The sequence below is a fragment of the Ictalurus furcatus genome, chromosome 27 (genome assembly GCF_023375685.1).
Source record: "Ictalurus furcatus strain D&B chromosome 27, Billie_1.0, whole genome shotgun sequence".
NCBI lineage: Eukaryota > Metazoa > Chordata > Actinopteri > Siluriformes > Ictaluridae > Ictalurus > Ictalurus furcatus.
This window is the reverse complement of record NC_071281.1, coordinates 6,221,319-6,285,268: the sequence shown is the minus strand read 5'-3', so window position 1 is coordinate 6,285,268 and position 63,950 is coordinate 6,221,319. Positions and strand designations below refer to the sequence as shown.

General features: G+C 38.4%; 1 protein-coding gene and 2 long non-coding RNA genes across 8 annotated transcripts; all 3 read right to left on the bottom strand.

The window, feature by feature from the left end:
* Positions 1 to 14,263: 14,263 nt before the first annotated feature.
* LOC128602934 (low choriolytic enzyme-like) lies at positions 14,264 to 17,306 on the bottom strand. Its single transcript, XM_053617078.1, has 8 exons — positions 17,046 to 17,306; positions 16,890 to 16,920; positions 16,738 to 16,803; positions 15,861 to 16,013; positions 15,657 to 15,774; positions 15,354 to 15,532; positions 14,551 to 14,632; positions 14,264 to 14,456 (listed from the first exon to the last, which is right to left on the bottom strand). Exons 1-8 carry the CDS (start codon positions 17,112 to 17,114, stop codon positions 14,330 to 14,332), a joined length of 825 nt encoding a protein of 274 aa, XP_053473053.1. The 5' UTR covers positions 17,115 to 17,306; the 3' UTR covers positions 14,264 to 14,329.
* A 6,294-nt stretch (positions 17,307 to 23,600) lies between these two features.
* LOC128603006 (uncharacterized) lies at positions 23,601 to 39,414 on the bottom strand. Of its 6 annotated transcripts, XR_008384930.1 has the most exons (6): positions 39,239 to 39,414; positions 38,633 to 38,693; positions 37,991 to 38,061; positions 30,817 to 30,885; positions 27,383 to 29,152; positions 23,601 to 26,909 (listed from the first exon to the last, which is right to left on the bottom strand). It is a non-coding gene; the product is annotated as an uncharacterized LOC128603006 (long non-coding RNA). The 6 variants fall into 6 exon arrangements; XR_008384929.1 differs by lacking the exon at positions 38,633 to 38,693; XR_008384928.1 differs by lacking the exons at positions 37,991 to 38,061; positions 38,633 to 38,693 and having other exon boundaries at positions 27,383 to 27,553; positions 27,637 to 29,152.
* Positions 39,415 to 39,535: 121 nt separating this feature from the next.
* Positions 39,536 to 41,019, bottom strand: LOC128603007 (uncharacterized). Its single transcript, XR_008384933.1, has 3 exons — positions 40,447 to 41,019; positions 40,279 to 40,293; positions 39,536 to 40,019 (listed from the first exon to the last, which is right to left on the bottom strand). It is a non-coding gene; the product is annotated as an uncharacterized LOC128603007 (long non-coding RNA).
* Between the last annotated feature and the right edge of the window lie 22,931 nt (positions 41,020 to 63,950).

Here is a 63,950-nt window from a genome sequence, read left to right as displayed (position 1 = left end):
ACCACCTGCCCATTGGCTCCAATCCCTTCCACCATGCTCCAGACCATCTCACAAGACCTCCTCCCCTTCATCACGACTATCATCAATGGCTCCATATCATCTGGTCATGTACCAACTGCATTCAAGACAGCAAGGGTTATTCCCATCCTGAAGAAACCCACTCTGGATTGCTCTGACATCGGCAACTACGAACCAGTTTCACTTCTCTCTTTTCTTTCTAAAATCCTTGAACACACAAACTACAATCAACTGTCTCTCTACCTCTTACAGAACAACCTCCAAGATCCTAACTAGTCCAGCTTCAAAGTGGCATATACATCAGAGACTGCCCTTTTGGAACTGCAAAAGAACATGCTGCTAGATAACCAAAACTGTAATCAGTCCTCATCCTCCTCGACCGTTCAGCAGTGTTTGACACAGTCAACCACGAGACTCTCTTGTCCACCCTCATTAGTCTCAGAATTTGTGGTGCAGCATGGCAGTGGTTTGCTTCCTACCTGGAAGGTCACTCATACCAGGTGGCTTGGAGGGAATCCACCTCTGCTCCCCGCAGACTCTCCACTGGTGTTCCACCTGGCTCAGTACTTGGTCCTCTTCTGTTCTCCCTGTATACTCAATCTCTTGGTGAAGTCATACACTTTTAACCTGAATTAGTTAACTTTACTAGAAAATTGTGTGGAAACCCGTATCCTTATATCATTTAAGTTTTTAGGCAAGGTGAAACTAAACATGTCAAGTTGTATTAACATAGAACCTAACTTCTCTACCATTGTGTCTAGGTGCTAGCATTGTGCTGATTGCCTTAGTACTGAGAAACGTACTGCAGGAAAAATAAAAAAAATGAACACAAATTAAACTATATCGGTCAGCTGAGCCATCTGCAGTAGTACTGAAAAAAATGTGGATTTTAAATGTTCAGTCTTTAGTCCATTAATTAGCCTCCTTGTTCCATCTCCAACCACCTACACCTGACCAAAATCCCAATATGACCAATATCCCACCTGCCATACATTCTCATATGGGCCTTGAAGAATAAATTGCAATGGAATAAATTAATAAAAGATGACAAAGGGATATCCACAGTCATCAAATAATGATAGAAAGATAGATAAGCAAAAGCATTAGCATTATATCGCTGTTGAACATAACTGATCTCTGAAAAGAGCAGGCCAGCGTCGGACCATCTTGCTTATGGCAGGTTCAGACTCCACCTCCTCTTTTCTTCTTAATGCAAACGTCAGGTCCATTTTCTGTTTCACAAGTCGTCCATCTGGTGTTCTGTTCTGCATTTCATCAACCAAGTCTTTGCGGGCACCCTCGAGGCCTGCCTGATCAAATCCGTCCAGAAAGTTGGGTAAGTAGTTGAGTTCGTCTTTCTTTGCCTTCTTGATATTCTTGTTAACTAGTTCTCCTTTTGCTGAGTGCCCTCCCCATTTACCTGCATTTACCACAACATCAAGGCATCCTGATCTTCTATGCTTTGCTCTGTAATTAGCTATTTTATATTTTAGGCTATTTTTCTTTCCACTACTGTGACTGCTTGCGCCTCATTCCTGGATACAGAGGTGCTTGCTTATGAGTGCTGCTGAAACACTTTCAATACATGCTCTCTGCCAATCTTTCAATGATCTCGTGTTTTAGATCTTTTGATACTTAAGATACAGCAGATCTGCTTGCCTATGTCTATACTGTAGATCAACAGAAAAAGCTGGTATATCAAACAGTTCTGGCAACTGTGCATATCGCTCCTGAGATGAGTGTGAGAGGATCTCTCTATCTTCTGTACTATGTGTGTCACCTAAGGTTTCATCAGATGTTGATACAGATACCAGCTCAAGTACAGGGATGACTTTGACTGTTGGTTTTTCTGGAAGATCTGCAATATCTCTCAGATTGCATAGTTCATAATTGGATGGAGTGGAAAGATCCATAAGTGGATCTTTGTATTGGAGACTGCAATTGTAATGAAGTCCCAGTGATTCTTTAAGCTTGCTTATCAGTTCCTCCACTGCAGCAGGCCTCATATTCAGGATGACCTTTCTTATATCTGTCTCTGTGAGAATGATCTTCAAGGTCATTTTCTCATGTGCAGTCATCTTGGGAATAAAAAAAAAATTGAGATATGCAAGAACAGTTGGTTGCTGAGCCATTGTAAGTATTATCAGAAAAATGATGTATGAGAGGAAAGTTACAATTCATAAATGTTTATGTGATAGGTGCAGTGCATAATCAAGAATCAGTTTAGCACATCTATGAAAAAAGCTGCAAAATGAGACCATTTAGGCCTACATTTACACTCTCTCAGGAGCAGTGTTGCTTGGACTGATTGCATCAATCACGCTTGTGGCTTTTTAACACAGAATATAACGCCTGAGTATCACTAATAACTAATCTCCAAATCTGTATACTGGAAGAGAGAAAACATAATTAAGCTATTTTAGTTGTACCACACACAGAGAGGGGCTGTCACAGAGTTCAAAAGATCTGAATTACTTATGGTACCATGCAGTCATGGCATTGCAGACAAACAGGATCTCTGTGTTAATTGTCACAATCTGTTTGATGCTTAAATTTAGGGAGGCCTGAGCATGAACCAACAGAGAGTATCATATCAGCACAATATCCAATTCCATCCACAAAGACTCATGACACAACAATAACTGTTGGAAGCTGAGGAACTCTCTGGCAGAAAATTTGTCGGACATTTTCAGGGTAAGATGCAATCGATGCTGTATTAACCTTGTCCATTTCAACTGACGGCTTGAAAAATGAACTTGTGTCTAAATTGTAAGCCATAATTTTCTGATGCTTTACAGCCAGTGTAAGGGCTACATTTCTGAAGTTGTGAGCATTACGAATGAACTGTTTGAACGTGCCTGAATATACCTCCTTATCTCGGATCTCACTCTTCGTCACCATGTAGAACCTGCAGATCCTGTCCACTGCAAAGCTCTCAAAGAATCCTGCCACTGAATGAGCAGCCAAGTTATCAACAGCCACATATAACACATGTGCTTTTGATACATTCTCCCAACTTCTCAACATATAGACCGTGTTGCTTTATATAAACCAGATATTGGATGAGAGGATGGAGAATTTTAGCATATTTAGCCATATTCTTTTATATAGGCTTTACATAAAAGAGGAAGTTGAATGCAGTGGAGTGTGGACCTATATTTTGATGGCACATTAACTATCACCCAATACACTGCACTCATTTTGTGTTTCTTTTTAGATGTTCCTAAGGGATTGGACATTTCAAATTCATCTGTGTAAAGTCCAACAGCGATTTTGAACTCCCCCCCCCCTTTACGGAGGTCATTTTCTTTATTATATCAACCATCTCTGTATGTACTGATCTCATGTGGCACATGCTTTTGTACTGGTAAGAGCTTTGTCTAAAATGTCTGCCCTGTTCAACATTTTCTCTAGCATTGCATTTAGAGGAACATATACAGCATTAGATTGTTTTCCCTCTATCAATAATATACTCTACTGGCATAACCACTGTAAAGTTTTTGCTCATATATGCTGCTCTACTTTTAGTGGTTGATAAGGAGCCCTCCTTATCCTCCTTAAAATCTCGTTATGACATTGTTCTCTGGGGCAGCTCTGACTAACTGTCTCACAGTTGAATCATGTACACCAGGGTTGCCCAATACGTCGATCGCCAAGGAAGTGCGGGTAGATCGCCATTCAAAAAAAAAAAAAAAAAAACTAGATGTTAGCGTTGACGTACGTAGGGCAGCTAGTCTGCGATCTCGTCTTTTCTCTCACCACGCGTGTGCGATCAAACGTGCCAGAGCTAAAGGCTAGCGAGCGAAATCGTAGGGAGAGGACATTTTTCAGTCTTTTAAAGACTTCATTGACAAAACACAGCTCCCAGTGTGCAAATTGATATCAGTCACCACGGACGGTGCGCCCGCAATGGTTGGCAGCGCAAATGGATTCATTGCCAAGTGCAGGGAAGACGATGCTTTCCCTGACTTCCTTAACTACCACTGCATAATACACCAACAAGCCTTATGCGCAAAAATGCTAAACATGAAAGAGATCATGGATGTGGCAACAAAGATCACCTGTTCTATACATGCTAGATCACTTCAAAGATGGCTGTTCCGTGCGCATCTGGAGAAGGCAGACTGCGACCACTCTGAGCTCCTGCTACACACTGACGTGAGATGGCTTAGTAGGGGTAATTCCTGCAGAGATTTCGAGAGCTCTGTCCGGAGATAAGGGAGTTTCTTTTTGCTGTTAAACATGCAGAATACACCCAACTCAATGATGATTAGTGGCTGCTGGACTTGGCATTTTTAACCGATCTGACCAATATGTTAAATGAGCTTAATTTGGAGCTGCAAGGAAAAGACAAAACCGTGGTCAATATGATCAGCTCAGTTAATGCCTTTAAACGGAAAATGCAACTTCTGTCCTCAAAGCTGCAGCGCCATGATTTTGGGAACTTCCAAAACCTCGCTTCCAAAACCTTCCAGAACTGGAAGGCTTGTGCGCAATTTAACATTGCACGCTACACGGAGCAGATTGACAGCTGTCGGTCAGAGTTTGACAGACGCTTTCAAAACTTTGCTTTACTGGAGCCAGTCGCTACATTCATGTGCTACCCATTTAGGGAAAATGTTGAGATTGATTCACTTGCATCGAAAATTGCAACGCTGTTTCACCTGAACTCGTCTGAAGTGGAGGATGAGATTTTGAATCTACAGACTGACATTCAGCTGAAGTCCAGGGCTCATGGACAGTTTTGGAATTTACTTACAGGGGAAAAGTACCCAAACATGAGGAAATGTGCAACCTTCTTGACTGCATTATTTGGCTCTACTTATTTACGTGAGTCAGCCTTTTCCCACTTGAAGATTATTAAGTCCAAATACCGTTACACAATGACTGATCATCATTCGGAGGCCTGCTTGAGGCTGGCTACCAGCAGCTACTGTCCGGACTATGCAACCCTGGCTGATTCTATTCAGTGCAAGTCATCAGAGTAAGGTAATGACCAAAAATGTACTGAATTGTAGTGTGCCATAAGGGCTCATGCAGTTATGCAAGGTACATGAACATTATTGTGTGTGTATATATATTTGAAGTATACTCAGTATATAAATAAATAAATATATGTTTCACATTTTTAGTGCAGGTAGATCTCTTTGACTGGTCATGTTAAAAGTAGCTTGCAAGTCAAAAATGTGCGGGCACCCCTGATCTACACTGTTGTGCTGTTTCAGAATGTCCTTGATTTGATTATGCAGCAGTGGTTGGGACAGTTCACATATCTCTAAAAGCTGTTGTATGACTTCTTGTACAGAACTTTCTGAAATATGAAGAATGGTTTGCATCTTTTAAAAAAAAAGAGCTGCTTGGTTGTGCTCCAACTGTCTCTAAATCATGAAGCTCTTCATTGCTGGAATCCTCACTGTCCTCTAAATCAGGGGGGTCATTTGGAGGCATATGTTCTTCTTGGGCCATTTAATTAGTTACACTACCAGACTACTTCTGGCTTGAACATCATCCAGTTGTCTGTTCTGTGCTCTTCTATGTGCATTAAATGTAGAGTACACATTAGTATGAAAGTTACATCCTTTATATGGACACTGGACTCTGTAATTAACTTTCTGGTGAATCTTTGATAAGTGGACCTTAATGGCGTTAATGGAGTTAAATATGTACAAACAATCTTGGTGTAAGCAAGGAAACTGTACAATTCTACTGTAGCTCCTATGTTTTAACCTGTAATGTTTTAATAGGTAACCCCTTTTTGCCACATATAAAATCACAATACTTCCACTTCCACTGCATCTTCACAAGAACCTGTACAAACAGAACATAAGAAAACATTTAGCTCAACAACTCAGTTGCAGTTATATTAACTCCACTGCAAAACATTAACCAACCTCTGCTAATGACTAATCACCTTTGAAAAGTTACTGCTATAAATGCAACAAATCACTCACCCAGCAAAACTGAATTGCTGTTCATCCCAGGTGATTCATCACCATGTCAGGATCTTGTGATCTCCCTGGACAACTCTCTGATTTTTTACTGCACGCAACCTTGGGGTAACCACAGACAATCAATTCTCCTTTTCCTCTCACATTGCTAATCTTACATACTCATGTCCAAGGATTCATCCATTTCTATCCATACAGGTTCAGTCTCTTGTCATTTTGAGACTGGACTACTGCAACTCGCTCCTGGCTGGTCTGCCTCTAAGTGCCATTCAGCCTCTGCAACTGATCCAGAATGCAGCTGCTAGACTTGTTTTCAACCTTTCTAAGGTCTCCTACACCACCCCATTGCTCCCTCCACTGGCTTCCTGTAGCTGTCCATGTCAGATTTAAAACACTGATGCTTGCCTACAAAGCCAAAAATGGACAAGCACCCACTTTCCTCAAATTACTTATCATACCCCGCACTGTACCATGCTCCCTCTGATCCTCTAGCATCACTAGACTGGTGCCACCATCTCTCAGGGAAAAAAGAAAGGCATGCATCAAGACTCTTCTCTGTTCTGGCACCTAGGCTGTGGAATGCACTTCCCCTAGATATTCAAACAATGTCTTCAAATGATGTCTAAAGACGTACCTCTTCCTAAAGTACTTAAATTAGCACTTTTCATTTAAAAAAAAAATTGTGTTGTGTTGTCTATGTGTTTTTCTTACTATATTATCTCCCAAAAGAGTTTTTAGACTTTGGTATTCTTAGTCCATAACCTAGTGAACCAGTATCGGGATGTATTTATTGATAGAGACTTCAACGCACTTCCGTAAGTTGCTCTGAATAAGGGTGTCTGCCAAATGCCATAAATGTAAATGTAAACATTTTAAGTGAAGGAGAAGGAGCAGACAGGAAGGTTAAAGGGTCATGAAAATGCTTGCTACACACAAACAATTTTGATGCATAGGGAGTTGATGGCCAAGCCACTCCCCACAGCCAGAGTCTAGCCCTGGCAGCATTGCGGGGAAATCCATACAACATATTTGAACCCTTACACCACTGAAACAATCACTTGCAACCCATGAACACTTCTCTCTCTCATCTACATTTGTCATAGGAAAGCACTACGTGCTGTCATGAATAATTAAGAGACAGTGTCTTCTCATGGGATAAGAGCATGCAGTCTCATGGATAATTATGAGACACTGACGCATCATCGAAATACTATAGTACATTGCCACATCACTGCCTGTGGCATTGACACGATGTAATTTTTAAACCCGGAAGAAGAAAATAATGGAAAAAATGCTAAAAATTAAAGTTTTCTCTTACAATTAAAATTAACAGATGCTAACCTTGTCTTTTATGATGTGCAACACAAACAGCTCTGTTAAAATCTCAGAAAAAATAGTTTAGTGTTTCATGGCTCTTTAATGACTGGCTTGCGATATAGTTTAAAAATAGTCTGTGGCAGCCAATATCTTGGTTTATAGCAAATGATCGGAATTTAATAAAATATACAAGGGACATACTTGTTAAACCATACAAAGGCTGAGAAAAATAAGAAACATGTCTTCCTTTTCCAATGCATATATGTTTTGGTTTAAATTTAGGATTTTTGTGTGTTTTTTGAGATGTAATTAGGCTGGAAATTTTGCTGAAACCTGTTAACTCTGGCTTATGATATTAGTGTGTGTGTGTGTGTGTGTGTGTGTGTGTGTGTGTGTGTGTGTGTTGCTTGTGAGTTGTGAACCCTTTAGAATTTTCTATATATCTGCATAAATATGACCTAAAACATCATCAGATTGTCACACAAGTCTTAAAAGTAGACATAGAGACCCCAGTTAAACAAATGAGCCAAAAATATTATACTTGGTCATTTATTTATTAAGGGAAATGATCCAATATTACATTTCTGTGAGTGGCAAAAGTATGTAAACAATTAATTTGAAGGTGAAATTAGATTCAGGTGTTTTCAATCAATGGGATGACAATCAGGTGTGAGTAAGTGCTCTGTTTTGTTTAGACAGGGGCCTATCAAAGTCTGATTTTCACAACACAAGTTTTTGTAAGTGTATCATGGCATGAACAAAAGAGATTTCTGAAGACCTCATAAAAAGAGCTGTTGATGCTCATCAGGCTCGAAAAGCTCACAAAGTCATCTCTAAAGAGTGTGGACTCCACCAATCCACAGTCAGATAGATGGAGGAAATTTAAGACCATTATTACCCTCCCTAGGAGTGGTTGATCAACAAAGATCACTCCAAGAGCAAGACGCGTAATAGTCCGCAAGGTCACAAAGGAACCCAGGGTAACTTCTAAGCAACTAAAGGTCTCTCTTACATTGGCTAATGTTAATGATCATAAGTCTACCATCAAAAGAACACTGAACAACTATGCTATGCATGGCAGGGTTGCAAGAAAAAAGCACTGCTCTTCAAAAAAAAACATTGCTGCCCCTCTGCTGTTTGCTAAAGATCATGTGGACAAGGAAGAAGGCTAATGGAAATGTTTTATGGACAAATTAGACCAAAATAGATTTTTTTGGTTTAAATGAGAAGGGTTAGGTTTGGAGAAAGGAAAACACTGCAAGTGGGTCATGCAGCAAGACAATGACTCTAAGCACACGACTCATTCTACCAAAGAATGGTTAAAGAAGAATAAAGGTAATGTTTTGGAATGGCCAAGTCAAAGTTCTGACCTTAATCCAGTAGAAATGTTGTGGAAGGACCTGAAGCAAGCAGTTCATATGAGGAAACTCACCAACATCCCAGAGTTGAAGCTGTTCTGTACTGAGGAATGAGCTAAAATTCCTCCAAGCCGATGTGCAGGACTGATCAACAGTTACCGGAAACGTTTAGTTGCAGTTATTGCTGCACAAGGGGGTCACACCAGATACTGAAAGCAAATGCAAATGGGGAGTAACGGAATACATGAATATGTGTGTGTGCATGTTTGTGCATGTTTGTGCTGCTTTAACCCTTCTCTGTAATTCCTGCCTTCTTTCACACCAATTGGTTGATTATAAAAAGCTTGCAACAACTATTGGACAAATTCCTGCCTCTCAACCATTAACCTACTCTCAGCGCGAAAGTGAAGCGTTGTTGTGTACGGCATCAAACAGAAAATTGATTGAGAAAATCAAAGCTGTCCTGAGTCGAAACAATGCCAAGGCCATATAATTTTTAATATCATGTTATCACATTGCTTCGTATTACATGGTCATTCAAATGTCTAAATGATGGCAGAAGGGGCAGAAGGTACACTTGTAGAATCTAATATTTTATTTTATTCCATGGATATTCAAAAGAATGTAGGAATTTATATAAAATTATATGATACTAATAGTGCTGATAGTGTGTCTTTTTCAGTGTATTAAAAACTACATTCATAGTAACACTGTTCTGAATGCTATTAAGAAAAAAAAAGTGTTCTCTTTTTGGAAAACCAGAATATGGTCACCCTAGCTTTTGTGATGTAATGTTAACTGCATCAGGGACAGTGATTTTTTATTTATTCATTTATTTATTTATTTTCTTAAATCCAAACAATGAACATGTTTTTAAGCTCTAAAATATGCTCTAAATAAAAATATTTTAGATAATATTGCTTTTCTCTTGACTTTATTTACATATGTGACCTTGAAGTAATAAAAAAATAATCAGAGTACATTACTTTCATATTGTGATACTTGGATTAGGTTACTGATTACATTTTTAATGAAGTAATTTGTAACTGTAACCCTCCAAACCCTGTGTATATATGTATGTATTTGTGTGTGTGGGTGTGTGTGTGTGTGTTTTAACATATAGCTACTAGTCTGTATGCTGGATGATGATGACTATATGTTATCAAGTCTTAACTGCCTATTACATGGTTATTCTGAAGATTCACTAACCTAATAGCCTATAGCATAACATAAGTAACCATAATTTTGTTTGAAGTTACACAGTTATTAATGTGGGCATGCCCCACCAAAATCTAAGCTGCTGTTGTCCTAGGATAATCAACCGTTCTTTCTGAAATAAAAAATAAATAAATTATTTTTTTAGCAGAGGTGTTTTGCATGGGGTGTTAGAATGGATATGATTGTGGTGCAGTTCACTGTTTATTATTCTCTGTGTATCTGCTGTTGCTTCTGTTTTCAGGACATCCTGCAACTCATTTCAAGTGACTGTTAGCGTTTCTTATTTTCCTCATCATTGGTATGGGAGCACATTGTGAAATCCTGCATGATACAACGGTCTTGGAATGATTAGCTGTCGTTCCATGAACTTTCCACCTGCATATTATTCAACTAATTGTACTGATAGAGATGTTCAAAGGTCTTTGCTATGGCTCTGTAGCTTTTTCCAATGTTGCTTAATTATGTTGTCCCTGAGAACTTTATTCTCATGTACAACATACACACACACACACACACACACACACACACACACACACACCGGATTTTGTCCTGTAATTTAAAATATGGACATTTTCTGTTAATTGACAGTGAACCCACTGTAAAAAAAAAAAAAAAAAAAAAAAAATTAATGGTACACCTTCAGTTACAAAATAAATAAAAAAATTTTTTTAAAAAAACCACAGGCCATTATATATTATTTACTAGTGTATAGTAAAAAATGTTTTTTTCAAAATTGACACTTCCTGTTATTTAATGGTATACTTATAGTACAAAAACAGCAAATGTTAAATAAATTTGTAAAATACCTATATTAAAAATCCATAAATATACGGGCAGCTCAATAACCAGACTTTGTCCTGTAATTAAAAAATGGAAATTCTGTTCATTTATGTATTACCTACAATAAATTGTTCAAAAAGACAATTTCTGTTCAATATTATACCTACAGCTATAAACATTTAACTGTTTTCAGTTAGTTACCAGTGTACCTACAGTGATTACTCTTTGTTCTGTGATAAATACAGATTTTTTATTAACTTATATATTGTTCCCAATTCCATAAAAATACTAAACTAAGAACAAAAACATATGTGCCAAAGGGAAAAGTTTCTTATCTGTAAAGTGTTCCACGTTTACGAACTCACAGTCTCTCTTAACATTACAAACAAACAAACAAACAAATTACATTCCAATTACACATTGGAAAATTTTCCAGGATATGCTTCTTGTCTGCAGGTAAGATGAAGGCTACAAACAAAATAGAAAAATATATTACTGATTATCACTGACACAGCAATTAAAAGAGACAATTGGAAAGTGTCAAAAAAGAAAGATTCTGAAAAAAAAAATGTTACTGTTACGCCACCGCCGGCGGATGGCACTGCGGCGCGGTTGCTATGCGGCTCACGTGACTCTTTGTTTTCATTCGCTTCCTGCCCGAGTTCTAGTTTCTGTTTGAGGATGTCCTTGATTTAACCCAAGTGTCTTTGGTTTAGAGCAATCATGTTAATTATTTAATCATGTTAGTTAGTTTGCCTCGTGTTGCTGCGCACGTCGGGCGGCATTAAACTGAACTAAACCGAATCTACCCACGCGAATCGGGACTGGACTAAGAGAGACAAAGCTAAAGAGTTGCAGCAAAGCAACACCAAGCCAAGCAAGTTGTGTGTTTATGCCATGCCATAGTTGAGTATTCATGCCACGCCATTGTTGTGCGTTCATGTCAAGCCATAGTTAAGTGTTCATGCCGTGCCTCAGTTAGATGAGTGTTTCCTACCTTAGTTTAAGGAATGTTCATGTCTTAGTTGAAGGAGGGTTCATGTCTTGGATTAAAGAACGTTCATGTATTAGTTTAAGGAGTGTTCAGGCCTTAGTTCAATTAGTGTTTCCGTTCCATGTCCTCTGCTCAAGTATCAAATAAAGACTTCCCTCCTGCGCTTACTTCCTGTCCAAGTCTCGTTCCGTAACAGTTACCACTTGTAAAAGAAACGTGCAGTAAATTCCTCAGAGGATGTCTTGAGCCACCAGACTGATTTCAATGGCTGTTAAAAAAAAGTATTAGAATTAATAAACACTACCACATAAAGAGAGAAAAAGAAAGAGGGAGCATGAGGAACAAAGAAAAAAAGAGGCTGTCACAGAGGGAAACACAAAGATGGAGAAAAAGAAAGACAGAGGGAAAGAAAGGTATGATCGAAAGAGATGGAAAGAGTGAGAGAAGGAGATACTCAGATGACGGTAGATAGACTTGGAGAGACACAAAAGGAGATAGAGAGATAGGGACAAGGATAGAGACAGAAAGATAGGTAGGGACAGAGAGAACCAAGTGATGATAAGAACCAAGGCAATCAAGAGAGAAGAAGCTACAAAAAGCAACAAAACATGAGCTCCTACTTCAGCAAATAATTGGATTGCTTTTAGATCAAGTTTAGTGGCAAGTTTATAATACAATTCCAAAAAAGTTGGGACAGTATGGAAAATGTTAATAAAAACAAAGAGGTGTGATTTGTAAATGTACTTTGACTTGTATTTAAACAAAAAAACTTATAAAGACAAGGTATTTGATGTTTTACCTAATCAACTGCACAATTTTTTTTTTTTTTTCAAGGTAAACGCTTATTTTGAAATTGATGAATGCAACACGTTCCAAAAAAGTTGGGATGGGGCAATTTAGGACTAATAGCTATGTGATGTGACGAGTTGAAATAAGAAGGTGATGTGAAGCAGGTGAGGCAATTGTCTAATCATAGTATATAAGGAACCTCCAAAAAAAGGTCTAGTCCTTCAAGAGTAAGGATGGGTCAAGGCTCATCAATCTGCCAACAGATGCATCATTGAATAATCCAACACTTTGAGAACAACATTCCCCAAAGAGTTTTCAAAAAGAATGGAACTGCCCCTGGCCTGAGCTTAATGGTATATTGCTGCTGTATCACTGCATGAAAAGAGCTGTAATCAAACCAGTAGACTCCTGTGTCCACTTTTTTTTCTAAGCCCTATGATGTTTTGCACAAATTATGGGAGTAAGTTTCCATTAAGATGTAAACAAACCTTTCACTGTGTTGTCACTAGTCATTAATTTGTAGGAAGATGACAGAGCATATAAAGAACATCAACATACCCATCCCTTCCTTAATAGAGAAATGTGAGGATGATTTTAAAAAGTGTCCATGGATAATTTACAGTAGCAAATGCATATGATAAACTGCAGGCTGTATAGTGTATGTTGTGCTTATACCATATTGAAATAATATTGACCTGAAAACTATATCCAGTTATGTATTTTGTGGAAATTATAACATAACATTTAACATTATAGCTAATGGCTAACTGTGACCATGTTTGTTGTGGCATCCATATTGCAGTTTCTGACAGTGACTCGAATAGTGCCTTGTGAGCTAGCTTTAACGTTTAGCTGGTGATTTTCCAGAAAGAGAGCATTCCTTTTTTGTTGCTCCTCTTTTTTTCTTTGGGTATTTTTTAAGACTTGTTTTTTTTATATGTGCCTTGCTCTTCAGGGCCACAATATGAGGCAGTTTTTACTCAATTCTGAGTCTTGGATCGGTTAACTCGGAAACCAAGAAAGATAATTAGATGCAGCCCATCAGCCCACCATCTTGCCACAATATGGATCCAGACCTTGATGTTTTATATGCATTCATTTTAATTAATTGCACTTGAAAAATATAAACAATCTCCATAAAAGCAGAACTGAGAAACGATCAAAAGTTACTAGAAATTCTAAGCAAAATGTGCCCAGATAGCTACTCTTGCAACACCCTTTCTAATTTGTTAAATTTGAGAAAAATTATATCAGAATACTTTTCAGAGCCTTTTCAAACTTCAACATTTTCTGCAAGCGGGTTGTAAAGGAATTTGAAATATACGGGTGATGTTAAGAGTGACTCATTTAACTGCAGAAGAACCTGTTGACATGTACAATGTCATTTTGGCTCATCTCAGTGGCACGTTCAATGGGAACATTATTGTCTGGTATAGGGATGAGGGTTTCCAAATGGGACTTCTCAGCTACATAACACACTTGTGCTGTGTTCAGTTTTTTACACAATTCTCAGTCAAGGAACAAGTAACATGACAACTAAGACAGATAGCGTGATGTGGCCCATCACCTATTCAGAGTATCACAATATGAATCCAGACATTGATGTTTAGTATGCATTATTTTTAATTGACTGTAAAACTGCAGATGAAAAATTAAAACAAACTCCATAATAGCAGAACTGATAAACCTTCAAATTAAGCAGAAACTCAGCAAATTATGCCCAGACAGCTGCTCTTGCAACAGTCTTTGCAAAAAAATAAATAAATAAACATTTAATTGAGAAAATAAAAAATATTAGAATAAAATATCAGAATACATCAATAGCAGAGCCTTTCAAACCTGAACTTTTTCTGCAAGTAGTTTGTAAAAACGTCTTAAGCATCACACTGGTGATAAGAGTGACTCATTTAACTGCAGTAGAGCCTGTTAACACGTAGAATGTCATTGCGGCTCATCTCAGTGGCACGTCCAATGGGAACATCATTATCTGGTATAGGGACGATGGTCGGCATCGTGTTCCTGGAGAAAGCATACCTGGACCAACACAGTTTGTTTGTAATTAATGTTTTGGCCTTAGAACAATGAGTTTGAGGAAATAGTTTTTTTCTTAAAGAGTATAATACTTTACCTTGTATAGTGCATGACAGAGTTGTAGTCATATGGAGTGTTCAAATTGTTGGTGTCAACTTTATCAAAATTGTGTTTTTTGTCTGTGAATAAATTAATCACATAATTATATTGTTGTTTCTTTTGTCTTCTTTGACTGTCAGAACAAAGGGCAGAACAAATACCATTGCATAAACCACTGTGTGCATCTCTCTCTCTCTCTCTCTGTCTCTCTCTCTCTCTCTCTGTCTCTCTCTCTCTCTCTCTTTCTCATTTCATTTTTTCTCAATACATTCTTGATAAATAGATGGAAATTATTTATCCACTTAATAGTGAAGCTTTCTGAGTTTCCATTTATGGAGCCATAAATGGAAACTCAAAATGCTTCAATATGAACTACTGCACTATAGTTCATAATAGTTATGATAGTTGTAATTCAGGGATACCTAAGGATGCCTTAGGGATAACCAGTTCTACAAGGTCCACAAAACTCAACACAATGCATCAGATCTAACAGTGATAGACCTTCAGGTGCAAGGTCCTTTAAATGTCCTGGAAACTGTCCTTTCCTCTGCTGTGTCTGGAAAGTTTCCATCCACTAGGAAAAATCTGTTGAATGGCCCTCTAATTCACAATTCCCACTAGAGATTCTCAGAAGCACTGGCTCTCCAAGCTATAATTCTATGCCAAAGATGGCAAAAATCAATGTTTTTTCTTTAGGTTAACTTCAAATGTTCACTGTCAGACAGTGAAAAGTGTATAGAACAAAAGTAAACAAACTCTATTAACCAGGAATAGCAAGCGTGAAATTCCTGGTCTGCTCACCTGGTATAACATTTTCGTAGAGGATTTTGACATGCTTGTCACGGTCACTACGAGTCTGCTCATGTTTAAAGCCCAGAGCATGGAGAAGCTCATGTTGGATGATGTGATAGTAAATACAGCCACTGCGTTTTAGGGACACAACCTGCCTTCCACCCCTGCGACCCACGTAAGAGTAGCACCTGTACAGCAAAGAATATATACTCAAGCCTGCTTTCATTACATGAGAACTGGGATGGGAGTTAAAGCAAATGTTGAAAATATGTTTCTGAAAAATGGTCTCCAATATTAGGATTGTTGACATACCCTGTGTCTGAGATTATATCAATGTAGTCTTCTTCATTGGTGTGAGGTATGAATTGGATACAGGTCGAATTTTGGAAGGAATCCAGCCCACGCAGGATATTTCTTTTTTCAGAGCATGCTGTCAGAAAGATAGAAGCTTGTTAATGATAGCTAATGGAGCTCTGACACATCTTACTTTGAAGCCAGGTAAAAAGTGATACTCACAATATTCCCTGGAAATGGTGAAGGGCACCTTAACCTTCCTGTCACTGCCCCTGCGCCATTTGCACCCACGAGAAGTACATGGATCTGCATTCTGGAGCCCAGTGTATACTGCTATGTCACCATGTATAATGGTGAATTCACCCTTTGACTTTCCTATCCAGTAAAACACAATTGTATACTTCACACTAGGATTTTTAGTGTATGCATTTTTCAGACATCTTTTAAGAAAACAGCATTAAAAATGAAAAAAAGGGGGAAAAAAAACCTGTTTTACTTAATAAGACTGAATACTAAAAGCTATACCTACATTTCTTTCGATTAAAGATCCTACTGTTGATTGTATGGTATTGATTGTTGAACATGTATAAATGTGTGCATGTTTAACACTTGTCCCAGAACCAGTGAAACTAGGTCTAGTGAAAATGTACTTTCCACAAAAACATTTACTAATTGGAAGTAGACATCATCTATTTAATTAAAATTAATAAAATATTTTATTTATATAGTGAACAATAACAAAAGCACAGAGGAAAGCAGAATACATTTCTTGAAATGGATATTGAAACAGAAGTAATTTGCTATAAGATAGGTCAGACAATTGTTTCTACCAATAAAATACTGATGTTGAATCCATAAGTGAAATCTAGTTGTATAACCTTTTGCTAAAAGGTTATATATAAAGGGCTGTGTGGGTATGATAAGTGTTTATTATTTTATATATATATATATATATATATATATATATATATATATATATATATATATATATATATAGCTTATTTATATTCATTCTAACCCAACCAATGGTCATGAAAATACCTACAATACATTATATGTCTCTCTGTATGTCTCTCTCTCTCTCTCTTTCCAATCTTACCAGCATTCTTGTTGGCTCTTTCAATTATGGCAGATACAGAGAAATAATCCTGGTCAATGTTGTTATCTGAAATGGATTTAGTGATGTTAGTAAAACAAAGCTGTAAAATTTCAAAACTGTACAGATAAATTAATTAAGAATCTGAATCTTACCAGTCTCCTCAGAGGTCTCATTAAGCAATGCCTGGTTGATAAATATTTATAATGTCTGAGCTGACATTTTTATTAAGCACATGTCGATAGTTGAAATTTTTTAGATTTTCTCTAAATTACTCATAATGTATTTTATGTTAATTTCTGTTAGCTCACCTTTATGGAATGACTCTGAACTAGACTGATGCTGAGCAGCAGCAGGATGATGCCTTGAATCAGGTACATGATGAGAGTCACATTCAGTTGCAGCACCGAGACTGAAGAATGCTCATGCAGAAGTACAGTTTAAATACACTCATAAGAGTTTACCACTTCCCTCTCACAGAACTCAGCTTCAGCATCTCAAGGGTTATGGCAAACCAAAAAAAACGGAACTAGAAAATCTTATGCAAAAATCTAGTTGTTTATTCCCCCTTGACATTTCACATGCAATACTTTTTGTAAAACACTTTTGAAACTTCTTTGAAATATTTCAACTGTTGAAACTTGGGCTGAAATCTATTTTTATTCTAATGAACAAATGTATATTTAAAAAGCAGATGTCCAGAAAAACTGTATTTTAGGTCTTTTCACACATTCTGGTGAGTCCAAATCATAGTGAAATTGATACTTTTGGTGCTATGTCAGTCATTTGGTTTTACACTAGTCAAGTCAAGTCAAGTGGCTTTTATTGTCATTTCAACCATATACAGTTGGTACAGTACATGGTGACAGGAAACAACGTTCCCCCAGGACCATGGTGCTACATAAAACAACAGACTAACTACATGTGATGACACAGAACTAAATAAAACCTACACATTTTTACATAAAGTGCATGTGCAAACATGTGCTAACAACACAGGACAGTACAATAACTACTAAACAGGACATTAGGCACAGTAAGTGACAGTGTAGAGCTGAGCAGTACACAGTTCTAGTAATGAAGTGATGTAAAAGATAGGTGCAGAAGAGTAACAATATAATTTAAAAATGCTGTGAATGTAAACATAACATGCTATGCCTTAGTATTCAGCTGATTAGCTTATCCCAAATATGGACATAGCAGTTATTGCAGTAGCAGCCAGGTAAAGTGTAGAATAGTGACAAGAAATTAAATACAATATTTTTCTAAGCACAGTAGCAGCAAAAATGCAATACAGTCGATACAGAAATGTGCAAAAATAGCAATGGGAATGGTATGGTGTTCCATTCAGCCTGTGTATGTGCATGTGTGTGTGTGTGTGTGTGTGTGTGTGTGTGTGTGTGTGTGTCAGTCCAATCTGTATACAATCTTTGAGTATTGAGGTGTCTGATGGCTTGGGGGAAGAAGCTGTTACACAGTCTGGCCGTGAGGGCCTGAACTCTTCGGTAACTTTTGCCAGATGGCAGGAGGGTGAAGAGTGTGTGTGAGGAGTGTGTGGAGTCATGCACAATCCTGGTGGCTTTGCGGATGCAGCGTGTGGTGTAAATGTCTATGATGTAGGGAAGAGATACCCCGACGATCTTTTCAGCTGTCCTCACTGTCCGCTGTAGGGTCTTGCGATCCGATACAGTGCAATTTCCAAAACAGGCAGTGATGCAGCTGCTCAGGATGTTCTCAATGGTTCCTCTGTAGAACCTGGTGAGGTTGAGGGGTGGGAGATGGGCTTTTTTCAGCCTTCACAGAAAGCAGAAGCACTTCTGGGCTTTCTTGGTTATGGAGCTGCGGTTGAGGGCCCAGGTAAGGTTCTCCGTCAAGTGAACACCAAGAAATTTGGTGCTCTTACTCTGTATTATTAATAAAATGATGATGGGCTGGAAACTTACATGTAGAAGTATTTTATTTATTTTAATGAAATACGGTGACATAACGAGGTAATCTAACCTTTGGCGACTGCACATAGAAATGCAACTATGCACAGAGAACATGGCGCCATGGTGCTAGATGATTAAATAATAATGAAAATAACTAGTTTAAAGCATTTTCTCTACCTTCTCTATCTTATCCAACATCTATTTTCTTTTTGTTTGTTTTATGTTTTCCATAAGGGGTGTGCACAATTGTACAATGAGTTTATCATATATAGTTTCTGTTTTCACTTGAATTTTGCTGTTTGCTGTATCACATAAAAGGTTGAAAAAGATCTGACATGATTTATCTTGGTTTATTCTATTTTATTGTTTTACATCAGAAAAACCTGTCATTTTAACAGGGGGTGTATGCTATTCATATCTACTGCATGAAACATCCCCTCTAGTAGTAAAATCATTGCCAAAAGGCCATCAAATACAGTCCTAGTTTAGTACCTTGATCTCAGAGTCATGTGTTATGTTTGGAGAAAGGGAAACACTGCATTCCAGTATAATAACCTTATCCCATCTGTGAAACATGGTGGTGGTAGTATCATGGTTTGGGCCTGTTATGCTGTTTGTAGGCTCTTTTAGCTGTCTAAAACATAAGAAATATAAAAATTGTACACACATTTTTTTCATTGTTTTATTCAGGTCAATATAACATGCTATAATTTTATAATGTTTATTATAATTTTATATATTCAATATACAGCTGAAATCAAAATTATTCAACCCCCATTGCAAATCAGGTCTTTTGTCAAAATTTACAGACTTTCAGCTGTTTTCAATGAACAAATCAAACAAAAGCAATTGAAATAGTTCAACACAATGAATGCTTCAGGTGGTTTCCCCAAATTCAACTGAAAATGCAACTTCTAATGACTTCTCCAGTTTAATAATTATTACATTTGGACAATTAAATGTAGACAATTAAATTATTCATTAGTTGCACCAGATGTGCTTGAGCTGGAAAACATGAAATACCTGGACAGGGCAGAAAAAGGAAGCTATCAATAGCTGGGTTTACATGGACAACAATAATCCACTCTTAATCCGATTAAGACCATACTCTAATTAAGAAACTACCATGTAAACAGCAATTTTTACTTACCTTAATCTAATTAAGGTCATAATCGAAGTAAGCAATAATCTAATTAAGACAGGTGGAGTACTCCTGTTTTAGTCGCATTATGGACGTGTAGTAGTGACATGTAAACACCTTAATCACATTATGAACGTCGTGTGGGAGTTTTCACCGCATTTTGTGACAGGACACGATCACACATGGCAGTTTTACGTTTTACGGCGAACAAGAGAGTTTGGCTGTGTCCCAAATCGCATACTTTCCTACTATAGTGGGGAAAAATACATGTATCTCGGCTACTATATAGATGGTAACTACGCAATTTGGGACACACCCACCGCTTCAAGCAGTTGTCTATTAGCACGTATAGCATGACAAATAATTACCTGCACTTAAATGAACTGCGTTCGTAAAAAAAATAAATAAAAACACCCAAAACTGTATACGGTACCATAACGAAGACGAACTGTATGTTGATACGTGAAATTCTGGAGGGACGTCGGACGGCGTGGCGCGGTGACGTAATGACGCTGGCTGTTAATCTAATTATGTTCTAAAACATGTAAAACAGGAACATGACAGGAGTATTCTAAAAGCGACTCATGTAAACACCTTAATCACATTATTATCTTACTCAGAGTAAGGTCAATAATTAGATTACTGCTGTCCTGCAACCAGATTTCTGAGAAGGCAGGTTGAGAAAAACTATCGAATGACTGCAAAAGACCTGCAGCAAGACTTTGTGGTAACAGGCACTGAGGTTTCAGTGAGACGGTTCAAAATTGTGTCAGTTCAAAAACAAGGTCGGTTCAAAATCATATAAATAAGCCACAGAAGTTTTGGGATTCAGTTGTGTGAAGCGATTAAACAAAACTGGAACTTTTCGGCACAATCGATAAGCAGTATGTCTGGAGGAAGAAGAATGATGAAAGAACACTCTGTCCACAGTGAAGCATGTTGGTGTCTCAGTGATGCTCTGGGGCTGCTTTGCATCCTCTGGCACTGGAAACCTGCAGGGTGTGGAAGGCAAGATGGATTAATTGAAGTATCAGGAAATCCTAGGAGAAAACGCCATCCTGTCTGTGAGGAAGCTGAAGCTTTGGCATCATTGGACCTTCCAACAGAACAATGATCTCAAGCATACCTCAAATTCCTCCAAGGCTTGGTTGCAGAAGAAGTCCTGGAAGATTCTACAGGACCATCACAGTCACCTGACTTGAACCCCATAGAAAATCTTTGGTGGGATTTGAAGAAGGCGGTTGCAGCATGAAAACCCAAGAATATTACTGAACTGGAGGCCATTGCTCATGAGAAATGGGCTAATATTCCTCAGGGACGTTGCCAGAAGCTGGTGTTTGGCTCTGCATCTCATTTTCAGCAGGTCATAACAGCAAAAGGGTGTTCTACTAAGTACTAAATATGCTTAATGTTAAGGGGTTGAAATAATTTAGATTTTTCATTATAAGTTGCATTTTCAGTTGAATTTGGGGAAACCACTTGAAACATTCGTTGTGTCGAACTATTTCAGTTGCTTTTGTTTGATTTGTTCATTGCAAACAGATGAAAGTCTGTAAATTATGACAATAAACCTGATTTGCAATGGGGTTCAATAATTTTGATTGCAACTGTAATACTCAAAAAACTTCCCTCTGTTTTAGGGCTCTATCCTGTGTGTTTTTCTTGGGGTCCCAAACATAATTTGTGTTACTTCTCTTGATCAAAAAAATTGTTATTCTTTCCAAATGTCCTAAATTACAAAAATCTATATTTATAAATTTTATAAAACAATAAAAAAAATTATGCATGTATATATATATATATATATATATATATATATATATATATATATATATATATATATATATACTGTATATATATATACAGTATCTCACAAAAGTGAGTACACCCCTCACATTTTTGTAAATATTTGATTATATCTTTTCATGTGACAACACTGAAGAAATGACACGTTGCTACAATGTAAAGTAGTGAGTGTACAGCTTGTGTAACAGTGTAAATTTGCTGTCCCCCAATAATTTACAGACTTTCAGCTGTTTTCAATGAACAAATCAAACAAAAGCAATTGAAATAGTTCAACACAATGAACTTCAAGTGGTTTCCCCAAATTCGACTGAAAATGCAACTTCTAATGACTTCTCCAGTTTCATAATTATTACATTTTGACAATGCAATGTAGACAATTAAATTATTCATTAGTTGCACCAGATGTGCTTGAGCTGGAAAACATGAAATACCTAAGAACACATGAAATACTTGGGTGGTTCAGAAAAAGGAAGCTACCAATGGCTGCAAGCAGATTTCTGAGAAGGCAGTTTGTGAAAAACCCTCAAGTGACTGCAAAAGACCTGCAGCAAGACTTTGTGGCAACAGACACTGAGGTTTCAGTGAGCGCAGTATGGTGCGTAGTAAACGCAGAAGGTTTCCATGCTAGAACTCCAAGATGTACAGTACTACGGACCCAAAAGCACAAGAAAAGTCGGCTCAGAATCATATAAATAAGCCACAGAAGTTTTGAGATTCTGTTATCATGCTGGAATACTGCCCTGTGGCCCAGTCTCTGAAGTGAGGGGATCATGCTCTGCTTCAGTATGTCACAGTACATGTTGGCATTCATGGTTCCCTCAATGAACTGTAGCTCCCCAGTGCTGGCAGCACTCATGCAGCCCCAGACCATGACACTCCCAACACCATGCTTGACTGTAGGCAAGACACACTTGTCTTTGTACTCCTCACCTGGTTGCCGCCACACACGCTTGACACCATCTGAACCAAATAAATTTATCTTGGTCTCATCAGACCACAGGACATGGTTCCAGTAATCCATGTCCTTATTCTGCTTGTCTTCCGCAAACTGTTTGCGGGCTTTCTTGTGCATCATCTTTAGAAGAGGCTTCCTTCTGGGACGACAGCCATGCAGACCAATTTGATGCAGTGTGCGGCGTATGGTCTGAGCACTGACAGGCTGACCCCCCACCCCTTCAACCTCTGCAGCAATGCTGGCAGCACTCATACGTCTTTTTCCCAAAGACAACCTCTGGATATGACGCTGAGGACGTGCACTCAACTTCTTTGGTCGACCATGGCGAGGCCTGTTCTGAGTGGAACCTGTCCTGTTAAACCGCTGTATGGTCTTGGCCACCATGCTGCAGCTCAGTGTCAGGGTCTTGGCAATCTTCTTATAGCCTAGGCCATCTTTATGTAGAGCAATAATTTTTTTTTTTTCAGATCCTCAGAGAGTTCTTTGCCATGAGGTGCCATGTTGAACTTCCAGTGACCAGTATGAGGGAGTGTGAGAGCGATGACACCAAATTTAACACACCTGCTCCCCATTCCCACCTGAGACCTTGTAACACTAACAAGACACATGACACCTGGGAGAGAAAATGGCTAATTGGGCCCAATTTGGACATTTTCATTTAGGGGTGTACTGACTTTTGTTGCCAGTGGTTTAGACATTGATGGGTGTGTGTTGAGTTATTTTGAGGGGACAGCGAATTTACACTGTTACACAAGCTGTACACTCACTACTTTACATTGTAGCAAAGTGTCATTTCTTCAGTGTTGTCACATAAAAAGTTATAATCAAATATTTACAAAAATGTGAGGGGTGTACTCACTTTTGTGAGATACTGTATATACTTTTCCAATTTTAGGTGAATCAGTGAGATTTTATGGTTGATTAGCAAATTTGTCCATGGTCGTGCAATAGGTATTCTGGATATATAAGGGCAGGGGTGGGGGGTTTATATAAATTGCTATATAAGTTGTCAACAAAGACACATAAATTACCTGAGACATAAAACTTTATTTAAAAAATCTTATTCTGGAGTTTTAAATTGCTGAGGTCAAATTGACCCCAGTGGGGAAAACAGAAAAAACACATCTAAAATGGGAAAAGGCTGCTATGCAATCGACTGTGCTAACAGCTATCTTTTTACAGAGTGCCAAAATTGTGCCACATTCAGTCCTTTTTTTTTTACTAAGTGGAGCAGTGTAAGCTCTTTTGGCATGTGGTGTACAATGATGAATAATTTGCTACATATTTCATTGTAAACGCTGCCTATTTCCACTGATGAATAACGGAGGGGCATTCATTCTCTGACTTTTACTTCACAAACATATAATGTTAGTAAGTGGAAGCAGTGTTAGCTACAAACAAACTGCGTTCTGGTAGGAAAGTGACATCAATGCATACCCTCTATACCATGCTGAAATGCCCCTTTTTATGTGGAAGCAAAAACAGGCTGTTTTCGTGTGTGTCTCTTTACATGCAAACAAGCTGCTGCTCCTTGCCTCCTTTCCGGAAGAGAAATGCTTCGGATACTACATTAGCCGTGGAATCTGCTAACAAGCTGCAAGCTCATTCACAAAGCAGTCTGATGTAAAATGAATCGCACAAAACTTACACAGTTTTCAAAAACACTATCTCTACTGTGTACAATCTGTACAATCTGTAACTGTATTGTACATAATAAATGTACCGTTATGAATTATACAGACAGTAAGCCTTTTCGGGTTAAAAATAAAAATGATATCCGTGAATACAATCAGAGACAATGGTAACTAGCCGCATTAGCCGTGGAATCTGCTAACAAGCTCGTTCAGAAAGGCGATTTGCAAACATTCACAACATATAAAGTGCGATACTTATGTCTTTGGGATAAAAATCTAGATCACGAATCTAATCAAGCAATGGATCTCTGATCCATGCTTGAGAATCAAGTTTTTAGCAAATCCTGTTTTGTATTGACCCTCGTTCACAAAACAGTCTGGTGTAAAATGATTTAAGGTATTTTATTAAAATAAAACTTCTCTACTGCATCTTCAGTGGTTCTGATACTGGGAGTACATGAAGACTCTTATGTTCATTCTTACAGCCAACAACAGAACATTTACAAAGCTTACAAAGCTGAGACATTCTTCTTATCACTGTAGCTTATCACTGTAGCTACTCCAGCACAGAGAACAAGGCAGAGTCACTGGGCGGGGCTTGTTCCAACATGACAAAACGTTAGGGCGAAAATGAAAACTGCTCATACTGAGACACTAGCCATGTTTCCATCCACCTATTTTTACGCGCATTTTGCACTATCGCATAAAAAACCGCTGGATGGAAAAACCAAGATGCACATACATTCTAAAAATGCATTTAAAAAACTTTGCACTCAATTGAGTCAGATAAATTCTTTATACGATAAGACGACGTGTGCATAAATCACGATGGAAACAGATTTACTGAATATATTTCTCAATGTGCATCAAAGTCATGCAACTTTGCTTCAGCAGATCTTGTGATAAGAAAAATGGTGGAAAGTGAGAGGTATGTTTGGGTCCGAACATTTTTAAATGTAAATATATGAGAAAGAAGTGACGACCATTTGTTATGTTCTGCAGAAAAATTCTGTTTGCCCTATGTGCCATTCGTGTGTCTATATCGGTGGTGGGATGGGTTTCTTTTGTCTCCTCCCCCTTCTCTAGGCCCCGCCTACTGTATGCGTCACGTTCCGGCTTGCCACTGGATAATCACATCTTGTCCACGGCTGCTCCGGCCTTGTGCAATAGTATGGAGCCCCCCTAGTGCCAGGTAAAAAAAACAATAAAAAACAGCCGTGTGTAATCCGTGCCCTCGGTTTTGCAATCCATGCCCTCGGTTTTGTAATCCGTGCCCTCGGTTTTGCAATCCGTGCCCTCGGTTTTGCAATCTGTGCGCGCTTCCTTCTTCACTTTTTTCTGCAGCGAGCAAGAAACCATAGGACTTTTCGACGGCGTACATCTGCCTGGTAAATCCAATTTATCAAGGTTTAAGGGTCGATTTAATGCTATGTTGTCTTTTGAATTGGACTTTTCATAGCTTACGTTGTGTAACGTTGTCTTTATTGTGCTTTGCACTCCAAACCCAACCGTTAGCTTCCCAGGCTTTCTTGTTAGCCAAACTTTGTGTTTGAGACTTCCATTAACGGTGCGAGTGCTTGTCCAGTTATGAAGTTTTGAATTTCCATTTACTCTGTCTGGTAGGTTACCAGATTTTAAAAACCCAAACTGGAACACTATGGCACCATGTGTTTTCCATGCACACACGTAGTGTTGTTTCCTGCATCTGCTGGTAATGTAACATGGTGATGGCTAATAACATTAGTGAAGCCTTGGATTAAGTTTGTTTTACTGCTGGTGCAGCATACCTTCACTCCATTCCGGTGCTTATTACTTGACTGCAGTGAGTGGACAGGGGAAAGAGTAAGGAAAGAGACAATTACTCTTTGAGGAAACTCAAAATAATAGAACTAACACTCAAGGAAAATCAATCCAGTTGAATTGATCAGTGGGAGAGCTCAGTTCAGTTTTAACTAAAATCAAGCAAGTAAAATCTGCTGCTGCCTATCTTAAAAAGTGCTGAAAGTGCTTTTGGATGAACTGAGAGTATTCCTGGTGAGATTGAAACAAAAACAATGTGTACAATTATGTGTTGAGTTTATTGACATCACTAATAATCCTTCTCCTTGTCGGTTTCTCTCTCTAGGCAATGTGTTAGTGAGCAGTAGTCATCCATGATGTATCCACAATCCACGCATATTCCCATGGATAGACTGGAGTTAATAGAACTTTATTTTAACTTGAGCCTCACATATACAGACGTCCTCCATATTTTGAGTGTTAAGCACAGGATTGTTCTCAGTCTGACAATCCTAAAACAAATCCTGAAGAAGAATGGACTGTTTCGCCTGAAAATATTTGACAATTTAGCAGAAACTGTTCAATTCATAAGGGAGGAGCTTCAAGGCTCAGGGGTTTTGCATGGCTACAGGTGAATGTACACTAAGTGCAAAGAAAGGGGACTGTCTGTACAGAAAGAGGATGTCCGCCTAATTCTATCCACTCTTGACCCAGAGGTCACAGGCCAACTTGTGGGATAAGGTGTAAAGTACCTGATAAACAATGTTCAAAAATGATGGGAGTGTTTCTTTATGAAAGTATATTAAATGTTGCCTTGTTTGGGACTTCCACCACACAGCCGCATGTGTGGGCCTGGGGTGTTCTAGTAAACATACTCTCCGGCTCCATGAATCAGACCTGGATATTCTGGGCAACTAAGAGGTCTGCACCTGTTGAAGACATGACAAAAATAATGTGGCTATTTAAATTGTAGGGATTTAGTCAATTTTTTTACTGAAGGTCTCAGTCAGCTAAGACTTTTTGGTTTAAAGTTATTAGTCATACCAGTGCCAACCTCAGTTCACTTGGAACCCGAACAGATCTCCGACCAGGGGACTTGTTTAGCAAAGTAACTCTTATGCATCAACTACATTACTGGCATTACTACAACATCAACTATATTACTGGCATTACTACATCAACTATATTAATGGTGAGTACTTCTTACCACTTAAATGTACAAAAATCCAACTATCCCTTTAAAAGGACAATAATATAACAAATTTGGATTTGTTTGATTAAAAACATCATTGATTAATGATCAAAATTCTGTATTGGTGAAGAGTATTTCTTTAGCTCTTAACTATGTTTCTGTTATGTGAAGCCATACGATCAAATATTAGTAATCAATTAAAACGATTACCAGTGCAAAACCTGAGAAATGTCCTCAGCCGAAGTTCACCACAATTCCTTGTAAACTTCTTGAAAAAATCAAGAATCTGATTTTCTCTCTTGTTGAGGATCTCATGTTGTAGCATGGCAACTACCTTCCTGGGTGTAGGAGTGAGGCTTGCCAGCACTTCATCCAATCGTCCTGGGGACAGTTTCAGCCTTTTCAGCACACTGCTCCAACATTCTGCTATATATGTAGGATCCTGAACTATTTCTTTTACTTACACTTCAAATAAGGTTTTTCTGACATTTGCTTCTGTGACGAGAAGTTTGACATCATGTGCCTGTAGGAAATCCAACCATTCCTCTCTTCCAGAGATAGTTTGGAAGTCTTTCATCGCTTGCTCAGCAACTTCTTTTTCGTCAATGGAAACTGTCTCTAAGAATGTTGAAAAAAGGTCATCATCCATGATTTCAAGTCCAAGACAGTAGGAGAGGAAGGGCTTGGCCAGCACAATGGGAAAGTACTTCACCATGTTGTAGCCTAGGACCATGACTTTAGCTACGTGTTCCCACTCATCTTTCATGTCATGTCTCATCATTGGTATTTTAAGTAAGTTTCCGGTAGTGCATTTCATAATAAAGGTCTCCCAGTACTCACTTAGCGCATCACGCAAAACTCCACCATTGTCTTCTCCTTTCTCTGTGTTACCATTGGGTAAGACCATCTCAATCTCCAAGAGAGACTCATCTACAAACACACAACCATTTTTAAAAGCAGCATTTAGTTCATTGAAAACATTTCCCCTGTGAAGCCTTAGCCTGGTGGTCTTTGGTGGTTGACAAGGTTCCTGTCCTGTAAACGAACTTTCCTCCTGCACTGGGTCCATTGAAAGGGTATCATCAGTGTCATCCTGGCAATCATCAAGAAAAGCATATCCGAGCACAATTTCCTCATCAATTAAAAATTATGCCTTTGGTACAACAATCAAACCCTCCTTATCCGGCATGTCATTCTCTGTTGAGACGCAAGCTACTGCATTCAAAGTTTCACTCGACATCGGACTAGCAAATTCACATGTACTTGGAGTTCCAGTTGTGAAAGCAGTTCCACTGGGAGATCCAATTATGGAAACAGCTCCATGTGAAGCAGCAGCTGCACAGCATGATTCACTTGTGAGGGCTGATGCATTTTGTGATTCACCAGGTGAGGTAGCAGCATTCAGTGTTTCATCTGCATCAATGTCAATCTTTTTGCAAGATAGATAGTCTCAACAATCTAACTTTTCTCTTCTCATATTGCTGAGCTAGTGTGGTCAATGGATCCAGCTGATCTTCAGTAACATCTCGCATGGTGAATTCAAATTCATTGGCATTGCCTGTTTTACATTTTCCATTTGGAAAAAAAGAGTTATTTGCCAGTCTCCAACAGCTGTGCCATTGTAGTAGTTTTCAATGCTTTCAAATGTCTGATCCCTCCTCCCCTTTTCTCTTTTACCTGAATACAAGAGCCTCCTAGTTCTTCAAACAATCCCATTTGAAAAGCATGCTCCATTTTCAGAGCATTACAGTTACCCGACAATTTTTCTGAACGATCATCCCCACGACTTCTCTTGGAGTCCCGTCTTTGGTTTATTTTTGCCATCAGGCTTTCTGTAGCCTTAGAGATAGTTGTGGTGGTTCCTTCCAACGCAGCCACTTCTCTTCTGCAGTACTGCCGAATAGCTATCCGATCTCCAATTTTGGGCACGTATTTAATTAGCTGGTCATCTGTCATACCATGGACAGCATGGCATTCAATCTGGAAAAAAACAACAACATTAAATTACAACACACATGAAACATCTATTTGCCTCATTCACTCTGCTGCAATGTTAGTCGACTTTGATGCAACGAGGGGTACTGATGCGGATACAAATTCAGAAGTGTCCATTCACTGAAATCACATGGGTTGTTATAACGGATTGTTTTCTAACAAGTGAGGATCCTATCAAGAGCTGCTGTGATTATAGAGTCAGGTTTAGATATAGCAGTATAATAATGCCAAATGTCCTCAAGGCAAAATGGCATGTTGAATTAAATAAATTGAAAAAAACAAACAAACAAACAAACAAAATATCGCTATGACAATACTTGAATGTTTCTGCCCAGCAATTTGACACAAATCGAAAAGAAAAAAAAACACAGCAATATCAATGCTTGAATTAGTTTCCTCTGCAATTCATTGGGTTTGTATATTTTGATTGAAACAAAAATTCCAGCATTCAAAATATAATGCGAATGTAGTGAGGTGTGCCATGACTAAAACGTCATCCTTATTAACTACGTGGCCAATGAGCTCCCTTCCTACTAAAGTATATAAGCTGTTGTTTAGGCCTCATGGAATGAGTCATGGTCGAAAACCTGCCCCTTCCTTTTGTAGCTACGGACTGCAGAGGTATGTGTTGTTAGCGTTGTTGCTTAGCTATTTGATGCTCACCTTGTCCACTTATCATGCGATTTATTTGTTTAGTGGGACTTTAGGCTACCGAGACTGTGCATGTGCTGCTTGCTCTCAGTGCGGTGTGCCGTCAGGGCGCTCATCTGTGTAGCATGGCAGTTTAACGTAGCCCCGGTCGGAGCGCCAGCTGTTGCAGTTACAGCTATTAAAGAAGCTATCATATGATTTTTGTATGTGCCGTTGTGAGTATTGTCATCGGATCACGGTAGGTAAATCGTTTAGTTCTATTATTTAAGCTAAACGATTTTGTATGCTTCCCAAATTGAGGTTTTAACACCTGTTTGTTGTTCTTAGGGTCCTTGATTTTGCATGCGTTAAGGCAGGCTGAGTGAGTGCGGTCGTTTTGGTGTAGCTCCTCCCCCTCACTCGCGGAGCCACGTTGCTGCTTCGGGGCTGCTTGATTGGTTTTGCTGCTTCAGTGTCTTGTATATTGTACACTGTCAGTACTTGCGTGTCTTTTGGGTTATTTGGGGGTTTTTTCCCCGTTTTCCCGGGGTGGCGTAGTTGGTACGAAACAAAATATGCCACAGTGCTACACATGGCGTAGTCAGCAGGATCTCCGTAGTACATTTACGAAACGAGCCACATTGCTACACACACATTCACCTTCCTAAAATACGGTTCCAAAATATTTAGTTGTTAAAATACCATCTTCATTATTTGTCAGGTAATATTTCAACACATTATTTTTCAACCTCACTAATTCAGGCTTGCATGCATTTCTATTGAAAAGTGACAGATATTTTTACACAATAGGAGGTCATGACAAAAACAGACACCAAACTCAACTACTTCTAGATTGGCTATAGCCTATGTGCAATTCTGTGCCTGTATGTGCACAGGCGAGTGCATGTTCTATGTGGATGATAGTATATGGATAAAAAGGGGGCTATTCCAGACTAGCCCAATTTAACAGGTTTTCAACATTAAAACTGTGTGGTATGTTAGAATGGGGTGTCATATACCTTTTCATTGATGAAGGTGGCAATAACCTCCGTTGTTCTCGAAGGAACATGTGGAAACTCTGGTCCATTCTATTAAAGAGATGATGATTTGACAGGCAAAAATTATTAAGTTACTTTGAACATTTGGGTCAGTATGTACCAAGTCTGTATATGTATGTGTATATATGTATATATATATATATATATATATATATATATATATATATATATATATATATATATTGTATGTATGTATATATGTATATGTGTGTATGTATGTATAAAGGTGAGAATAATAAATTTATTAATTTAATTTATTTATTTTTGTATGTTGTGGCCCGACCTAGAACGGGTTGTAAGAGTGAGTAAAAGCTGTCCTTGTAATGTCTTACAGAATGGGTGTTGTTGCCCACTACCTAGGGAGCTTCCTACTAAACAAAGCACATGTGGAGTGACAATACTTTTAAATGCAACAATATGATCTAGAAAAGTGCAATAGTAATACAATTATATGATACTATTATACACCATGATAAAAGTTTTGATAATTATTGTTATATAAAAAACATCTAATATCTAGTTATTTTTGTTAATGGTGGTTTATAAAGTGCTCTCCAGACAGGTTTGGTTTCAACTTCGATCCCCAGTTTCTCTCTCCATGCTGTACCTATTATATTACTTAGATTACATTGATGAATTACTTTCACAATACATTTGTAAAAAATCTTCCCTCCTACTGAACAAAAATCTATGTGTTCATTAACTCCCAAGTTCAACAGAGGACTAGGTAATGAGAGGCTTATCTAAAACAGGTATGATCTCAATATCTGGAAAAAAAAGATCTTTATTATCAGGGACTAAAATCCATGTACCAAATTCAACAGTTCTCCTCAGAGGTTAAAATCAATAATAACTTATCGAGAAACTTCTTAGCGATACATATTGACCTAATTTCTAAAAGGTTAGCAACTTTGTCCGAATTTTGTAGATCATATCCTTATTCATTTATAATATTTTTTAATTTAAAAAGCTTTTCTTGACACAATAGGTTTGTTAGACCAGGAATGTCTTCTTCAGAGATATCAAGACAAGCACCAAACACAATTGGTTCCTCCAACAACCAATAAAGAGAAGTTGCTGGCTCTGTAAATAAACTTTGTTAAAAGGGGGAATTCCATTACAATTCAGCCTTTTATGATCCATTAAAACAAGGCTAAATCTAGTCCTATGTCATCCACTTTCCTTAAAATTCTTTATGCCAACGTTCTCCAGACAAGCGTATAAAGTCCCATTAAAATTTTCTGGATATAATGGAGACGATAGGTGGCTTCTCTGCTGGCGAGATTAACTAGCTCTTGGCCTCCTTCCTCCTTGGACAAAAACAGGATGCTTTGCGGAGTCCAAAGGTACTAATCCCAAAAAAAGTCCACCAGTTCTCTCCAAATGTTTGCAAGAAGTCCATTTGGGGGATCCACACAACCAAGTCTATGCCATAGTGAAGATGCCACAAGATTAATAATTATACAAATAAGTCCTCTATATGACATTTGAGGGAGTAACCATTTCCATTTTTCTAAATGTCTTTTTACTTTCTCAATTAGTCCTTTCCAATTATTGTTTAACAAATTTTCATTTCCCAGGTAGACACCAAGGTATGTTAAACCGCCTCTTTTCCAGAGCAGTCCTAGGTAGCCTGGGGAAGTCACCCTTCCAGTTTCCTACTAGTAAGGCTTCACTTTTCCCCTAGTTAACCTTAGCAGAGGAAATGCGTGCAAAATCCTGAAAATTTTTTTTCCAACTTTTTAACATCATTTTCATTTATAAAAACAACAAAATCATCAGCATAAACAGAAAGATAAAAAAAAAAGTTTATTACAACCAGGGAAAGCCAGATCTTTTAAATGAACTCGCAGTTTATATAGTAAAGGCTCTATGGCTAGAGAATGCAACATGCCAGGCATGGCACACCCCTGCCTAACCCCTCTCTGAACTTTGAATGGAGCACTTAAACCACCGTTAATCTTAACGACACTCTCAATCTTACAGTACATAGCCTTGATACTTGGACATACTTGGAAGTTTAGCTGAAGTCATTTTTGAGTACCCTGCTTATCCATCAAGTGAACAATTAAGTCAAGTAGCAGAGGCCCTGCCTTAAAGAACCAGGATCTTCAATGGATGTTATGGATGGATCCAGCGATTCAAATATAAAGTGAACAACTTCAGATTCAAACTTCAAGGTATCTGCTGTCCAGAAATTGTGGTGAACTCACTCAAGAGGAAACCAGCACAAGAGCAGGCTCCTGCTAAGAATGTTAAAAAGCCTAGAAAGGCTGAAGTAAATTACCTACCTCCTCATCTTCAAGGACAAACCAGTGGAAGTTTAGAGAAAGAGAGAGTGGATCTCTTACGTGAAGTGATGAAAAGGGATTATTGCCATTATTGCCATTGCTATCTCTTCGTAGGCAAGAAATCATTTATGAGGCCCTTGCAATCAGAGATTTCATGGAGTGCTGGCCCACATTATTTTAAGCAATGCACGTTTGCATTATTTGATGCAACACATTTGATATTTTTTTCCACTTATATATTAAATTGAAACCCATAATATTGATTGTTTGGAGCCAATTGACTACAATTTTGATCCACTGACTTCCCCATTTTCAGGCAGCCATTGTTTACACTTTCAGAACGTTATTACAAGTAGCTTGAGGTTACTTTTGAGTAATTGGGTGCATGTGTATGTAGAAGGGTTCAAATAAAATAAATAATGGCTCCACTGAATTCAGTAAGAGTGACGGTCTAAAAAGTCAGCAGTGATCATCCAATTCATTATCTCTAACGTGCTAAACTATCTTTTCATTTGCTTTACAAGGACACAAGAGTTTGAGGCAGGACTTGATAGGCATGTGATGAAAATGGCCATCATCGGTGACTGGTCCACCCCAGGATCTGACCACAAGAGAGCAACCATCGTGGTCAAGGGAACCAAACTCCTGGAAGGACCAGATATCCCAAGGTGCTGTGCTTTGCTGATGGGCATAATATATGCTCTGAATCTGAGCTATTGCAAGGAACTAAAATATAATTTTGAAGTGTTTCAGAAACTGTTCCTTGAACTTGATGGACTGAAAGCCAGTGCAAAAGTAAATAAACTGAAGAGGCCCCAAAACTGTTAGTGTAACAGAAAAGGGAACACAAGACAACATTTGAGATTTTTCGTGAAGTTTGGGATATGTAGTATATCCAATAAATCTCTTGTCTTTACAGTTTACAAAACATAGATTATGTTTAAGGAAATACATATTTTAGCCCACAGAGGGACTACAAGAGGGTAAGATATGGAGAATGCAATTTTTGTGTTTTGGAAATTAATGTTGTGGGATTACTCATGTAATTACATATGCAGCTTAGATGCAACTTTAGGAAAGTTCCATCATACATTACTTGGCTTTGGCTGTTATCCACATGAAGACTCAGGTTTTGAGGGGGTCACATTTGTTTAAGATGTATTTAGATGTGTTCCATTCTGTGATAAAAGATTTCATATTGTTTAAAAAACTGACTGTCTGCTGCAAAAACACCTTTGTTGTGATTATTGAACAATTGATCTAAAAGGTCTTTCTTATATTGTGTAAAAAAGGACCATGCGGAGATTGTTGACCATTGAAAGTTAATATTTAATGAGCATGTGCTTGTTACGTTTTACAGAATGTTTACAGATGTTTTATTTTAAAACTAGAATTAATATATTACAGATTTACCCTGGCACTTTGGTTTCAAATATGTGAAGGCCAATAACTTTGCTGTGATGGAATAACTGATTCATTGTGACAGCATATTTCAGGATGTTTACTACTTAATTTCCCAAGGCAATATGGCCAATTTTTTAAAAAAAAATTATTTGTGAGGCAAAATAAATGTGTTATGGGTTGTTTTTTTTTTCAAGATTTAAATATTGTCTTAAAAGTGCAGTTCAAAAATTAAAAAAAAAAAAAAGTTAATTGTCTAACAATACTGTTGTTGAATGAATTCATTTTATAAGAGCTATTAAATTAACAAAAATATGAAAGGTATAAACTACTGAAGAATATCTCATTAGAGCAAATACATTTTTAAATGGTTGTCAACTTTAAAAAATGTGTTCGTAATTATGGTAATTAAGTACATAACACTTAAATTCCTTTGAAATAATGTGAAATAAAAATAGTTGGATCAACTTCATTTTTTATAAGTAATCAACTTAAAGATGTGTTTATTCTACATATTATTAAGTAAGTGTTAATTGAAAATACATTTGATTGTAGAAGAAAAGGTCATTTCTCTGACTCAATGTAGCTTGTTCATTGATCATAATTTCATTAGAAGTTGTCATAATTCAAAAAGATTTATGCAAACTGTTGCGTTATTTTTTTGTTGACTAAACAAAACATTTGTTTTTAGAGTTATGTTTCTTGCAGGAACATAACATCAATTTGTTTTTGTTTAAGAAACTCATATAACATTCTTTTATGACTGTCTCTAGCACCATTTAAGTTGAGAGTTCCAATTTTAAGATTAGTCATATTGGGGGCCAAAGTAACTAGTTTTGTCAAAAAGTTCAACATTAACAGCTTCATCTTCTTTGTTAATTTTTTTTCCTGGAGTTTATTTACCAACTTCCTGACACGATACACCTCTACATCCTGAAAATCTCTCTTTCATTATACATCTCACGTCACTGATAAACCATTTATAGTCAGGGAAAAAATCTTCAACATGCACTATGGAGTTACATTTGTGCCAAAACTAAACAAACAAATATACCATTTCGCAAACAAACACAATCTGCTTTGCAAAGGAAACTAGAATCTCAAACAAACAAAGCAATTTTCTCACAAATGCATCACCTTATTTTCTCACAAATGCACCGACTTGATTTTCTCCATACTTCTCAAAATCAACATCATCTTTCCCCACTTGATCAGCATCTGCCACTGCAAAATCACTCTGAATATGTTTAACCTGCTCAACAGATTCAGAGACTGCACCGGTTTTACTAGGCTCAGCTACAAGCTCCATCACACCAGGTTCATTAACTGTGGCTACAGCAGCAGCTGGTCCATCCTCAAGGTCTTTGATCGCGGATACACCGGCAACAGCCGTGTCAACCACGGTCTCAGCCGGAGGTGCAGTAGAAACAACTCTGTGCTTGTGTTTGCGCGTCCATTTTATCAGGACAAGGACAAACAAGATGGCCAATTTACCACAATTAAAGCATTTAATTGCAGTATCAGAATTGCAACTTCTGTGTAGTCAAAGCCATCGATTCTGAACTTAAAAACCAGGTCAGGCTCATCAACTCCGGTTTTCAGAACCATGATAACTTGTCTTCTAAATGAGACTAGATGCTTCAAAAACAGCAACTTACAAAATTATCATGACCCACAATCTCTCCCACCTCCAAACGGCACTGCTCCACACCAGCTACAGACTCTACTCTTACTCCATGATCCCATGTTAGATTTTCAAAAACTCGCTGCGCTATATCATAACTCCCAGCGAAACGCTGGTTGCAGACTTTAAATTCTTAGAAGATATCCAAAACAAGTAAATCAAGAACACATAAAACACACAGAAAAATTAGAAGTTTGAGCACTCGCACAAGCCACAAATATCTATCACTCGAACTCACCATGCTCTGCCCACTCCCAGCATGCACTCAGAGAGAGAGAGAGAGAGAGAGCACACAAGAGAGAGACATTGAGCCAGCACACCTTGCATATTTTCTGGATTAACCAGAACACTCCTTACAACGGACAAGTTTTACAATTGTTTAAAAATTTTTTTTTTTTAATGTTTTCTCAACGAGTGTTTTTTTTTTTTTTTTAGAAGTTGAATGTTTGTTTGGACATAATGGAAAATGAACCCAAACTAGTTTTGCTTACAACATGGCTACACAGCACGGAACTACTGCCATCACTTAGAGAGTTTCTAACATCAAGGACAGGTTAGATGAAGCCGGCAAATGAAAGTGGTTGCTGAGCAGACCTTTCCTGTAGAGGTAGCTGACTGTAGTAACTTCAATATAACAAAACCAGCATGGGGACAGGAGAAACCCAATAACTTGAATTCACAGTTGTTTTTTTAAGAAAACAGCGAATCCTGATATTCACTCAGATGTGTAGGCCATGAGTAACCAATGAAGACACAATGCAAAAATATTTTAGGCCATTTACACAGCTTGGAAAAAAATGTGAGAATCTGGCACTTTGTTCTTTTCTACTGCATGGGCAAAAACAACCAAAAAGAAATAAATGAAAACATCTGATGGAGAAAGGAGATGGGCTCAAGCCACCATTCCCTGAGCCAGATTACTACTGTAGTTTCACAATCACTTCTAGATGTAGACAAATTTTCCTCCATTCATACAATATGGAAGCTGTCTTGGAATTGTCTCTAGGGCTGAGCTTATATCATTGAGTTCTATTCCGCACCATCATATGGCTCTGGTTCTTGTGATGTCATTTTGCCTTTATCTGGTATCTGCTGGTCCTATATAAATGAGTCGTAGCAGCTAGAAACAGAAAGTCAATGGCAGTTTTCTGGCTAGGATTAAGTGTTGTATGTGCTGTTTTTTAACCTGGTGATGTCCTAAGGAAATGCTTTATTTTTCAGTGACTTGATAAACATTCTCAAGACTTTGAAAGTTACTATGTTGAATGTTTGGTTAGATGTAGGCTTTGATTAGAGATAGATATGAGTTATAAACTGTATTAAAACCTGTTATGCCCCCACTTTTTCACGAAGTAGAACTGAAAACTTTACAATGTACATTTTCTCCATTTGACTTTTTGTTGTTGTTGTTATAATGGTAATTGACCTTTTCTTTTTTTTTTAATTACCATATGCCACTTTGGTCTTTTATACTGCATGGGCAAAGACAAAACAATCAACCAACAAATAAAGAAATAAATGAAAACATCTGTTGGAGAAAGGAGATTGGCTCCAGCCACCATTCCCTGAGCCAGATTACTACTGTAGTTTAATTATCATAACATGGATTTTAATGTAAACAAACATATTGCGTATCATTGTATGTCAGAAACATTTGAAAGAAGTCGTAGTATCGTGTTATGTCATAAGGATGTAAATAATGTCATTGTAGAGCATGTCATGGAAGTTAATATATTCGTTCGTTAGAAAAACCCTTTACCTTTGCTCGCACAGGCTTGAAACGCGTTGTATAACGTTTTCAGCTCAAGAAGCGCACAAGTGTGTAGACACCTAGTGGATGAATGAGAAATGCAGACAGGGCATACTGACTTTCTCCACTTCAATTCTCACTTTTTTCACCTTTACAAGCTTAATTATCATATTCTGGATTTTAATGTAAACAAACATATTTCGTATCACTTTACATCAGAAACAGGACATAGTACTGTATTTTTGACCTTTACAAGCTTAATTATCATATTCTGGATTTTAATGTAAACAAACATATTTCGTATCACTTTACATCAGAAACAGGACATAGTACTGTATTTTTGACCTTTACAAGCTTAATTATCATATTATGGATTTTAATGTAAACAAACACATTTCGCATCAATTTACATCTGAAACAAGACATAGTACCATATTTTTGACCTTTACAAACTTAATTATCATATTATGGATTTTATTATATAACATTGTATAATATTGTTTATATTATAAACAAATATATTTCATATCATTTTACGTCAGAAACATTTGAAAGACGCCGTAGTATCGTATTATGTTATAAGGATGTGAAAAATGTCAAAGAAGAGGACATCATGTATGTTTGTTAGAAAAACCCTTATCCTTTGCTCACACAGGCTTGAAAATCGCTGTATAGCGTTTTCAGCTCAAGAAGTGCACAAGTGCGTAGACACCTAGTGGATGAATGAGAAACGTAGAGACAGGGCATATTTGATGAACATTGACTTTCTACACTTCAATTCTCACTTTTTTCACCATTACAAGCTTAATTATCATATCATGAATTTTAATGTAAACAAACATATTTCATATCTCTTTACGTCAGAAACAAGTCATAGTATCGTATTATTCATCTTTACAAATTTATCATATTCTGGATTTTCAGGTAAACACACATATTTTGTATCTCTGTACGTCAGAAACAAGACAGTACTGTATTTTTGACCTTTACAAACTTAATTACCATATTCTGGATTTTAATGTAAACAAACATATTTCCTATCATTTTATGAAAGATGTATATAATGTCATAGTTATGATTACTTTAGCTGTCTCCCACAATGTATTGGAGTTTAAATTAAATAATCAATATATTATTTCATCATTATTTTCATCAACCATTTTTGTGATGTCTTCGGGTTAATTCATCCTGACCTGATCTCCACTAGAGGGCACTCTAGTCTGAAATGTTTTTGAGTTGCTGAGATAGTCCACGTACCTGTCGCCGAAAGTGGGCTCCGTTTTTCCTGCTCCGAACAGATGTTCCGTCCAGTTTTCCTGCGCAATTCCATACAGTAAAAGTCCGAAATGTAAATGAAGCAGATCAGCAGTTGTAGTAGTTAGACCAAGTCTGCTCTTATATAGGGTTTCTTGCTATTGTGACGCAATACATTCTAAATTCTAGCTCAAAGTTCTAAATTCTAAATTAATTTTTTTTTTTAAAAAAAAAAAAAACCTCAGTCGCTTATCTTTATTTTGCTGAAACTAATATGGAGGCTGTTCATATGTAATGGAAGTTTCTAAACGTTCACTCATAAACACGTGTATGTTTTGTTTTGTGCTAAAGTGCTTGCATTAAACACAGTGGTGTATAATTGGGATTAAAGCAGGACTGTTGCAGATTGGGCTTAGTTAGTGTTTAATGCATTTAAACCTTTACAACACACATTTACAAAAAATCATCACTTAATCAAGTTGTACTTACAATTAAATATTATAAAGCTCAATAAAGGTGATCTCAATCAGTCCAACATAAAGTTCTGGTTTTAATTTAATGCCCATCAAACATATTTTGCAAGAGTTTTAAAATGTTTTTTAAAACTACTAGACTAAAAAAAGGATTAAAACGATTTATCACTGCCCTAAAACAATTAACAGTCCACAAGACAAGATAATAGCTACATTTATAAAAATAAATAAATAAATAAAATGAAATAAATACCCCGTTCAAAAGTTTACATACCCTTGATGCTGAACAAGCTTTGTTAACAGATTTCTGACTTGATGCACAAGAACGGATAAAAGATGGGGTTGAAAACAAAAAATATCAATCTCTACAATTAAAAAACTTTATACACATTTCATGTACATTCAATTATATTACATTAGGGACCTCTCAGCTTTTATTAACCAAGAAAAATAAGCCAAATCTAGATTTGACAAGATATGAGTTTCCATGATTCCTTATGACAAATATTTCCCAAATCTAACTATTGACACTCCAAATTACTGGAAAAACTTTTCCGCCATGTAACATACCTCCAGTCTCCTTTTCTGGATCACGTCGACAACAAGCAGAAGAATGACCAAACAATATTACTCATTGGAAGAGAACACTTTTACAACTTCCCTTGAATGGTTTCACTTTTATCTAAAAGACATTCAAACCTTAATCCCTCGTTAACACGTATACACACATACACTCACATGCACTCATGTTCCACACAGACACAGGAAACATATGCTCACACCAGCATCTCTCTCTGTTTCTCCTACGCACCCACGCACTGACACACACACACACACACACACACACACGCAGAGGGCCCTGTCTTAAATACACACACATACACACACTGGGGCCTTCGAGCACTCACACACACTGCTTCATGCAACATTCACACGGCCTCCAAAACAAATTTTCAGAGCTATTACACCTGTCTCCTTATTTATGGAGCACTTACACATACACACCTTATTCCAGTTCTCATTCAGTCACATGCAATAACATTTCAATGTGATATCTTCCTTAAGTAAGACTCCCAGAGTGCTGCCCTTCATCTAAGTGGAATCTCACCTGGCATGGACACCCTAAACTCATTTCCACCACTCACTCACTAGGGAAAGTCCAACAACCGTGCACTGCCATAGTTTTTTTGAACCCCACAAAACCATGATTCTTACCACAGGAGAACGTCACTCAAAAATGAAGAAATCAGACACGCTGACTCAACAGATTTGGAGCGTTTTCCTGCTCAGATCAGTGTGAAGATTACGATACCTTTGGTCAGTGGCGATTGATACAGATCATGTCCACAGAGAGCTTTTATTTCCATTTAGTACTGCCGTGCAGACGATAAATAAGATAGTTACATGTCTCCCAGAAGACAAAATACTAACAATTTACACAGATCATCCTGTTTACATCACCCTGGCTCTTAATGTATCGTGTTACCTTCCTGAGTATCAGTGAATGTCTGCACTTATGTAATAGTCCCTCTGTGTACGAGTCCCTCAGTTGTCGTCAGTGTGAAAAGATGGATCTCGACATCATCGAGATGGGGTCAAGTACACAGAATATGATGGAAAAGCAAAGAATGTACAGGACCCAGAGGATTTTTCTGAAGAATAGTGGACAGTTTAACTGCTCAGGACAAACAAAGGACTCGTGAACAACTATCTCAAAACAAAAAAACAGTCGTGGATCATCATCATCATCATCATTATCATCAGGTAATGACACACAGTATTAAGAATCAAGTGTATTTAAACTTTTGAACGGGCTAACTTTTTATAAATTCAGCTATTATCTTGTCTTGTGGACTGTATGTAAACATCTGTTTGTCACGTTTCGTGACGTAACGGAGATAAGGACGGATGCAATTGCAGGTTAACAGTTTTATTGAGAGACACAGGCAGGTTAATCCAAAACGTGATCCAAAAACATAATCCAAAACATGCAAGAGGTCGGGCGATGGGCAAACAGGCATAAACGGGGCAAGGCAGGAAACTATGTCGTGGTCACGGAAAACAGGGTCGAGATACAAAACATGAAACATAAGCTATGACAATGAACTGGGAGCAGAGAAACCAGCGTGAACTAAACAGACGAATCTAAACATGAACCATGAAACATGACATGAACTATGACTGTGACTGTGACTATGGTTATCTATCGTAAGGAATCTAAACTAATGTACTATATTATATCGAATCGAATCTAATATTCCGCGCTGTGTGCTGGGAGGCGTGCGGTATATATACAAACATAATCAGCGTTGTAATGGCTGAAGGCTGAGGGCAATTCAGACACACACGAAACAACAACCAATGACAGAACGGGGAGGAGACATAACAGAAACATAAACAAATGCACGTGTCGAAATGTCACGATTGTCAACAAGGGAAAAGCAGGTGCTCGCGCACCTGCTCGTGCACTCGCGCTCACATGCTCCACAGCGTGCTGCTTAAAGGGGAACTCGTGACAAAAATATCCATGAGTGCCATGAAACATCCATCTCCATTGGCGGCCCTGGCCCCCTGGGCAAAAAGCAGGAACCCAAGCAGAACCAGGAGACCGCACGGCATACTTAACGAAAAAAAAAGCAGAGCGACGTTCACAGCAGAGCGACATCCTCGGCGGTGCATGAAGGCATAGTGACGTCCTCGGCGGAACATGAAAGCAGAGCGACGTTCACAGCAGAGCAGGAAAGCAGAGCGACAGGCTCCGCAGTGCAGGAAAGCAGAGCATCGTCCTCGGCGGGACAGGAAAGCAGAGCGACGTCCTCGACGGAGCAAGGAAACAGAGCGACGTACTCAGCAGTGCAGGAAAGCAGAGCAACGTCCTCGGCGGAACAGGAAGGCAGAGCGACGTCCTCGGCTGAACAGGAAGGCAGGGCGACGTCCTCGGTGGAGCAGGGAAAAAGAGCAACGTACGCAGCAGTGCAGAGAAACAGAGGGACGTTTGCAGCGGAATATGAAAACGGAGCGAAGTTCCCAGCAGAACAGGAAAGCGGAGCGACGTCCTCGGCTGAGCAGGAAAGCAGATTGACGTCCTCGGCTGAGCAGGAAAGCAGAGTGACGTCCTCGGCTGAGCAGGAAAGCAGAGTGATGTCCTCGGCTGAGCAGGAAAGCAGAGCGACATACTCAGCGGAGCCTGCAGGCTGAACTTGGCTGGTCATGTCAGCAGACTGGGACGTGAGCAGAGCTTGGTTGTCCGTGTCAACAGACACTTGGTTGTGCATATCAGCAGACGTGGACGTGAGCAGAGCTTGGTTGTCTGTTTCAGCAAACTTAGGCGTGTAGAACTTGGTTGTCCCCGTCAGCTGACTTGGGCGTGAACATAACTTGGTTGTCCCCGTCAGCTGATTTGGGCATGAACATAACTTGGTTGGTTAGGTCATCAGACGTGAACATGAGCAGAGCTTGGTTGTTTGTTTCAGCAAACTTGGGCGTGAGCATAACTTGGTTGTCCCTGTCGGCTGACTCTGGCGTGAGCATAACTTGGTTGTCCCTGTCGCCTGACTCGGGCGTGAGCATAACTTGGTTGTCCCTGTCGGCAGACTCGGGCGTGAGCAGAACTTGGCTGTCCCTGTCGGCAGACTCGGGCGTGAGCAGAACTTGGCTGTCCCTGTCGGCAGACTCGGGCGTGAGCAGAACTTGGCTGTCCCTGTCGGCAGACTCGGGCGTGAGCAGAACTTGGCTGTCCGTGTCTGCAGACTCGGGCTTGAGCAGAACTTGGCTGTCCCTGTCGGCAGACTCGGGCGTGAGAAGAACTTGGCTGTCCGTGTCGGCAGACTTGGGCGTGAGCAGAACGTGGTCGGTCGTGTCGGCAGACTCGGGCGTGAGCAGAACGTGGTCGGCCGTGTCGGCAGACTCGGGCTTGAGCAGAACTTGGTCGGCCGTGTCAGCAGACTCAGGCTTCAGCAGAACGTGGTCGGCTGTGTCGGCAGACTCGGGCTTGAGCAGAACTTGGTCGGCCGTGTCGGCAGACTCGGGCTTCAGCAGAACGTGGTCGGCCGTGTCGGTAGACTCGGGCTTGAGCAGAACTTTGTCGGCCGTGTCAACAGACACTTGGGACAGTAACTGGGCTTTACAGTTCGCCTCCGGACTCCATAAATATTTCTGGTTTTAGTTGTACTTTTGCAGTTATATATTCCATGTAATAAACGGCCTTCACCCTTTCCCTCCATTGTGATATTGTGGGGGCTGCGGCTTCAGCCAGGAGACCGTAATCATCTTCTTAGCTATTAAGAGCAAGACTCTCAGTAAGAATATCATATTATTGTTCTCCACCTCCTCCAATCCCAGTAAATAACAAGATGGTTCTAAAGGCAGTTCTAGATGTAAACATTTTTTAATCTCATTTTGTATGTTTTGCCAATATTCTGTTAATTTTGGACAGTCAAAGAATATGCGTGTAAGGCCGCAGCCCCTCCAACATTGATCTGATTTGTCTCCAAAACCTTGATTAGACCAACGGAAGTTAAATCTTCCTGTTAGTTTTGCTGGCCAGTGCCCCACCAGCATCACTGCTTCAGATTTCAATTGGTTGATTTCATATCCCGAGAGTTCTCCGTATTCCTTTAAATTTCTTATTAGCGAAGGGATAGAGGAGGCTGGATCACTAATATATGTCAGTATGTCGTCCGCGTAGAGTGAAATCTTGCGTTCTGTTTGACCCTCATCTTTTATGCCCTTGATAGTCTCATTTTGTCTTATTAGTGCTGCTAAGAGTTCAATATTTATGGTAAACAGCAAAGGGCTGAGGCAATCACTCTCGCGGACCCCCCTCTCAAGGTGGAAAAAGTCAGAGCAACATCTATTCACCCTTACTCGTGACTTGGGGTTTGTGTATATAACCTTTGCCCAATCCACAAATTTTGGGTGGAACCCCATTGCAGCCAGTGTTTTATACAGGAATTGCCAATTTACAGTGTTGAATGCTTTCTGTGCGTCAAAGCTAATTAACATGGAATTTTGCTTACTTTTCTTGGCACATGTTATAAGATTTAATGTTCTCCTTATGTTGTTGGCTCCTTGTCTGTCAGGGATAAAGCCTGTCTGATCCGCCTTAATCAACTTTGCTATAATTTTTTGCAATCTTTTTGCCAGGATACTTGTTAGTATTTTTTGATCGCTACATAACAGGCTAATTGGTCTATACCCCTCACAGAATAATAGGTCTTTGCCTTCTTTATGGATCACTGAGACAATGGCCTCAGACCATGTAGCTGGTGGGTCTTCTTTGGAAAGGGCATAATTAAAAACCTTAGTTAGTACTGGTACTAAATCATCAATGAAGCAATTATAGAATTCTCCAGGGAGACCATCCGTCCCTGGAGATTTTTATTTTTTAGTTTTTTTTTTTATATCTTCTCGTATTTCACTTTCGGTAACATTTAGTGTCATTTGCAATGCTTCATCTTCTGACAGTGATGGTAAGTGTAGACTGGCAAGAAAGGTGTTAGATTTATCAAGTATCGTTTTTGGTTTTGGCTCTTCTTACAGTTTTATATAGAAAGATGCAAAGGCATCCACAATTTCCTTTTGATGAGATACTATTTTTTTGAGAATAGGGTGCATAATTTTAGGAACCACACGATTAGCCTGGGCTTTACGGAGTCAAAAAGCCAACAAGCGGCTGGCTCTGTTGCCCATCTTGTAATATTTCTGTCTGGAAAATCTTAATGCTCCTTCCGCCTTATATGTAAGGAGATTATCCAAGGCCCTCCTAGTTTCCTTTCATTCTAGTAGCGTGGATTGTGCTCCTGCACTTTTATGTTCTATCTCTAATAGTTAATTTTATTTTCTCATTTCATTTGCTCTACCAACTGTATTTTCTTTAGTCTTGATGCAATCTGGATCATTTTCCCTCTTATTACCGATTTAGCTCCCTCCTATAGGATTGATGGTGTTACCTCTCCATTGTCATTTAACTCAAAGTATTCTTTTAAGTTCTGTTTTAGTTCTTGTACCACTGTTGTGTTGGTTGACAACTAACGTTATTGGCTCAATATGGCAGTCTTGTACTTTATACATATATTGTTGGGAGAGACCAAAGAAGTCAATCTTGGAATAACAGTTATGAACATTAGAAAAAAAGGTAAAGTCCTTTCCTTTGGGGTTTTTAAATCTCCATGGATCAACCAGTCCTAGTTCTGAAATCATGTCATTAAGTGTTTTGGTTTTTTTAGTTTGGGATCCTTTCTCTGCCGGTGTTCTATCTAGCCTTCCATCTTGTACTGCATTGAAGTCCCCTCCCACCACTATCATGCCCTTGGCATTATCCGCTATGATATTTGCAATGTCTTTAAAAAAAGGTCTGATCGTATTCGTTTGGGGCGTACAGATTCATAATGGACATCTCTACTTCTCCTATTGTACCATCATGACAAACCTCCCCATCTCGTCCCGAATTACATTTTGTAAGCAAAAGGCCACTGACTTATTAATTAAAATAGCTACTCCCCCTTTTTTTTTTTACCAAAGGAGGTGCTACATACTTGGTTTACCCATTCTCTCCTTAACTTTCTGTGTTCAGCTTCTGACAGGTGCGTTTCCTGCAATAAGGCAATTGAGAAGTGCAATTTCTTTAGCTGACTATATATTTTCTTTCTTTTAATGGGATGATTCAAACCATGGACATTATACGTGATTATGTTGAGACTGCTCATACGCGTATGGTAAAATTGTTAATCTTGTACTTCCATCTCAACCTAAGTCTCAATTTCCACGTAATACACCTGTGACTCATCTGAACCATACTACACGACTGCATGTTTATTGGAATCAGAAATATGCATTAAACATAGTGTAGAAGAAGAACATTGTATACAACAACAAAACAAGAACTGAGAACTGACTTCCAAAAACCCAGCTGATGGAACTAACATCCTGCCAATCGGCTTCAGTAAAGACGGAGAGTCGTGACTAATCTCTCCGGGGAAGCACACACTGTGTTGTTGCAACTATCGGACAGCGCTATGCTGTAGATAGAGTTGCCTAAATGTAAAAACAAAAGTTAACTAAAATTTAAATGTCTCAGCCCTTTCACCCCGAAGGGAGAAACCCCCGTTATTGTTATTGATATTATTATATCATTTATGAGTCGGCCAAACTTTACTCCCTACTTAGAAAAAAGAAAACCCTGCACTTATTCTTAACGCAATGCTTACATATTAAAGTTATTTACTATTTATCTTTCACCTCGAACAAAAGTCTGCAAGTCCGCATTGGTCATGGTAGACGGGCCTCTGCTTGATGTTGATACCGAGTCCCAGGCGCTGCGTAACAGATCTTTCTGAAGAATCTCCCTTTCGTCCACCTTGATATGAATACCCATCTCCTGAAAGGTGGGCGCCGCTTCAACGAGACTCGTAAAGGTCCTCAGTAAAGACTCAAAGTATATTTTCAGCTGTGCAGGGAACGGTGACTGGGCCTTCACGTTTTTCTCTTTGAGTTGTTTGATTACCTCCCGAACCCGCTTGCGTTTCTGCACGAATCCAGATCTTCCGGTAACTCTATTGAAGAACACATCAGGTTCATAATGAAAGTAATCATATCGGTCTTTTCCTCTCCTTCTTTCACCCCATAAATGCGTAGATTGTTTCGATGAGCTCTAGATTCCAAGTCTTCACACTTGGCCAATAGTTTTGCCTCTCTTTGAAGTAAATGGCGAATGGCTCTATCATGTCGATGTGTTTTATCTTCCGCATCACTTACTCTCTGTTCGACATTCGTCACCTGTTGTTCCAGTTTCGCCGTACGTTCCATCACATCACTAAGAGTGGATTCTACTCTGGATAGGGAGGCCTTTGTGTCCTGGGAAGTTTCCATGTGTTCCCTCCTTAAATTACGCAGTTCTGTAAGCACCGCCGCCATGTCTTCTTCCCTGCATGTTTCACCCATGTTCAGAGACAAGTCCGGTTGGTCTCGTTTATCGTCTTTTTTAGCCATTCTGACTTTCTTTTCTGCATCTCTTTTTAAAGTGGACATTGTGGTTTTCGCATTGGGTTGTTAATTATTCAACGTTAAATTGGAGTTTGGCTACTTTATCGGGGTTCTTCCCGCAGCAGGGGAGTCGGGCTGCTACTCCTCTCATGGCGTCACCAGAAGTCCTGTAGCATATTTGTTAAGGATCAATTTAAAATTTAAAAAAAAAAAAAAACACTAATACTCAACAACACTTTATAACTGATTTCTTGCAGTAGCAGTACAACACGATGGTCCCAATTAACCTAAATTCATTTACCTGACTACTAGAAACCAGTTTTACAAACAGGTAAATAATTGCCGGTATATGTGGGCTTACATCATTGATTCTGATTCTGATTACCAACCAACATCACTGTGAAAGACCGTGCACAACTATTCAAAATCCAAGTAGTGACTCCAAGTAGTTCAAGTAGTTTTCCACATAAAAAAACACAATAAACTCCGCGAGTTGCATCGCAAATCTTTTAAAAAGCCAGAGCAAAATCAAGCATTTTTGTCTGCAGCAACCACAAAAAAAACTCGAAATCCTGTATGGACTGATTTTGAATATTGCTATTTTGCATTTCGTGGAATTTCACAGTAATTAGGTCTAAAGCTGACATCCAAAATGTATTTTGAAACATGTTCTGTAATGTGTTATCCACAGTAAACAACTTGCTCAATGCAACATTCTTTCCCACGAGTACAGGCAGGCACATATCCATCATGGAGCTTCCGGGAAGTGTGATGATTATTCCCCAGGATACCATGACTGGTGTAGTTAAAGGCAGCAGAGTGCAGCACCACGATGCCATTGAAAGCTGGAAAGGACTTAACCTCTACGAACAGTTCGTCTCTGAGTGTGAGAAAGAGGTGGCTGCATCAACAAAGTGCACCGAGGCTGGGGTGGTAGTCAGGCATGGAGTTTATGGAAACATGCAAACTTTAGACCTTAAAAGCAATGCACCCCTCACTCACGAACTCGAGTTTTAATCAAAGGTTCACATTTCAAATTCCTGTTGGAATCTTTCTTACCATGTTCATGTACAGTTTGTACAAGATTTAGTTCCACTTATTCCTATTAATTATTTTAAAATGTTTAACAGTACAGTGTATTTTGAGATGTTTACATATCCTTTGAAAATAAATAGTTGGTTTTAACTTTGCTTTCTGTTTCTTTTGTAGACTTTTAGCTCATTTATTAAATGATCTGGCAGACAGAAAATGGGAGTGAGAAACATTTGGTAGGTTTAGCATTGAGCCATAAGTTTAAAAAAACAAACAAAATTTTCAGTGGCATGAAGCTCAGCAGAATGTTCTGGCATAAGTTTAATTTCCCCAAAGTTCTACCATTTTGCTGTAGCAGTGACACTGATTTGCGACATCCATCCATCCATCCATCCATCCAGCCATCCATTTTCTGTGCAACATATTCTACACAGGATCGTGGGGGAGCATGGAGCCTATCCCTGGGGACTTGGGGCACAAGGCAGGGGACACCCCTGGACAGGGTGCCAACCTATTGCAGGGCACAATTGCACACACCCACACCCATTCACACACTACAGATAATTTGGAAATGCCAATCAGCCTACAGCACGTCTTTGAATTGGGGGCGGAAACCAGATTTCCCGAAGGAAACCCGCAAAGCATGGGAGGGCATGCAAACTCCACACACAAATCGAACAAATTGAAATCGAACCCCCAACCCTGGAGGTTCAATTCAATTCAATTCAATTTTATTTGTATAGCACTTTTTACAATAGACATTGTGTCAAACCAGCTTTACATAAATTTCAACACGGTATACAGATATTAAAGGTGCGAATTTATCCCAACTGAGCAAGCCACTGAGTGGCGACGGTGGCAAGGAAAAACTCCCTAAGATGTTTTAAGAGGAAGAAACCTTGAGAGGAACCAGACTCAGAAGGGAACCCATCCTTATCTGGGTAACAACAGATAGTGTGAAAAAGTTCATTATTGACTTATATGAATTCTGTATGGCTATAGAATAGCCGTAGTCCCAGCAGTCTGGAATTGGAGTAGATTAGAGCTCCATCCAGAGGCAGGACATCCGAAATGGATCAGGCAGGTCCGGAGATCAGAAAGGATCATGATCTCTAGTATCTCCATAAAATCATGTGTGGCTCGGCAGAAGGAGAGAGGAGAGAAAAGATTATTAGGACTGGGAATTAGCATAATAGAGAGACTAGTCAGGGTAGGCGTGAGCAAACAAATATGTTTTAAGCCTAGACTTAAACACAGACTGTGTCTGAGTCCCGAACACTAATTGAAAGACTGTTCCATAACAGTGGGGCTCTATAAGCAATAGCTCTTTCCCCTGCTGTAGCCTTCACTATTCTAGGTACTGTCAAATAGCCTGCATCTTTTGATCTAAGTAGGCATGGCGGATAATAGAAAACCAAAAGGTCAATTATATACTGTGGTGCGAGACCGTTTAGTGCTTTATAAGTTAATAAAAGTATTTTATAATCAATGCGAGATTTAACTGGGAACCAATGCAGTGTGGATAAGATTGGGGTGATGTGGTCGTATCTTCTGGTTCTAGTTAGGACTCTAGCATATGCATTTTGGACTAACTGGAGTTTGTTTATATTCCTACTGGAACATCCAGACAGTAAGGCATTACAGTAATCTAATCTAGAGGTGAGGAATGCATGAACTAGTATTTCTGCATCATGTAGTGACAATATATTTCTTATCTTAGAAATATTTCTGAGATGAAAGAAGGCTATTCTAGTAATATTATCTACATGAGCATCAAATGATAGGCTGGAGTCAATAATCACTCCAAGGTCTTTTACTACTGTACATGATGAAACAGAAAGACCATCCAGAGTGACCATGTGATCAGAAAGCTTATTTCTAGCTACACATGGTCCTAATACAAGTATTTCTGTTTTATCAGAATTAAGTAAAAGGAACTTAGTTAACATCCAACGTCTAATGTCCTTTACACAATCCTCAACTTTACTAAGCTGCTGTCTGTCCTCTGGCTTCGCTGAAACATACAACTGTGTATCATTAGCATAACAGTGGAAGCTAATTCCATGTTTACGAATAATTTGACCCAGAGGTAGCATATACAAAGTAAAAAGCAGTGGGCCTAAAACAGAACCCTGCGGAACTCCAAAGGTAACCTCGGTATGCGCAGAGAAGTCTCCATTTACATCTACGAATTGATAACGATCGGTCAGATAAGACCTGAGCCAAGAGAGGACTGTTCTCTTAATGCCAACAACATTTTCTAATCTATCAAGGAGAATAGTATGATCTATAGTATCAAAAGCTGCACTAAGGTCGAGTAACACAAGCAGCGAGACACAACCCTGATCAGAGGCCAGTAGTAGGTCATTTCTACTTTAACTAACGCTGTCTCTGTGCTATGATGAGGTCTAAATCCTGACTGATACATTTCATAAATGTTATTCCTATGTAAGTACGAGCATAACTGCTTTGCTACAACCTTTTCTAAGATCTTAGAGATGAAGGGGAGATTTGATATAGGTCTGTAGCTGGACAGTTGAGAGGGGTCGTCAGGTTTTTTTTATCAGGGGTTTAATAACTGCTAATTTAAGCAATTTAGGTACATATATTTAAAAGTGGTTCAATTACTCCTGGACAAATCTGTTTAAAGAAACATGTAGGCACAGGATCTAGTAAGCAAGTTGACGAATTAGCTGAAGGGATTAATGAAATGAAGCTAGTTCAGTCTCTCTAAGCGGAGCAAAACACTCTAAACATTGATCTGATATTGCTACATTATCATCTAAAGGGTTTGATACAATACTGGAGGTGCGAGGCAAACGTGCTATGATAGATGTTATTGTTGTTTTTTTTTATTATTGTTATTGTTCTTATTATTATGAGGATACTGTTATTATTATTGTTATTATTATGAGGATACTGTTATATATTATTATTATTATGAGTGTTCTGGAGAGGCTTTTCCAGCCAATCTCCCTCCCACACCCTGAAGCATCTTAACATCACAAGACAACAAATGAAAAGAGCTATCAGGAACACCACAGAGGCTACTGAGAGATCTTCAAGATGGTTCTGGAGGGTGATCAGCAATTTGGACACAGGCCAGGTCCAGGGAGTCTGAGGATTAAAGACCCGAAACACTTAGTGACACCAGGTTCCATGACTAACGTGTCCAAGAGCGCACTGCAAGATGTATGGAAAAAAAAATCTTAATTTTTGGATAAAGCACTGTTTTAGAAAACACTTCAAAAATATTAAAAATTCAAAAATATTACTTCTTAAAACATGACCTTGAGAATTCAGAGTGATGGCCTAATATAAATGACATACTACAGTGGTGTAACTTCCTGTGTAAAATGGTGCTGTCTCCATGAATTGTGGTCCTCAACAATTAGATTTTCAGACTATAATATGAAGATTTCAGACTTTTTATATTTACACTTTTGCTATGGATACTTAAATGTATATTCACAATTCTCAGAATGTTACAGTCTTCGGTTTGGGGCCATCAACAAATTTTTCAGGGCTATAAATATCTTAATTTTGTTTTTTGTCATTTTTCACATTTTATTTACCTATTCAAAGACAGAATTCTTTGAAAAATTATTTGTATATGAGTGAGAAATTAATTTTGTATTGTGTTGCTTTTTACAAGACTATTATATACACTGATGATTAAAATAATCACAATTAGGCTGAAATAGTTAATTAAGCAAACTATATAAGCACTATGTAACAACTATTTACAAACAATTCTATTTACAGCCTTCATATATACAGGTTCCTTAGGCTACTTAAAGGAATAGAGTGATGGGTATAGGGATAGAGTGCTGAGGGATGAGTATTGAATGATAGAGTGCTGAGGGATGAGCATTGAGGGATATAGTGCTGAGGGATGAGTAATGAGGGATGATATTTTACACTGGTCTTGAGTCCTGGGTTCTCTGTACAGACCTGTTAATGAAGAAAAGAGATTTTTTAAAAAAATATTAAGTTAATCAAAAAGAACTAAATTAATTCATACTTACTGGTGGAGAGCTTGAGCAATAAATGGAAAAGCAGTGATGGAAAAGAACAAATATGAAATGCAACAGAGGAAGAAAATATGAATTTGGGGGGCATAATTATAGCAAAAAAAGTGTTCAAGTTGCGATCAGGTGAGGGTAGAGGGATGGACACTGCTCAGAGCTTCTCCATCATCTCTCTGACATGCTGCCAGAGGAGCTGACGAAACTGCACTGGCTAAGGCTGCTGGGTTGCTGTAGAGCTCCAGGGGCTGAGAAAACAGTACTTCACAAAGCACTGTCAGCTGATCCTATTGACAAATTCCACACATAATTGACACACACACACACACACACACACACACACAAATCCAACATAGTGCCACTGAGTTAGAGATGCAATGCTGAGAATTTGTGTATCGTGGTATGTGAAGATATTGAACACCTACAATAAGCGCTGTGAAGTACCACTCTGCTGCAGGCTCCCACATGTCCACATCCCACATGCTGATAATGGCAAACAGGCTCTTATCACACTTCCCTCCCTCACACTTTAGGAATATCAGGGTTACAAATATGGGAAAACAAAATGAGATAAAATAGACCATGTTCTGAAACTTCATTCAATTATCACTTTTAAATCTCCTGATAAGACATTTACTGCCTCAGGAGCTGAGCCGTTTGTCAAGTATCCGAAGAGAAGCAGCTCATAAAACATGTCCAAGAGGTTGTAGTGGTGAAACTGCACAGAGGAGAAAAGTCACAAAAAGAAATTTTCCATACATATTGTAGGCTTGTTTGCTATATAATCAAAATCTTTTATAATTAAAAAATCTGTCATTTACACAGGCATCTGCAAGCTTACCTGGGCCCCGACGAGCTCTGTCACAATCAATTCCTGATTAGAAGAACTTCTCAGGAATCAAATCAGTGACTCATAGGCCAGCTGCACACCAACCACATCCTGTTAAAACAAACAAAAAATCTCTGTAACTCATTTTGGCTATGGTGTTCAACGTGGATACTCATTTTAAACCCTAACAAGAAACAGTATGTAAGCCTAAGTGTGTCCAGTAGTCCATTAAAGATATACAGATGATGTACTACATGGGACAAAATTTCCAAGCATTGTACATCCTAGTGCCACCTTCATCACATACATTTTATTTTAATATTTGTCCTTAATTCTTAGCAGGCTGTAATTATTATAAAACAGAAAATTAGCTATTAACACTAGTTATTCCACTAGTTACTGTATGTATATTGCACTTGTGTTTAAAAATGTATGCTAATGCAGTTTTCTTCACTGCATCATTGCCTGTTGTTGTTTTTATATTTAACCACTAAAACATTAGCTGAAGGTATTTTGCACAAAAATAAAACACTCTATCATCATTCTGAAGTCACCTGGTTGTTAGCTGCTGCCAGACCCATCACGATCTTCTTTCCCACCACAAACGGGAAGTTCTGGTTGTGGATGCTGGCAAGCAGAGTCTGAATATAGGACAGCACACAATATAAGTTAAAGCAGAGTGTAATTTACCTGCACAATAACAGCAGCTCAACAACGGTTTTACTCACAGAGAGCGCCTTAAGGAGAGCACACAGGTTCGGGCCGATATCAGTAACCCCTCTCTCTGATAGATCGTAGCTAAAAACAAGAGGTGTAAATACTTAGTGTGCCTTAAACATACATTACACCATTACACCATTAAACAGTGAAAAGGATCATACCTAATAAAGGGCACCTCCAACTCCAAAAAGTTAAGGCCCTCCTCTTTCTCCTGTAAGCCACATTAGCAATGAGTAATTAAAACTCCCACACTAAATTTTACTGCCGCACATTCAGGGGAATAGCAGTGTATGTAGATACACATCAGGTCTGAAACACAGAATTACCTCAGAGTCTGGTTCACTCTCTGAATCGCTGTAGGGAGAGTTATCAGCATGATCCTGAACCCAAGTGGAGGTGTCCACCTGACCATCTGCTCCCACAAACAGGTATGTGCAGGTCACCTTTTTCAAGGGTTGCTGTTAATTAAAAAGACAAAAACAAAAACAAGTATCTACACTGCAGACAATTAAATGTACAACGGACAAAAATCCCTAAGTTTCTATCTTCATATACACATCGTGAAAGTGTAATAAATTTACCACATGATCCTCAAGTGGCACGGTGACAGTCTCCATGCAGTTACAGGAAATGAATTCTGTAACCTTCCCACATACACACTGAAGAGAACAATTTAAAGTGAACACAGTTAGTCACTGCAATTAACAAAAGTTTTGTGATGGTACAATGAATAATAACTTACCTGTATGCCAGTGAAACAATCCCCGGTGTTGACATGATAACAGAATCCCTGCAAATAACAGTTACAAAAATTCAAGATCTATTTCACAAAAGTGTTCATCTAATAATCAATTCTCTCCATCAGAGTAATAAAGACTGTGATTACCTCCTGATCTGAGTAGCAGGTTTGGGTGGTTTTAAACCAGCAGAACCGATGCTCTGGACCCCTTATCATGTCCAGTGACTAGAAATAGAAAAAACAAAACAAAACATTAGAGCTTGTAAAGAAGAGGGTGTATGAGTATCTCAGCTGCAGGACTGTAGAATACCCCAGACTGGGAGATGAAGGAGTCTGAAGAGAGGAACTGAATATTGTACCAGGCGCTGCTCAGCTCACCAGCACTGAGAGGCTGTGAAAAGTAGAGCACGAAGATCATAAGTGCTTCTTATCACAGCAGTTTCATACTAACACACCTAATGTTCTGTTGCTTGGACATTTCGGTGATCTGCTTTAGTAAATAAGCGAAATATTTGGTTACCAGAACGACAGCTGAAGGTTCATCATGGGGTTCAGTGGGCAGCAACAGGAGGTTTCTCTCAACGACCTTAACACACACACACAAACACACAGATACATACACACACACACACACACACACACACACACACACACACACTTAGACAGAAGCAGTCTACAGGTTTCAAATGGAGTTAAAATGTAACTTTTTAATGACATGTACCTGGAGGACAGAGGGAGTATCTACACTCTCTCCCAGCACATTCTCAGGCTCTGCATGAATTAGCTTTATGTGGCATTCATTTGTATATTTAAAACCAATATGACCAAGTTTATTATTTAGTAACAATAGTTACAAGAGTATGATTAATATTGTTTTGTACTGAGACCTTAAAATGGGTAGCCATGTTTTCAAGTGCATGAGCATTCAGCTGACTATTAAATTGTATAATTTATGTCCAAGCATTAATAGGAAAGGAGAAGATTTTACCAGCTACTAATTTTAATGTTTAACTCTGCTCAATATAATATTTATCTTAATCTTAGCTGCCAAGCTAAGTAGCCAGGTTTGTTAGCAGTGTAGCTAATGTTAGACCAGAGTTTCCCCCAAATACACAGATGATACTCTGGTGTTGGCAAGTAGAAATTTTTCTAATTAAAAACACATTTAATTGACTAATGTTAAATGAAAACACATTTGAACGAGAGAGAGAGAGAGAGAGAGAGAGAGAAAGAGAGAGAGAGAGAGAGTGTGTACAGGTGACATGATTAAACTCTCTAAAACCTCCTGTCCTTCACCCAAATCTATATAAATATTATATTGTGGGATTATTAAAACCTTTAATCGAATTCAACAAGCTAACTACCTTTATATTCACCATGATATTGTGTAAATGAAATAATTAGCTAAGTTCTCCAGGGAGATAACATACAGCTTTAACAGAGTTCGTTAGCGTGCTAGCTGGCTAATCACTAGGCTAACCATGATTTAGTGTAAAACCAGTAGCCAGGGTTGTTAAAGTGACCTTCTAATGGGGTAAATATTACAGTATACTGTGGAAATAAAATAAAATCATTAAACCAATCTAATCAACTCAGTGAAGGACTTTAGTGTGTAAATGAAAGCAGGAGCCAAGTCTGCTAGCATGGTAACTAGCATTAGATTAATTCACAGCAACAGACGATGTGGTTTATAAGTGAGACAACATGAGACTGTAACACTGAGACTTGAACATGATTTATTGTAAAAGCAGTGAGGCAGTAAAGTCACATGACTGAATGAAGCTCCTCCTACCGTGAGGAGGCTGAGTGTGGTCAGGAGGAGCGCTTCCTCTCCACAAGCAGCGGTAAACACTGTAAATCACACCGGCAGAGAGCACGAGCAGCCTCGCAGCACAGGCGATACCCTACAGAGTCCAGTTCTTCACATCCGGCACAAATCTTCCAAAATCCATCGCTTTCTTCGTCCCAACTTTCTTCGTATACTTTGTGTTGAGTGGATAAAGATGATGTTGAAGCAGAAACTCAATGCTGTGTTTTGGTTTTAAATAATTTGCGGGAATGCTTTTACCACCATGAAGACATTTTAAACACAAACAATTTTAAGAAAAATAACAAACATGCAGATGACGCATAAGGCTCACGACCCCACGTGGGATTCACCTGAGATGCGGATTGTTTAAAAAAAAAAAAAGAAAAGAAACCTGTGAAATATTCAATAATAATGAAAGCTACCAGATGATAATAATAATAATAATAATAATAATAATAATAATAATAATAATAATAGATTATTATTATTGTTGTTGTTGTTGTTGTTGTTGTTAATAATAATAATAATAATAATAACAATATAAATATTATTATTATAAAAATGTCATTAGCCCTCATTTAAGCTGGAGTTCCTCTTAAGCCCATTATACACCAGAATGCAGTTGCACACTCTGAAACCGGAACCGCGAGCTCAAACTGTGAGGGTTCAAACCTTTCTGGGTTTGTCAGGGACATTGACTTTGCTTAGTTCTGACACGTGTGTTTTGTTGTGATTTCTCTCCTGTCTCTGCCCCTGTATTGTCATTGGTTGTTTCCTGTATGTGTCATTAGTCTCAGCTGTTTTGTGTTTCAGGACTGATTATGTTTAGTATTTAAACCCCTCATGTGTCATTGTTCAGGGTGAAGTATTATGCTCAGTTGAATTGTCTCTGTTGTTTACCAAGCCGTTTCAGTGTGTTGTTGCTCTGTTTAAAAAAAAAATAAATAAATAAATATTATTTTGTTATTCCCTTGACTTTGATTCTCTGCTTTGAATAGTTTGGATTGTTTGCATGATAGTTTGACCCTTGCTTGTCAAGGTTCTGCCTAACCCTGTGGATTTGTCTTCTTATTAAACTGCCTTACCTGCACTTGCTTCCGTTTTAGCCTCCATAATGTGACAGCAGTCCAACCTGCTGTCATGTTAATCAGACTTTACACTGGACACTGCCAGCACACTGAGAGGCTATTTCAAAGAAAATAAGTGTTATTATTGTTGTTATTATTGTGGTATGGTCATGGTTTCTAACTTTTAAGTAAACACTAAAAACTGCAACATCCATGCTATATTATTGCAGTGCATGCCTACAATCTAAACCAGGGGTGTCAGACGTACGGCCAGCGGGCCAAAACTGGCCCGCTAGGGGGTTCAATAAGGCCTGCAGGATGAATTTTGAAAGTGAAAAATTGCATAAAAGACACAAACTAGAAATTTTTAATTAAATGCTCTTCCTAAATTATCCGCTAGGGGAACACTGTTTTAGTCAGAGTAGAAGATGCGGCACAATTCTGGGACTCAGACCGAACAGCAGATGGTAGCAATGCGCCTTCTGCTGTTTGTTATTACGGTGTAGTCTAACCTATTTTCTACTCACCCCCACACCCTCATTACCCAAAATGTCTTTGTCAGAAGTAGTATCCACATTTCACCTTTTTTGACAAAGGACCAAAAGATGCCAAGTTTCAGGAGCAAAAACAAAGTAGTCTAGACATGACTAACTGCTGCTTCAGACACTGATTGCATTTAAAGAATACAGTTCTGTGAAAATGAATCCTTGCTGTAGTAATAGTTAAAAAATGTGCAATTTAATGTTAGTCAACAGCTTCATTACAAAAGAGTTTGGTTTGGTGGAATCCTACTGTTCATGCAACTGTGACCAGTTGTAATGAACACATGTGAATGATAATCAGAAGCAAATTGCACATGTTTGTCTTAAGAAATCTGAGGTTGTTCATGATATGTTTTGTAAAAGGATATTTCATTAAATCTGAAGATTTTTCTAATGTACTTGTACTTCTTTGCACGAAAACAAAGGGGAAAACATGCACTTATTGTTATTTATAGGTAAGTATGCTATGATTTTACTGGCCCGGCCCACTTGACATCTAATTAGGCAGTATGTGGCCCCTGAACTAAAATGAGTTTGACATCCCTGATCTAAACAGTGTGCAGGAGATATTTCAGTCTGTAGCCACTGCACACTGTGCCATCAGTTAAAATAATTTTATTTAACTTGTTTGAGATATGTCTCACAAAGCCAGAATGTTCAGCTATTAAACAAAAGTGGTTTTGTTTCATATTTGTGATTTGTTTATTTGATACGAAGTAAAAAAGCCGGGTGAACATACTGTAAGTGTGGTGATTTCATAATTTTTGCCAGGGGTTGTATTTTACAATTTGGATTTGTTGCCGCTAGATGGCGCACGAACGCTATTACCAGACTGATTACAGGAATATGAGTTGGATCATCTCTGCCTGGTACTAAGAGAGAAAGTGCTTATAAAAAGATACTTGAAGAAAAGCCTGAAGTTTAGATGTAAGATTTGTGCCATGCTCTAACAGGGGGCACAGTCTGGACACAGAAATGGCAGATACTATTTTTCACACCAATTGTGAAAAATAAATAAATACATTAATAAATAATATTTTTAAAAAGGAAAAAACAACAATGCAAGTTCATGGAAATGTTTTTAAAAATTAAATAAATAATAAAAAAAACATTCTAAAAAGAAAAAAACCCCCCGCAATTTTATGGAAATGTTACCGAAATACTTTCACTGTTTTCTGTGTCACTATTTTTTGTGGCTGTTTTCTTCTTACAAGAATTAAACAAAATAAAATTAAAAACAAATAAAAATAAATAAACTTTATTAAAATGTTTTTTTTTTATCCCAACCTACCACAGCTCAAGGAACTAACTGGGATTGATGACTGTGCTTCGAATATGCTAAGCTAAGAGCTGCGACATCTGTCACCCCCCATTAGCGTGTACCACTACATTACATTACTAAGGTGGCCCTGAGTTGTTTCACTACCGGACAATGTGGTTAGCCCTTCAACAGAAACACAAGTTACGTGTAAAACGTGATGATGTTGTGCAGTTGCTGCAAGTACTTAACCCACAGGGGATCGCTCAGAGGACACGTCGTAGATTTGTTCGATGTACGCACCACTCAATGGGGCCAAACTATCTGTGGCATGTTAATGGTTATGATAAACTAAAGCCATTTGGTTTTGGTATATCGGGATGCATTGATGTCTTTTCCAGACGTGTCCTGTGGCTTATTTGTGGGCCTACTAACAATGACCCTGCTGACCCTGAAGCACACAGCTTCATTACCTGTGTACAACGCCTTGGTGTTGTCCCTATGAGACTACGAATGGACTGTGGAACAGAAAATGGTACAATGGCAGCAATAAAATGTACTCTCCGTCATCACCATACAGACTACTATGCTGCCCTGGTGAAAAAAAAATACTTTATTGTATTTCAAATATATTTGCTTTTTCAATAGTTCATTGCAAATATACTAACAAAGAATTGTACCATCTTTAAATATATATATATATATATATATATATATATATATATATATATATATATATATATATATATATATATATATAAGTATATTAACATCATGCTTTCATCTATTTTCACAATAAAACTTTTAACACACTTTAAAATAATTGTAATGTAGCATATTTTCTAAAAATATATTTTAGAAAAATATACTTAAAATGAAAGTTCCGTGTAATTTTTAAAATGTACTTATTTGAACTTTATTTTAAAATATATGTTAGGTATATTTTAAACTGTATGTTCAAAATTATCATTGTAACAATGCACTAAAAGCATATTTTAAAAATACATTATTTAATATCCTGAAGTTGTAATATATTTTAAGTTAAATTTGAGCTTAATTTTTAAGTTTACTTATTCATGTTGGAATTCACTTCTTGGACATTTCTTTCAGAAAGTGTTACAATGCATGACTAATGTGTTAAAAGCCCATTTTTAAACATATTTTTAAGTAAAGTGTACGCAATGTACAAATGGCTACTGTAACCCAGAGGTAAAATATGCAATAAGTAAAATAAATAAATAAGTCCTGAGTGAAATAAATAGGCACTAAGTAAAACACATAAATAAATAAATAAGTCCTGAAATAAATATGCAATAAATGTTTTTTTTTTAATATTTAAATAATAAATATTGTCCAGTCTAATTTGAGTGCACTCAAAACTGTACTGAGCTTTTATTATTTTGATATTCTTCTTGTGAATATTTGGGATCGCACTTTTCCATTTTTTTACTTTGCCATTGCACTTGTTCTTATTGTGCATTGCATTTAATATATGCAGTTAAATTAATCTCTGTGCATTGTGTTATTTCACTGTCGTAATCCAACTTTTGGCTTCAGTGAGTGAATCTATGATCTTCTGATCTGGACAAATTCTGAACATCTAGATACCTTGACTACTCATTACTGTCATGGGAATCTGTGGTTACCTATAATAGTGTCCAGTCTTTGAGTAGCTGCTTACATACTAAATTGTGGCGAGCACAGCCAGGAGCCATTAAGATATTGGATGATGACTGTGGAATATTATATTTTGTGCTTTTCGATAATTTCCAACGCATCTTTGCACCGTTGCTGCATTATGGAAGTAGTAGATAAGTTAGGAGTTAAGGTACCCAATGCGGTAATAGTGAGTGGGTTAACCGGATCAGAGAGAAATGAGTCCATTTTTAATGTACTAAAAAAGCATGGTCTCAATCAATAGAACCCTAACTGTAGACGATAACACCTCTGAGTTTCATAAGAGCCTCAAAGTAGAGTACACATCGGGGGTAGCCCTACAAACCTTAGGACCCCTGTATCCTTATGCTCATACTCTACCTGATGATCAAAATATGCAATAAGTAAAATAAATAAATAAGTCCTGAGTGAAATAAATAGGCACTAAGTAAAACACATAAATAAATAAATAAGTCCTGAAATAAATATGCAATAAATGTTTTTTTTAAAATATTTAAATAATAAATATTGTCCAGTCTAATTTGAGTGCACTCAAAACTGTACTGAGCTTTTATTATTTTGATGTTCTTCTTGTGAATATTTGGGATCGCACTTTTCCATTTTTTTACTTTGCCATTGCACTTGTTCTTATTGTGCATTGCATTTAATATATGCAGTTAAATTAATCTCTGTGCATTGTGTTATTTCACTGTCGTAATCCAACTTTTGGCTTCAGTGAGTGAATCTATGATCTTCTGATCTGGACAAATTCTGAACATCTAGATACCTTGACTACTCATTACTGTCATGTGAATCTGTGGTTACCTATAATAGTGTCCAGTCTTTGAGTAGCTGCTTACATACTAAATTGTGGCGAGCACAGCCAGGAGCCATTAAGATATTGGATGATGACTGTGGAATATTATATTTTGTGCTTTTCGATAATTTCCAACGCATCTTTGCACCGTTGCTGCATTATGGAAGTAGTAGATAAGTTAGGAGTTAAGGTACCCAATGCGGTAATAGTGAGTGGGTTAACCGGATCAGAGAGAAATGAGTCCATTTTTAATGTACTAAAAAAGCATGGTCTCAATCAATAGAACCCTAACTGTAGACGATAACACCTCTGAGTTTCATAAGAGCCTCAAAGTAGAGTACACATCGGGGGTAGCCCTACAAACCTTAGGACCCCTGTATCCTTATGCTCATACTCTACCTGATGATCCTGAGGTTAAGTATTATGTACAGGCATTAGCTGATATCTGTGCATAGAAGGTAGGGGGTGATGTCACTCATCACTACCTGAATGAGTTAAAGGGGGTAGCTAAGCTGAGTGGGAAGGACTTTGGGGTAGTGCTTAGAGAAGTCATGCCAAAGATCGAGATCTCCCTTGAGGCTATTGAGCCTAGCACACTTTCCAGTCCTCTTCAACTCGAAGCTTCTGAAACCACTGAGAAACCCCTTCACAGTGTCGACTACTCATTCTTCTTTGAGACTAAGATTCTTTTCTGGGAAGACACCCAGACCGTATAGCGAGACAGACTTTGACACTTGGCGTTCTGATGTGGACTTACTCATGAAAGATGCTTCAATCTCTGACCTCGATAAGACAAGAAAGATACTAGAAAGTCTTCTTACTCCAGCCTCTTACATCATCAGGCATCTTGATCCTGCAGCTCCACCTACAGCTCACCTGCAGTTACTGGACTCTGCCTTCGGAACCATGGAGGATGGTGAGGAACTGTTTGTTCACGTCATGAACACTTTACAGGATCAGGGAGAGAAACCTTCTGCGTACCTACAGCGGCTTCAGGTGGATTTGAACCTCACTGTGCAGAGAGGGGGAGTGCCAAGGGAGGAGGTGGACCGACATCTTCTTAAACAACTCTGCAGGGGTTGCTGGAACGAGGGTCTGCTTACTGAACTCCTGCTGGAGCATAAGAAAAACAACCCTCCACCATTTGCAGAGCTGCTGATGCTGTTGCGTACCGCAGAGGAATGACAAGAAACTAAATCCAATAGAATGAGGCACCATCTGAGTGTCGCTAGGCAAAAAGCTTTCTCACAAGTACAAGCTGTACATGAGGCCTGCGACATCAGTGCCAACACTGATTCCAAAGACATGAGTGAGCTGAAAAAACAAGTAGTTGACTTAAAGAATCAGATAGCCATGCTAACGGGATTTAGGCAACCCGTTACCAAGAGAGACTCAAAGAAAAGGCCTGAACTTAAAAAACCTGACCAGGCAAACACAGTGATTCCCACACAGACCACATGTGACACTCCCACTCCGAAGCCAAAGCCCTGGTATTGCCTCCGTTGTGGGGAGGACGGTCATCTGGCGACCACTTGCGAGTCTGATTCCAATCCCGACCTTGTAGCTGCAAAAAGAAAAGAGCTTAGAGTGAGACGACAGGTGTGGGAGAGGTGAAACAGTGGTATAGTGCATTTAAACTGAAACCAGTGCCTGTCATGGGGCAGACGGAGTCACAAACGTCCCAGTGAAACTAAGCTTAGACTAACTGCCAAGAAACGAGCCTTGCTAAAGTCTCACACTCAAGTGAATCACTTCAAACAA

Coding starts and splice junctions, on each gene's coding strand:
- LOC128602934 (XM_053617078.1), bottom strand. CDS start 17,114: ATGTACCTGATTCAAGGCATCATCCTGCTGCTGCTCAGCATCAGTCTA. Junction 16,804..16,889: donor TGAGACCTCTGAGGAGACTG/GTAAGATTCAGA, acceptor AATCCATTTCAG/ATAACAACATTGACCAGGAT. Junction 15,775..15,860: donor CACCATTTCCAGGGAATATT/GTGAGTATCACT, acceptor TCTTTCTGACAG/CATGCTCTGAAAAAAGAAAT.